This window comes from Phocoena sinus, chromosome 6 (genome assembly GCF_008692025.1).
Source record: "Phocoena sinus isolate mPhoSin1 chromosome 6, mPhoSin1.pri, whole genome shotgun sequence".
Lineage (NCBI taxonomy): Eukaryota > Metazoa > Chordata > Mammalia > Artiodactyla > Phocoenidae > Phocoena > Phocoena sinus.
The window spans coordinates 29,652,429-29,724,517 of NC_045768.1; the positions used below are offsets into that span (position 1 = coordinate 29,652,429).

A 72,089-nucleotide genomic window follows, 5' to 3' on the forward strand; every position below is an offset into this window, starting at 1 on the left:
TGTCAGAGATATGTGTTAGGGGGAAGAAACTAGGAATTAGGGACCTGAATACTTGTATTTTGAGTGGGACAGAATCTTTAGAACATACAGGTAGAAATAAGCCCGGGGGAGGGGGAATTTTGCAGAATAAGTGTAAATTTTCATACTCATACAGGAATCAACATAAATTACAAAAGTGGGAAAATAGAAAATGAAAGAGTGTTGAAATTAGAGAATAAAGTCAAACACATAACTGTAAACATTGAGATCATTTTGAAATTCCCGACACAGGTATTGTATGGTGAAGAAGAGAAGGGTCCCTCCATATCTTGGTCTTGAGGAGCAAATGCTGAAGGCAAAGTCAAGGTAGACCAGTAGAAAAAAATAGATGATTTTAAGTAAGACTGTTTTAATAATTTGGCAAAGCAGAAGCCACAGACAAGCTGTATGTAAGTAATTGTGAGTTAGGTAAGAACACACAGGGGAATAGACACACATAGTACAGAGAGTAGATTTTTTTTAACTGATCTTATCACCATTATGTTTAATGTGTTTGTTCAAAATTAGAGCTGGCAAGCAACTTCCACAATAGGAAAATCACCTCCTGAATGGGGTATTGCATTCCTCCAGTGTGGTAGAACTTTCAATACATCTTCACCGTAGTCCTGAAATATAATCAGACCAGAGTTATGTAAGATACTAAAGTTTCTCTCCAGATGCAACAATTTCTACCAAAAGAATAAGCACAAATTCCCCTACTGAAGTTGTAAATTCCAAACCCGCAACCTTAGGAATTTGAGTGATTAAAACTATAAAATGAACTAGTCTCATATATCCCCTTTCATGTGTCCTCCAAAATTCATATGTTGAAATCCCAACCCCCAGTACCTCAGAATGTGATTTGGAGATAGGGGACATTAAATAGGTGATTATAGTTATATGAGGTCGTTAAGGTGGCCCCAATCCAATATGACTGATGTTCCTGTAAGAAGAGATTAGGACACAGACATACAGAGGAAAGGAAGGAAGAGGGAGAAGGATATCTACAAGCCAAAGAGAGGTGGCTTAGAAACAATCAACTCTGCAAACACCTTGCTCTCAGACTTCTAGCTTCCAGAACCGTAAGAAAATGAATTTATATTGTCTAGGCTACCCAGTCAGTGGTACTTTATTATGGAAGCCCTAGAAAACAAATATACCCCTCCTGTGTAAATTCTAAGAAAGATTTATCAACTATATCTAGAAAAAGTTAAAGAGAGTCCAATTGATATTTGGTTATGCCAGGTTTAGAAAAATACATGCTTTGAATATACTTACTTGCATTCAAATATGTATAAATGGGGGGAATGCCATAAAAGAGAAGTTTATGAAGAGATAAACAGAACATATAGTTGATGGCCATACTTTTTTTTAAGATCAATTCATTAATTTAGAGGCAACAACTAAAAACACTTTCCTTGAAAATTAAACATCCCTTTATGAAATAAATATATTTCAGATGACTCCAAACCTTCAGCAGTCGGTAGATATCCTTTATGTCTAAATAAGAAAACTATAACTATAATCAAATGAACTTTGAGATTTTCCAACTCTTTAATATTAGTTTGAACTTTAGGAGTGTTCAGTATTAATAGGATGTATTTTAATGGTTAGTTCATTTTTTAAATTCTTTCACAGCTGCTGCCCACTTTAAATTTCATTTTAAAATTTCCTTCTCTGTCCTCCTTACTATTTCCTGACTAACTCTTCATTTATTCTCCATAAATACCATTAAAACAAGAATAGTGGTGAAATTGGTTTTCATTGCAGGTATGGGACAGCAGATAACAGTAGATGTGGCAAGAAAAAAACTTATATACTAAACATGACTGTCTTAAAAATAGATGTTCATTACACATAAAGGGTAATTTATTCCTGGTCTTCTTATGCCCTTTTTTGCTATCTTATCCTTGCCATTTAGGATAACTTTCTTTAGCACCAGCTGCCAGCTTCCCTTCCTCCCTCTCAAAAAAAAAAAGTTTCCTCTTTACTTTCTATGTAGAGAAATTGACTTTTTTCTAATGTAAATGTCTCCTATCTGGGCTATGCTTAGAAGACCTCATCTTTCATGCTCATTTATCCCATTATTCCATTTCAAGGTAATTTGTCTAAGACAAAGCATTTCTTCCTAAGAGGACGTTTCTTTTCCTGCTAATTCAACTGAATCATTTGGCAGGCATCTTTTTTCTTGATCGCAAGAAAATCACTTACAAGCAACGATTAGTGAGAAGCTAAGACAGCAATTTGAAATTAACAGGAGACTGACAAAGACAGCAAAAGAATTTAAACCACAAAAAACCACAATCCTATACTACAATATAAAGTCCTTAGAAGTAGTAAATAGCAGAAAGTATAACAATAATAGGGTAACTTACTTGCGCACAAAAATTCTATTAAAATTCTGAAGGAAAGAATAAATGAATAGCATGAATGAAAAGAACATAACTGATAAACAAAAAATACAGTGGCTTAAGACTTCATACACTTCACCCACATGCGGTTCATGATAGGGCTCCTGATGCGTGGGAGACTTTTCACATGGACATAGTCTTGATTACCTTTTTTTGCTTCACTCCCATGATGTGATTAAGGGAATCCCACTCATTAAGAGCTGTTCTTGGTCCGCTATATAATCCTCGGGGGATTAAAGAACAGAAGAAACATGCCACACTGATTGTTACCTACACCTCACAATAACTCTGACGTTACTTTTGCACCATTTTTCTGCCCAGTAGCAGCAGCAGCATGCAGTGATCTTCCCATGGCAATGTGCTAGAGAGAAAAGCTGTCCCATTCTTTGACCTATTCTCTGACCGTGATGGTGAACTTCTGCTACCAGAGGTTGCTGCTTTCCCTCAGTCTTAGGCCACTCTCTTTACCTATTTTGAGTTCTTTATCAGCTTTTATCTGACTTTCATTCATTCAGTCATTCACTTATATCTCCAGATGTGAACTTGAACTGGGAATCAGCAGTTGAGATTAGTCTCCATCTTTCCATTTTGTCTGGTTTCACACATATTTCAAGTTGAATAAATAAGGTTATTTGGGGGCAAAGCAAGAAATGAAACTAGAAGATCAAAATATGCATAGGCACAGTTTATAACTAGATGTAAGGAGAACATCGTTATATCTAGTTATAAAGGTCAAATATAGTCAGAGACAGAAATGCCCTACACTGAAATGTAGTAATCCATATCACTTGACATGCTCACATAGATGTTCCAAGGAATACTTAAGAGACATATTTTAGAGATGATTCATGTTGAAAATGTCTCAAGGATTCTGTTATTCTAGATATATTATTAGATTTCCAAACATATTACATGGTATTTAATCTTGGTATCAATGAAATCACACCTTTACCTTTTTCTCTGCAAAATGTATTTCCAGTGTTTATGTATGTTTTTGATTTAACCTTCTTTATCCCAAGTTGAGTCACACAATTCAGTGTTCTGTCACTTTTACTCTTGCTACACAGCATGAAATTTCTTTCTTTTATTATTGCTAACTAGAAGCATTGCAAGTGTAATTACCATGGCAACTATTTCCTTTTGCATGCAAGAACTTAGGAAATGTAAAAAATGTAGCACATATTATAACTTTTTGAAAACCATAAAATTAATTCTTGAACAGATTCAGCACCTTGAGATTTCCTATTATTTTTCTCTTCTACTACCTCAGTCTGTTAAGAAAACTAGGAGTCACTTTCCAGATATACTCCTCTTATACTTACCCATAGTAATATTTTTCATTCATAACATATTATACTTTGTTTCCACAGGGAATTTTATTTTTATAATGCATTATAAATGCATTATAGGCTCCAGATTAGGCTGAGTGCAGGAGTTCTGTTTGAATCATTTAACAAGGAGAGACTTGAAATGGAAGCTATGCTTTCCTAGAATTTATTAGATTTCTCCAGATGCCACATTGAATGATGATCAAAACCCAGAATTCTTCCATCTGGTGTACTTACTAATGAATTATTGTCCAATGAATAAATAAAATTGATCTGGCAAAGCATGATGTAAAAATACTAAAATAACAAAAGAAGACCATGGGAGATAGAAGGCAGATAGACAGGTAGGTAGGTAGGTAGGTATGTCAGTAGATAGATAGATAGATAGATAGACAGATGGATATTCCTCATTAGTGATGTTTTGAGCAATTTTTTGTAACAATTATCTCTCCCCTCTCATTTTTACAGAGAATGATCCAGATTTTACCAAGTTATTCCTTCACTACTTGACAAAGATATATATTGCAAAGGGAATTTGAATAACACCTTTTTCAGAATTGCATTCATATTTTCCCTGAACTATCATTTTTTTGAAGAGGCCAAATTTTGTGTAACAAAATAATGCATATCCACAAAAGTTTTATGTAAGTTTTGGATACTTATGGGCTTTAGGTTAATACCTGCTTCCCTGTAGGTAAACTTTTTTGTATACTTCATGAGTAAACTTTAGAGAACTTTACTGTGTAAACCCACAGAGTAATGGTTTTGGGGTTTTGCCACCTCTTGTGTGAAACTGACCCCTAAGACTGTATTAATAATGCTTTATTCTCTTAACCGTCCTTCATTTCCCTCCTTTTCAAAATTAGTTAGCTTCACATGAACCCCATTTTTGTCACTTATGTGGTTTCATCAGGTTTCAAGTACCATTACAAGATGACAGTCACCTTTTCTACAGGAGTAAGTTAAATTCCTTTAACCTGAAGTACCAAAATTCAATAATAAGTGACTTTTCATCAAACCTTTGTGACAGTGTCTGGCATGAAACATGTTTTGAGAAAAAGGATATAACTATTTAACATCTTGTAGTACTTGGAAAACCTAGATTATCAAAGTTATATAGAAACTTAAAACAAAAGAAAAATAATTGAAGCAACTTTCAACTTTATAAAAGCAAAAAAATGCAGAAGAAATGCGTGTTCCCTTATTCAGCAAACACAATAAGGAAAAAATGCAAAATCCAGTCTATTAGTGTCTATTAGTTGTATGTAGGGGTGTGTATGTGCATTTATGGATAGTTTTGGCATTAACTCTCAATCCATCAGTGCCTGTATACAAAAGAAACCCTTATGTAGGAGAGTTAGAAAACATTCTGTCTTTATCATTAGCGGATAGTCTTGTTGTTGTCCTTTCATCTTATGTGACCCTATGTGACAAACTTATCCCTGTTCTGCATTGTTTCTGTTTCACTAAGAGCTGTCCTATTCTTGATAGTCTTAGAGGCAATATTAACAAGGTTCCAAGGCTACATCCAAGGCTATAATCCCTCAAAGATGTCATTTTATTTTACATGGCGTGATATAACGAGTGGATACCAACATAGCTGTTTTTTAGGTTTACACTTTGTTTTATTAATTATTGTTGCATAGATCTGTTTGGTAACTCCAGGAGTTTGAATTCTCTTATGTTGACTTTAAATGGCTTTGGAAATTTTTGAAGGCTTATAAATACTTCCTGCTTTCTAGTCACTTCCATATGCCTCCAGCAGATATAGTTTATTATCTTTAGCCAGAAATCTCAATGCATGGCTTTAGCTAAATTTTCCTCATAAAAGAATATCACATAAGATATATGATTTATATAGTGAGTTTTGCAGATATGTTTGATTTTTGGTCAGATAATGAATACCTATGATTTAAGCTCTGACTGGAGCTTATTACTCTACTAGCCAACTATTTCTGATTTATTCTTTTTATTGTATACTTATAAAAATGTCCTCCCAAATTCACTGAATAAGGATTAAAAATAGTTGTCTGAATGTGTTGTTTATTGCTAGTAAATGACATAGTTAACATTTATTTTGTAAAAAACAGAATAAGTAATGGTAGAAAATTCAGGCTTTAAGTATGACATATTTTTTGAACGTTATCTGTTTGAATCTAGCAAAATACTCTAAAGTTCAGATGAAATTTCAGTATGACCATTCACAAAGTTGAATAATAATTATTATTATTATTTATTTAATGGGTGATTATGAAGATTAAGTAAAGCATTTATATTATAAGATATTTTGAATGGTGGTTGGTTCTGAGAAAGAAGTATTGTTTGTTATTGTCATTGTCTTTTGTTTTATTGTTGGTAATGTTTTTCTCTATTCTTCTCAGATAATCCCTTGATTTTAGCCATAATAGAATTTAAATTGTTACCTAATTTCTTCCACCAAATTAAATTCGGTATAGACTTAAAGTTAAAAATGTAAAATTATAAAACTGTGAATAAAATAGAAAATGATGTAGGTGAGTAATGATATAATATCAGGTATAGGGTAGTATATTGAAATTAACAATACACTTTTTTTGTCAATCATTTCCTCTCCATTCCTATACTACATCTTTATAAAGGAACCAAGTTCTATCTCACAGGAATTTAGTATTTAGATTAAGAGACTCAAGATAGTCTATGTTGGACACTTGTACATGGAAATTATTTAAAATCATAATTAGCAAAGCTTTGTTATTTCAGTATACTTTCAGAAACAGATCAAACTCATCTACTCCAAAGAAGAGAGTGAAATAAAGGATAAGCTCAGATACTGAGCGGAGATGAAAGTCTGTATAGCGCTAGATTGATGCATACCCTCAGTTCCCAACATTCTATTTCCTGATTCAGAGACTCATAGATTCTTGCTACGTTTCTTTCCTTGGATTCTGAGAGAGATCTCTAAATCCTTCCAATAATTCTTATTTTTATTGGTGTAAAGTAATTTGAATATATGTCTATTTTTAAATATTTCTTGACAAAGATAGACTAGCCTTTCTTAAAATACCTCTAAAGGAAACGTTTAACTGATCAACAGATTCAGCTGCATTAAAATTATGAAATTTTCACATGAGAAATATACTAATTTTATTTCATTAGAATCTTGTCAATTGCTCAAACTGAATTTTGGAGATAAAGGATTTTCATCTGAACAGAATGGATTTTCCTGCTTTTAATAATCCTGGAAAATAGGACAGAATATGAGGCAAACATTTGAATGACAAGAATAGACATTTTCTCCTATACCAAGTTCAGGTTTTATGGAAGTATAAAGTCATAAGCATTTCCAAAGGGGAGAGAGTGAAATGTTCGTGAATACATATATCAAAATAGAAATTAGAAATTAGTTGTACTACTGTCCTTTTCTTTCCTCTAGTATCACTGGCAAAAGCAATTTCTGGCAGTATCACCAAATCAATAAATCAGAAAAAGCATCCTATTTAAAAAAAAAATGCTAAATTTGAGTTAGTGTTGAAGGAGTAGCCCAGCAGAGTTTAAGGTGCCATCTTGCCGGTGAGAACCATAAGAAACCATGCCATTTCTTCAAGATAGGAATAGAGCAGGGGAGATACCAGGGGTCACTTCAAGATAGGAATAGAGCAGGGGAGATACCAGGGGTCACCAGCAGAGAGTTACTGAGCTTGCAAAGTGAATTTCTTTATGGGGACAATCAACAGTAATGATGGTGTCATGGCCAGAGGAGAGGTGGAAAATTTTTTTTTCAGGAGTACATTTTTCAGAATTAATGTATTCTACCACCAAACTTTCCTCTTCCACAGGATTATGACCAGCAAGCATTACATGCATAGATCACTAGTTATGGAAAACAAGTATCAATTTTAATTAATTTTGGCAAGAATTTTATGAAAAAATGTGGATAGAGAACATGACAAAGGCTGATGTCAAAAGAGAAGCTTCCTTCTTTTTACCTCAAACCTAAACTTCACAACCCCTTTCTACCCAAGCTTTGTGTTCACTTAACCACTAGCCTCTTTCTGCAGCAGTTTAAGATTGAGTCATCTTCCAAGCGAATTGATTCTCATTAAGCAACTCCATAGTTACAGAGCAGCAATATTATATTTACAAGAAACAGAGATATATAAGCAGATGTTCAATAGTGCAGCATTTATTCTGTAAGTATGATTCAGTTACAATTTTCACATTCCCTAAGCCTTCAGAATTTACAAAGTGTGTTCTATGCTCTTACTCACAATTTTTATCCTCCTTCATATTTTTCATAAACCGGGCCTTTGTTAAACTTCACTGCTCCAAAGACAACTAGAATCTTTTTTTTCCTGTTTCCATGTTGCAGCCCTAAATAACAGACCCCTAGCATTTCATGAGAGAAAGAATAAAGGGGAAAAAAATCTAGAAAATTAATTTAAATTTATCAATACCTAATACTTCAAAAGGAATCTGACACAATAGACCTGCTGTACCTTTTCTACTCCTTAATGCCTGAAGCCAATTGTGACATGTGATTTGAGATACAACTAACTTGGCCCTAGAAAATGCCTCGGTTCTCAAAATAAGACTTTGAAATTTCTGGGGGAAAAAAAGTCCCTCTTTATTCTAATTTCTCCAGGAGAGAATTTCTTTATCTCAGGAAAGTAAACTATGGATTGCTATCCATAAATAGATCTTTGCCCTTTGATCTTTCAGATAAGCACATTTTGATTCCCACTGTGAATTCCTATTCTTTTTGACCCCAGTTGTGATCCTGTGACTGAACACAGCAGTCAAAATTATGTTAATCTTAACTGTGTATATAAGCAAGGAGAGAAAATGATTCAAATAACTGTACAAAATTTGATTAACAGAGTCCTTAATCTTCCCATGTGACATTTAGGTACCAAATATTAAAAATATTGCATATACTTATTGGACTTTAGCCATAGCACACTCGTGTTAAGGGTACAGGGTGTTCTGCTTATTCTCTCTTCTCTTTAGGATTTGTTGAACATATAGTGTACACACACACACACAAACACACACAGTTGTGAGTTTATGCACATATATATATATATATGTGTGTGTGTGTTTAATTTGAGCAATCTTCCTGTATCACCAGCGAGACACTCTGGCAGAACCTGCAGTGAGAAATACATCTTGTACCATAGACTAAAATAGGACAACCTCAAGTTTTCCTGAGCCAAAATTGTTGCCATCAGAACGTAGTGTTAAAGAAGTGTAACATATTACTAAAAGTCAGAGAAAGGCCTAGTTTTTTGTTGGGTTTTGTTTTTAGTTACTAATTGTTAGAATTAACTATATATTTTACCAGCTTTCTTTCTCATCATTTCTTATTTTCATAATTCTTCATTGATTAATTTATTGTTGTACAAAAATACATTTAATAGTATTTCACTCTTAGAAGGTCATTGTGTGGTAAACTTTGCTTGCATTTCTGAAAATGTTTTTATTCTACCCTCTCTGTATATGCTACTTTGGTTGAGTATAAAAGTCTAGGTTCTGACTATTTTGGTTAATATTTCTTCATTGACCGCTGTGATTCCCCTAGATGATAAGTCTGATGTCAATTAGTTTTTTATTCCTTTGTAGATACTCCTGTGATGCTATTGTGTTTGTTATGATTGGAGCTGTTTATTCTCTCTGGAAACTTTTTATATTGCGTTCTGTCCTTTTTACTTTCTTTTTATAACTTACCGTGATATTCCTTAAATTGTGTACTTTTATATGAAATATATCATAAAGGCAAATATATGAAACATATATGTGATGCATAAGGGATAAGAATAAAATAAAGACCCATGAGCTTGCCAGTCAGCTTCAGCAGAACTTTCCCATCCTCATGGAGTCCCTGGTGGCCTTTTCCTGACTACAACCCACGCTTCTCCCTCTCAGAGGCCTGCTAGCCTCAATTTTGTTTTATTTCTTTTACTTGTCTGTCTTTAGCATTTCATCACATGTGTGAATTCCTAAAAATTATATTTTAAGGTGGGTGTTTTTGCCATTTAAATATATGATATCATTCTGTAATTTATTGGGCTTTCATATTTCTTTCTCTTAAATTGCCTCTCTAAGCATGTGTCCATTTATCTTCTGGATACTTTGTGATTTTATCCTAAATTTTGCAGTCATATATGTTGAAAATACCATTGATTAGCTTATGTCACTGTCATATGACACTGCCATAATTATGGCATCTTTAAAAATAATACTGGATAGTTATCTGGCTGATAAGTCTTGTTCTTTAGGAGTTCCTTGACTATTTTTGGCCCTTTGTTCAACCACTTAAATATTGTACTCTGTTAATTTTGACCAAATCCTGTTGGGATATTGACTGAAATTAAATTGAATTTATATTTCATTTTTGATAAATGTGGCATCTTGTGTTTTCTAATTTATGTGTTATCTCTTGATTTATTATCTCCTTTAATATGTCAGTAAATTTTATGTATAGCAAACATATATACTGCATATAAAATATACAAATTTTGTTATGGATAAATATTATAAATATATGTACATTTTTTTCTGTAAAAATGTTGCCCACAATTTCTTAGATTTTACCTCTTAAGTACGTTAGAATTTTTTGTGCTATGTTAAGTGATGTATTTTAATTAGATATTCAAAATGCTTATAACTGTAATATGAAAGTGTAATTAAATTTCCAATATAAATTTTGTATACAGACATTCTACTGTGTTCCATTATGAATTTTAACAGTATGCTTGTAAATTATTTTCTCTACATCATCTGTAAAAATAAAGGATCTGACTTGACTTTTCCTATCCCCTTATCTATTTTCTTTACTTGACTTATTGCACCGGTCAGTTACTTAAGCAAAATTTGAAATAACTCCAGTAAGAATGGATGCCTTTTATTTGTTTCTGGTCATAAAATAAGCACTTTAAATGTTGCATATTATGTGTAATGTTTGCTTTAAGTTTTATAATAGTTAAGGATTATCAGTTAACATTCCATTTTCTGCTTGTTGGGGTAAGATTTTTTTAAATAATCTTTTTTGTGTGTAACTTTTGGGATGATTACTTATTTTGTCATATACAAGTTAATTTATGTTATTTTATTTCATCTTTATTGGAGTATAATTGCTTTACAGTGTTGTGTTAGTTTCTGCTGTACAACAAAGTGAATCAGCTATATGTGTACGTATATCCCCATATGCCCTCCCTCTTGAGCCTCCCTCCCACCCTCCCTATCCCACCCCTCTAGGCTGTCACAAAGCATCGAGCTGATCTTCCTGTGCTATGCAGCAGCTTCCCACTAGCCATCCATTTTACGTTTGGTAGTGTATATATGTCAGTGCTATTCAAAAATAATACATTCCTGGGGATTCGCTGGTGGCCCAGTGGTTAGGATGCAACATTTTTCAGTGCCCTGGGCCCAGGTTTAATCCCTGGTCAGGGAACTAAGATCCCGCAAGCCATGCAGCATGGCCAAAAACAAACAACCAACCAAAAAAATACATTCCTGCAGTAAGTTCAAATTGTTCAAGATGTATAATCGCCTTTATTTATTCTTGATTTGGTTTAAGTATATTTGTTTTAAGATATTTGGACCTATGTTTACGTGTGAGAATTGTTTGTAATTAATTTCGATTTAAGATTGTCTAAAAGAGTTGATACCAACGTTATGAGATTTGGTTAAAGTGATGTGAATGTGTTTGTTCTCTTTCCATTCTTTGTCATAGTTGCATTAAATTTGATTTTATTTTTCCCTCAATTGTTAGTAGGTAAAAACTTCTTGCACCTGCTTGGACCGGATCTTTTTTGTGGGACGACTTTTAAAAACCATTTTGGCTTTTGTAATGGACACAGTCATATCTAGGTTTTTGGTATTGAGTCAGCTTTGAAAAATAGTATGCTTTCTTGAAAGTGTAAGTTTTCAGATTTATTAAGATAAAGATTCCACTTTTCTGGGCTTCCCTGGTGGCGCAGTGGTTGAGGGTCCGCCTGCCGATGCAGGGGACACGGGTTCATGCCCCGGTGCGGGAGGATCCCACATGCCGCGGAGCGGCTGGGCCCATGAGCCATGGCCGCTGGGCCTGCGCGTCCGGAGCCTGTGCTCCGCAATGGCAAAGGCCACATCAGTGAGAGGCCCGCGTACCACAAAAAAAAAAAAAAAAAAAGACCAGTTCAGGAAAGTAAAACATGTATGAAAACAGAAGACAGCAACATTTAGAAAATAACGGATAGAAAAGTGGAATCTTTTTTTTTTTTTTTTTTGCGGTATGTGGGCCTCTCGCTGCTGTGGCCTCTTCCGTTGTGGAGCAACAGGCTCCGGACTCGCAGGCTCAGCGGCCATGGCTCACGGGCGTAGCCGCTCCGCGGCATGTGGGATCTTCCCGGACCCGGACCGGGGCGTGAACCCGTGTCCCCTGCATGGGCAGGCAGACTCTCAACCACTGCGCCACCAGGGAAGCCCTACCCTACAGGTTTTTTAATCTGTTATTGTTGTATGATTAGTTTATATTGATACTGAAAATACCTGTAATAAGGTGCTTATTGTTTAGTGTGGAATGTAATATTTATATTATTATGTAGCTATACTGTATCTGTCTTTCATTATTTTTGGAATATTTCTTTACATCAAACTACACTTGACAGTAGTAGGGGAAAACAATGCACTACTGGGATTCAGATGTGTCTCTCTTGTTCTCTGAGAATTCAGGGTCCTAATTTTGCTAGATAGAGCAAACTACCCAAAGGCATTGCCCTTTCTTTGCCAACAGGTAACAATTGTTATAAATATCGAGAAAAAATGGGGATTGGAGAGAGAGAGATAGGCAGACAGACAGAAAGACACACACACACAAATTTAAAAGTTTGTCAAACTTCCCAGTTTGTCACTTAAACTGAATTTTCCTTACACAAACAGGGGTCTTGAGAATAACAACTATATTACAAAACACATGTGATTAAATTTGCCACATCATGGACTTCTAAAGAAGTAAAGGGATAGTACTTAAACAATTATTATTCTGAGTAGTTACATCTTATTTTGGAGGGAGAGGTTATCTAATCTGTAAGTGCTTACTAGCTTACTAGAAATTTCTCTAGAAAAGCCTTTACCTTTGCCAGGTTTTACCCCCAGATTCAGTGATTGCTATCTACTTTTTACATTAACAATACTTGCTACCTCATGGAAATGAGATTGGATAAGTATATATCAAGTACTGATATCTATTTTAAATATATATGTAATAGTATTTTTAATTTCAACATTTTTATTTTATTATTTTATTTATTGATATTTCTGATATGGAATGTGGACCATAGATTTCTTAATTTTTTTTCTACTATTCAGGTAATAAATAAAGGAAAAAAATGGGCTCTTCAACCAACAATATTATCATGCTTATTCACACTTTCAAAATGTGAAATGACATTTTTCAAATGTAATGATATAAACTTTTTAATGATTCACATTAAGTTCAATTTGAATATACGTAGAAGAAATATTTTGTTATTTTATCACCAACTGTAATCTTTTGACAGTTTAACACTTACTGAATAGTATAGTAATATGAGGTATGAATATTAAAGTTAAGACTAACAATCAAGTCTAAGTAATATCTGTTTTTTCTCTGCATGACCTAAGTCCTACCAGGAAGCACAAATAAAGTTTAATTTGTACTTGGGTGGATAGGGGGGATCCGTGCATTTATTTTTTTAGAAAGTGTGATTTTATATACAATTCAAGAATGGCTGAAAGTATGAGTCAGTCCTTTTCCATTAGTGAAGGATAAATTCTGACAATTGCCTAGTAATAAAATATAGATTTAGTAATATCCTTGATGCTTCTATTTACTCTAGAATACACATGAAGATATTTATAGGGAAAATGATGTGAATACCTCCTACTATAAATAGTTATATAAATTAATTACAATCATAATGGAAAATATATTAACATTTTCCATGTAAGTTCACTATTTTAAATTCACTTTTGTACAGCTATAATAAGAAATGTTCCTTAATCTATAAAACTGAACTTGTGATCATTTAAAGAGATTTTAACTTGTTACAAAAGTAAATGCATAGTTCACAAAGATTGGATGGAGGATGTTTTGATGAGATATGAATGCCCAGCAGACAAGCATCACATATGAGCTAAGTGATGGTCTCACATACATCATCCCGCCATTAAACATTATTAAAATTCAGCAAAATTAAAATTCAGTACATACCATAGACCTTGAATAATAAAACCTTGAAAAGTCTTCATTGCCAAAGTTCTGTTGTACTTCTAGTAGGACCTTTATAAATTTCCTTTTTCTGTGTATCTTTCCTCCTTGGTTTTCTCATGCTCATGTTCTTAATTATCGCTATGCTGTTTAGCATCGTCTTTTCTTAGCACATTCTGTAAATGATAAAATAGTGTAGAAACATGATTAATATTTGTGGCTGGGGCTAACCTCATAGCCAGTGTCAATGGAAGAAAAAATTACATTTCCAAAACTACACCTGTATTTCCAAATTTAGAACTTATACCTGGGGTGTTTACTATTACTTCACTCTTCCTAAATATTGTCTCTACTTTCAAATGTTCTTGATCATAGCAGTGTTTATTTAATACAAACTTCATTTCAATTTATTGGAAAAGAAATAAATTACTGACGGTAGGACTTAAAATTCAAAACCCATTGTATTCCAATAATTATTCTCTATTTAAAAAATATGACATACATAATGAAAGTCAGTGGATTTAGGGCACGGACCAGTAAACATACATTTAAAAAAAAAATTAATAGCCTTGTCATAGGATACCCATGAGTGGTGAATATTTTATAGATATCTGCAAAAATTCACAAAATGTCTTCTTTGGTGAAATGTCTATTTAGGTCTGCTCGTTTATTGCTTTTTATTATTATTATTATTGATTTGTATGAGCTGTTTGTATATTTTGGATATTAACCCCTTGTTGGTAACATCATTTGCAAATATTTTCTCCCATTCTGTAGGTTGTCTTTTCATTTTGTTGATGGTTTCCTTTGTTGTGCAAAAGCTTTTGAGTTTGATTAAGTCCCATTTGTTTATTTTTGCTTTTATTTCTTTTGCCTTGGGAGACTGATCTAAGAAAATACTTCTATGATTTATGTCAGAGAATGTTTTGCCTATGTTCTCATCTGGGAGTTTTATGGTGTCATGACTTATGTTTAGGTGTTTAAGTCACTTTGAGTTTATTTTTTTATGTGGTGTAAGGGAGTGTTCTAATTTCATTTCTTTACATATAGCCGTCCAACTTTCCTAACACCATGTTTTGAAGAGACTGTCTTTTCTTTGTATATTCTTGCCTCCTTTGTCATAGATTAATTGACCTTAGGTGTGTGTGTTTATTTTGGGGCTCTCTCTTCTGTTCCGTTGATCTATATGTCTATTTTTGTGCCAGTACCATGTGTTTTCATTACTGTACCTTTGTAGTATGGTCTGAAGTCTGGAAGGGTTATGCTTCCATCTTTGTTCTTTTTCTTCAGGATTGCTTTGGCAATTCTGGGCTATTTGTGGCTCCATATAAATTTTATTTTATTATTTTTTAAATATTTATTTATTTTTGGCTGTGTTGGGTCTTCGTTGCTGTGCATGTGCTTTCTCTAGTTGTGGCAAGCAGGGGCTACTCTTCGTTGAGGTGCACAGGCTTCTCATTGCTGTGGCTTCCCTTGTTGTGGAGCATGGGCTCTAGGCACACAGGCTTCAGTAGTTGTGGCATGCGAGCTCAGTAGTTGTGGCTCACGGCCTCTAGAGCACAGGCTCAGTAGTTGTGGTGCATGGGCTTAGTTGCTCCACAGCATGTGGAATCTTCACGGGCCAAGGATTGAACCTGTGTCCCCTGCATTGGCAGGCAGATTCTTAACCATTGTGCCACCAGGGAAGTCCCGATATAAAATTCTAAATTTTAGAATTATTTGTTCTAGTTCTGTGAAGAATGTCATGGGTATTTTGATAGGGATTGCCTTAAATCTGTGGATTTCTTTGGGTAGTCTCGCCATTTTAACAATATTAATTCTTCCAATCCAGGAGCATGGGATATCTTGCCATTTCTTTGAATCATCTTCAGTTTCCTTTATCAATGTTTTATAGTTTTCAGCATATACTTCTTTCACCTCCTTGGATAAGTTTATTCCTAGGTATTTTATATTTTTTGACGTGATTTTAAATGGGATTTTTTTTCTTTATCTGATATTTCATTATTAGTATAAAGAAACGCAAAATATTTCTGTATATTAATCTTATATCCTGCTACCTTGCTGAATTCCTTTATTAGTTCTAATAGCTTTTGTGTGGACATTTTAGGGTTTTTATATTGAGTATCATTTCACCAGTCCAACTGATATATTGTATCATTTAGAACCTTTGTTACTTTGTTATTATTGTTTTTATTTTGTTATTATTGTTATTTGTTACTTTATTATTATTGATTTTCTATCTGGATGGTCTGTCCATTGATCTCAGTGGGATGGTAAAATTTCCTACTACTGTTGTGTTATTTTTAATTTCTCCTTTTATGTCTGTTCACATTTGTTTTCTATATTTAGGAGCTCCTATATTGTGTGCCTGTATGTTAATGTGTGTAAAATCCTCTTTTTGTATTGATCCCTTTATCATTATATAGTGTCCTTCTTTGTCTTTCTTTATGGCCTTTGTTTTACAGTCCATTTTGTCTGATACGTGTTTTGCTACCCCTGCTTTTTTGTCATTTCCATTGGCATGAAATATCTTTTTCCATTCCCTTACTTTCAGTCTCTGTGTATCTTTTGCTCTGAAATGAGTCTCTTGTAGGCAGCATATTGTAGGTTCTTGTTTTCTCTGTGTCTTTTGATCAGAACATTTAGTCCATTGACATTTAAAGTAATTATTGATAGGTATGTACTTATTGCCATTTTAAACCCGGTGTTCCCGTTGTTTTTGTGGTTCTTCTTTGTTCATTTCTTCTGTTTTTGTTTTTCCTTTTGTGGGTTGATGATTTTCTTTTGTAATATAGTTTTCAGTTTCTTTCATGGATTTTTGTGAATCTATAGTATGTTTTTGATTTGTGGATAGATACTATGGCATTCAAGTACAATATGTTGACCCATAACTATATCTACTTGCTTTAAACTGATAGTCATTCAAGTACAAATTATAAAAGATTTACATTTTTATACTCCCTTTCCCCATATTTTGTTATTTTGATGTTCTATTTTATATCTTACTACTTATCCTTTTACTGTTATAGTTATAATCACTTTTACAATTTTTTATTGTTTTTTAACCTATGTACTGACTTATTTAAGTGATCTTCAATCCTTTTACATATTTGCCTTTCCTATCGTGATTTTCCCTTTCCTATAGATTCTTGTGTCGTTTCTATTTATAGAAGACCTTTCATTATTTCTTTAGGGTGGGTTTGGTATTGCTGAATTCTTTTAGTTTGCCTGTCTTAGAAATTCTTTATCTGTACTTCTATTGTAAATGATAACCTTGCTGGGTAGGGTATCCTAGGTTTCAGGTTTTTCCCTTTCAAGACTTTAACTTTATCATTCCATTCCCTTCTGGTCCACAAAGTTTATTCAGAGAAATTAGCTGATAGCCTTATGGGGGTTCCCTTGTAACTGACTTTTTTTTTTATCTTGCTGCCTTTAGAATCCTCTCTTTTTCTTTAGCTTTTGCCATTTTAATTATGATATGTCTTGGTGTGAGTCTGTTTAGGTTCATCTTGTTTAGGACCTTCTGTGCTTTCATTTGTCTTTCTATCTACTGTTCTCATTGGCTGATTTCCATTATTATGTCTTCCAGATCACTTATTCATTTTTGTCTGTTATTAATCTTCTGTTCATTGTTTCTAGATTGGTTTTTATCTCATCTATTGAATTGTCTATTTTTGATTGCTTCATCTTTATAGTTTCTAATTACTTGTTACAGTGATCTGCATTTCTATCTATAATCTTTTTTAATTTCTTAAGCCTTTTTATAATAATGGGTCTCAATAGTGTCAGGGACAGGTGTCTCTGACTGACATAGCTACCTAAACTCTCCTCTGGGCTGAGGACGAGCTTCTCCAAGAATGGCGACAAGTCACCAAACAGCCTCCTTTAGCATTTTTATTACCTCCTTTTTGAACTCAGGGTCTAGTAGACTGGTGAAGACTGTTTCATTATTTGATATTTCAGCGGATTTTTCTTATTTTTCTTAATTTGGTGTAGTTTCTCTGCCTTTTCATTTTACTTATATTACTTATATTTCTCTTTCTCCATGACTTTAGGAGAAACAGTTATCTACTGTGGTCTTGAAGGGGTGTTTTTATGTGAGAGCATCCCTGTATAGACTGTGCGTGTCCAATATTTTTGATGCAGGGGCTCATTTTGGTACAGTCACCTGTGTTTCCTCAGGGTGTGCTGTCCATTATCCCCTTGATAGAGGGTGTGGTTAGCGCTGATATACCTAGAGCTTGTGCAGGATATGAGTCAGGGCTTCCTCTCTGCTCCATGTCTGTCACTGCCCTGTTGGGGACAAGGTCTGCTCTCCAGTTGTTGGATTAGAAGCTTTGAGGGTCAAGTTCAATCAGGCTTTGTTGCCCATGCATGTATACCTTGCCCCAAAGGAGGTGATTGCTAATGTAGATGAGGCCTACGGTCACAGAGGACCTATAAGCCGCTTCCGTAGGTGTCCCTGGTTCTGCTCAGAAGCAGCCCAAGGTCGCATCCATTTCTCTCTTGTTTTCATCCCAGATCTAGTTACTGCAAAGCTGTCCTGTGTATTAATCTGCAGCTGGGGTTGGAGGTTGGGAGTTGTGGCTGCACAGGAATTGAGGTGACTGCACTGCTGCCTGAGATCTCGGCTGCCTCTGTGGCAGTCTTCTCCCAGGACTTGTCTGCCTCGGATCCAGCACTAAGCTGCAGTGTGGAATGGGCAGAGCTTGGGCACTCTCACTGGGAGACAAACTGCTGTGTACTTCTGAGCATGCTGACAATGGCTGTCTCCATCCCAATGGGACCACACTCCAGATCCTCCGGGCTGTCTCTCTGTAGCTAAATGAGTCCTATCCCAGGAACTCTTTGCCCCAGATTTACTGGTTAGCCTTTGCATACCATTGTGCCACCATCCCCCTCTTTGCACACACTGACAATGGCCAGTTTTGGTTGTATAGGAGTTCTGCCAGTTTCCAGTTAGTTTTCCATGAGAATTGTTCCACATGTATTTATACATATAGATATATGTATCTATATGTATAAATACATATATATATATATTTTTTACTGTGATTGCATTGAAATGGAAATAAGTATAGGTAGATTAGCTGTAGTGGTTTAGGCAGAACCTGATGATACTTTCGACTCATATGCATTATTGGAGATGAGAACTGAGGACTACTTAGGAATAACTACAGAACTTGAAATCAATTTGAACTGCAACAGTACAAGTTAAGATATTTAATACTGTACTTATTCTTGGAGTCTGCAGTTCAAATCATGTCCCAGGGTAAATGGTGATATTTTCCTCAAGATATTATGACAGATGAATTAAACTTTTTTGCCCACTTGACTTAATGATTCTTTTTTCTCTAAGGCTTGTTTTTTTCAGTTTTATTGAGGTATAATTGACAAATAAAATTACACATCATGGTGATTTGATATACACATACATTGTGAAAGGATTCCTCCCATGAGTTAATTACATATCCACAGTTGTTAACACTGTATTGTTTAATGAAATTTACTAAGAGAACTTAAATATTGTCACCACCTCCCCCAAGAAAAATTACTCTTCTCCCAACATTGGCAGTATGACTAAGCATTGACACTATTGAACACTGTCTTTCGTTGATCCCTTTTGTATCTTCTGGTTAATATTATGAGTATTTTTTGTGTATCAGTGAGAAAAAAATTAGCATGTTTACTTGAAACATGTAGCAGAATGACAAAGGTAACTCCTATAACTGCTGTGCCTTTGAAATTTATCCCAGTCTTATTCATAACATTAATTGGATTATTCACCCATTAACCAAAGGCATCTCACATGCTGTGCATTTTGAAAGGTCAAATCTGTGGGAAATTTTATTAAAGAAATCTCAGTGCTGATATTAATAAAAATAGTCTTCACGTTAAAGCAGGGTGGCAAATACATGGCCTACATGCTCTCTCTCTGTCCTTCCGTTTCCATGTCTGGGATACTAATTGATAAAGGTAGGATTTCCTACTGAGCCTTTTGCGAATCCTCCTCAACACAACACGCTATGCAGCCAGTTGATCAGAGCTGGCATCAGAGTTGGAACTCATTTGTCATCCCCATTTTAACACTAAGTAAATCCTTTGTTACCCCCAAATACTCACTTTAAGTGCGTATTTACTTAGGTTTTTCTCCCACCACAAATATAGTTTTCTGGTTTTTGTCAACAAGATCTGCTGCTCCTTATCTTTTTTTTTTTTTGCGGTATGCGGGCCTCTCACTGTTGTGGCCTCTCCCGTTGCAGAGCACAGTTTCGGACGCGCAGGCTCAGCAACCATGGCTCACGGGCCCAGCCGCTCCTTATCTTTTCAGCTCACCTAAGCTCACAAACTGTGGATGCTGGAAACATCCAGTTTGTGGATGTTTCCAGGAAACTGACAGTCCTGCCTTAAGCACCAGAGTCTCTTATTCTCTGCCTCAGAACTTTCTGTGTCACTACAGGTGCTTCCTAAGCAGAACTGTGGTAAGGTTCCCAGTCTGTATTGCAATACTCAGTGAAGACCAATCCATTTCTCCCAGTGGGAGAGGAGAGTCAGCATAAAAGCCCTGGCCTTGCCATTCCACAGTAGGAAAGTTCTGATGTGTGTTCTCTGTGGCTTCTCAGAAGATCCACAGGGGGACTGAGTGATTATCTGCTCATTAGTGTTTTGCTTCCCTGATTGACTTTTCTCATTCTTCATTTGTGCTTCCTAGGGTCACTGAAGTCCTTACGTCAGGGTCTGCTTTTAGAACTATAGCTAAAATGGTGTCTTTTGTCTTCATGTTATGTAAAACATTGGTTCACAAACTGCAGTCAGTGAAGTTTCTCCTGATGATCCACGGACTGAGCTGTGAGCTCTGACTCGCCACTCCACAGCAGATCCAGTAAAGCCATTTTTCCTTCCTCTATGGAAAGTCCCACAGGAGAACTACCTTAGAGCACTGTAGGTCAGAAATCCAACATGGGTCTCACTGGCTAAAATCAACATGTCAGCACAGCAGCATTCTTTTTCTGGAGCTTCTAGAGGATAATCTGTTTCCTTGCATTTTCCAGTTTCTGGAACTGGCCACTACTTGCCATCTCTATCACTATAGATGTATTTTTGATGTGTTTGTTGTGGAGAGGTGAGCTCCACGTCCTCCTACCCTGCCATATTAATCCCCCTCCTTTCTACTAATGATCTTTATTTCTGTATTAGAATTATTGATAATAGTGGTTTTATTAAAATTAGAGAAAACCAGTAGTATCTAAAATATATAATTTCAGAAAATTAGTGTATATTTTATATGGGGCATAATGTGATGTTTGCTCTCTCTTACATAAAATATTTCTTACAAAGCATTAAAGTCCATCAGTTATTTCATCTTTAATGACACTCACTTTTAACATTTTTTTCTTATGTGCTCTATGATGATGACAATGTTACATTAACACAGATAGACACACATATGCACACATTCATAGGAGAAAAAAAACTCAAACCAAAACACCTTGTAAATACTCATACCACTGCAGGTGCTGAAGCATATTGTGGAGTATTTATAGAATTCTATAATATCAAACATGACTAAATGATGATTTATTGTACTACCTTACCTTTCCATTTAAGGAGGCCAGAGAACTTACATATTTCTTTCAGGACATATACATTTCTAAAGACAAGATTTCTTTCTTTTTTTTTTTTTAATAGTATTGCTTCTGTGATTTTAGTCACACTGAAAATCTTTAACCATCACTGCAAGCCATTGCAATGATTTAGTCATATATCCACTGATGAACAAGCTTACAAAAGTAGCAATTCTTTAACGTCTGTATTTCAGTTTTATAGCTCTAAGCTTTACTCAGGGAAAATTAATCAGTAAAAGAGGGAAAATTAGTCAGTAAATGAGGAAAAATATCTTCCACATATAAATTGTGTGATGTAAGGTCTAAACTGAGAATTGAAACATATGGCAAGATTATTGAGTAGAAGGTTGTCCTGTACATGGAGCTCTCCCTTCAAATTGATCTCCCAGACTGTTTTCACCTCCCGTTTGGCCTTAGTAGGAGACCAGGCAAATCAGGGTTAGAGAAACAATCTATAGTTAAACAACCAATCATCTTTGTTGCTTATTGTTAGGAATAAAGAAAAAGTTAGCAAATAACTAAAAGTTAGAAAACTGGATATTACCTAGAGACATGTATAATTATCATTGACTGAATGATGTTCTTAATATTTTCTTACAGTTTTTTAATTTTAATGACCAAAAGCCTTTTTTTGCATATGAGTTACAGTTTTAATTTTTTTCTTTAATCATTTTCATATATTTCTAACAGTCAGAACTCATAGCCCACATTTAGGTCATAAAATATAGCTTTAGAAAAAACCCAAGAGCCTCTGCCATAGGTCAAAGTCTAAACTGATAAGTAAATTCATTTTTAGGTGATACTAGTAGTCCTTATGGAAGAATTAATAAGTACATAGGTTAGAAATCAGAGCTACATGTAAAGACTGAAAAACTGTGCCTGTATTTTTTTCCCCCCACTGTATTTGAAGGGGGTAAAATCCTTAATTGCCCTTATGTAGTTCAAACATTTTTTTAAATTCTACTTTGTTGTGCCAGTCTATAAATAGGAAGGGTATGAAGCTAGGTAACATAACTTCTAAGTTAAGCTAACCATTTGAGCGGGAGTATAGTTACATTGAGAGGAATCTTATCAAATGAGATTAAGCCATATCCTTGTGAGCAAAATAGCAATTGAAGAATTAGTCTGACTTTGCTAAGACTTGTATGCTTCAGTTTAGGATTTTGGAGAAGCCTACCCCAAGTAAGTCATTTCAGTTAGGTGCTCCAAACTGACATATTCATTCACCTGACCTGTGGTTTGAGTGTATACTACATGTCTGAGATAGTTTTTTACACTGAAGATACAGCAGTAAATAAGTCACATAATTTCTTTCCCTGGTGGAGTTTTTATTCTTGTTGGGGAGATAAGCAACACGCAATAAATGATTTTGACTAGAGAGATAGGTAAATAGATTAAAGATAAATTAGATTAGAAAACAGATAAGATAGATTGATAGATATAGACAGAAAACAGGTGGTCATGTATGTTACATAGAAGAATAAAGCATGTTAGTGGATAGAAACAGCTGGGTGATAGGAAAGTGAATGACAAAAGGATGGGCAGAGAAACATGTTTGGATCAAAATGGATCACAGACCTAAATGTAAAATGCAGAACTCTGAAAGTCTTAGAATATAATATGAGAGAAAATCTAAATGATCTTGGGTTTGGTGGTAACTTTTTAGATACAAAACCAAAGAAATTCATGAAAGAATTGATAAGCCAGACTTCATTAAAACAAAATAAAAAAATTCTGCTTTGTGTAAACATTGACTAGAGAATAAAAAGACAAGCCACAGACTGGGAGAAAATAGTTGAAAAAGACGTATCTGATAAAGGACTTATCCAAAATATTCACGGAACTCTTAAAAATCAACAATAAGTAAACAAACAGTCTGGTTAAAAAATGAGTCAAAACCTTAACAGACACATCACCAAAGAAGATAAACAGATTGCAAATAAGCATATGAAAGTGTGTGCCACCTATGTGTCTTGGAAGAAATGCAAATCAAAACGAGATACCACACTAATTAGAATGGCCAAAATCCAAAACACTGATAATGCCAAATCTGGGAAGGGTGTAGATCAACAGGAACTCTCATTCATTGCTGGTGGGACTGCAAAATTGTACAGCCCACTATAAAAGACAGTTTTCAGGTTCCTTTTGTGTGTGTGTGTGTTTATGAGCAAGTGTGTGTGTAATATCCATATGTGTATATATATATAATACATATATGCATATATATATACACACACACCTTTTTTGACATGCAAAAAGCTGTACATATTTAATGTATACACGTTGATGACTTCATGAGTTTGGAGATAAGTATACACCTGTGAAAGCATCAACTCAATCTATGCCATAAACCTATTCATAACCTCCAAAAGCTTCCTCCCACCTTCTTTATATATTGTTACCATTTTTTATATGATAAAAAAACAGATCTACCCGCTTAGCAAATTTCTAAGTATATAATATAGTATTGTTACAAAACTAAACATATTCTTATCATACAATGCAGCAATTGTGCTCCATGGTATTTACCCGAAGGGGTTGAAAATTTATCTCCATGAAAATATCTACGTATGAATGTTTATAGTAGCTTTATTCATAATATCCAAAGTTTAGAATCAACTAATGTATTTTTCAGTTGGTAAATGGATAAATAAACAGTCTTACATCTAGTTAATGGAATATTTTTCAACGCTATAAAGAAATGAGCCATGAAAAGACATGGAGGAATCTTAAATGCATATTACTAAATGAAAGAAGCCAGTCTGAAAAGGCTACTACCTATATTATTACAACAAAATGATATTCTTGAAAAGGAAAAACTCTGGAGACAGTAAAAAGATCGGCGGTTGCTAGGGGTAGGGAGAAAGGGTGGGATGAATCAGCAGAGCACAGAGGAGTTTTAGAATAGTGAAACTACTATATATGTCATTATGCATTTTTTTAAAAACCCATAAAGTATATACCACTGAGAGTGTACCCTGATGTAAACTGTGGGCTTTGGATGATAATGATATATAAATGTAGGTTCATCAGTAGTAACATGTACTACTCTGGTGGCGGTTGTTGACAATGGGGGAAGCTATGCATGTGTGGGTACAGGTCATATATGCGAAATCTCTGTACCTTCTGATTAATTTTTCTGTAAACCTAAAATTGTTCTAAAAAGTAAAATCTTTTTAAAAATATCCAGAAAGGTAAAATTTAAGGTGAAAATTGTTAATTTGAAGATGTCAACAATATGAAGTTCGTGGAGAATTGTGTTATAAGCAGAGGGAACAAGTGTGAAACCTAGAAACCTTAATGGTCTATATAGTTAAATACAGAAAGAAATCCAGTGTGACAAGAACATGGTAGGCAATTTTGTTACCACATGAGGGCAGGGAAGTAGTCAGCAGCCAGATCATTAAAGGCTTTATAATCTAGAGTAGAAGAAAATTTATGCTAAATGTGACTTTGATACACTAGAAAGTTTAGAGTAATGGAGAAACATCATGATTTTTGTGTTGAGAATGGTTTGTGGCAAACCATGGTTTGTGGTGAGAAATGATGTAGGGGGCTTCCCCTGCATTTAGGTAGGGTTTGGGGGGGGGTTCCAATTGAGATATAATGGCTAATTGGACTTCTAGTGTGGAAATAGTAGAAATGCAGTGAAGTAAACCAATTCAGTTATCTTGGAGGTAGTCAGGAAGGACTAACTGACTGATAAGCAGGGTAAAGAAAAAAGAGTAATTATGCATGACCCATGAATTTTGGATTGAGTCATCAGGTTAGATGTCACTGTCATTTACTGAGTTGGTGAAACTTTGGAGAACCACAGGTTTTGGTGGAGGGATATCAAGAGTTCTATTTGGGACATGTTAATTTTGAGGTGCCTGGAAGACAGTCATGTAGATGCTTTAATTTAATATTTGGATATATGAATTTGGAGTTGGGTGGAGAAATCAATACTACGTTTAAATGTGGGATTCAGCAGCATAAGAATGTTGTATACATCCATGGGGATGGATGGAATAACTCAGGGAAATATATAGATAGAAAAGAGAAGAGGGACCAGGGTAAAAAGATACTGCTATTGGATTTGGCTACATGGAGGCTCCTGGTGACCTTGGTGCATTTCAGTAGAATAGTAAAGGCAGACACTCAGTTGTTCTTTCACTGTACATTAAATTTGAATCTAAAATTTGGCTTTTGAATATTGTGTTAGAAAATGATCTTAAAAGCATTTTTAGAGGTAAGAGGGGGATTTAAAATGATTTCCTAAACTAATACAACATTGTTGTGTTATCAACTATACTCCAATAAAAAATGAAAAAAAAATAAATGATTTCCTAAATTCCCAGAGTGATGCTAACATTTTCAGAAAATGCTCATTTCTAAGCAGAGGGAGAATGAGGAGTTTCCTGGAAGGGGGAGGAGAACAGTGGGGCAGGATTTGATTCTCTTTGTCATTGCAGCTGATCCAGATCAGCAAGGTAGGACCATCTGGAAGACCATGAATTACAATAGCCATTATCCTTGAGCAGTTGATGTATGGGGGACAGGGGCCAATATTTAAAGAAAAGGCAAAACAGTTATACTTCACTATTAATAGAAAGTTAGCTCTTGAGGGCATATGGAATAGGAGACCCTTCCTTTAATATCAAGGAGAAGCTTTAACTTGGATCTAGAGTTTACACTGCAAAGAATAAAGGGGAGAGAAAATCACTTGGTGAGTTCTGCAACGATGCTGAGTTTATCTGAGAGAGAATGATTTAAATCAGAAAATATTTAATTGGCAGGTCCAAGATTTTACCTTTTGCTTTATATTGCTTTTTATTTTTCTTCACATTAATAAGATTCATGGGTCAAAAGAGAGTTTAATATAGTTATAAAGATATAAAGTTAATTGTTTCCACATCAAAATAATATCATATAGATATTTTCACTCTGCTAGATTCTGTTGAATTCTGGTTAATTTGGTTTTATATATATATTTATCAGATTATCAAGAATCAATATGTCTCATTTAAATTTACTCACATTTGTAGTTTGGACAATTTTGATTTTCATCCTTCCTTAAATGGAGAGAAGTTGGCCACCATTTTCTGTTAAAACAATCAAACGAAACTTTTGTTAAGTAATTGTTAAAATTATTAAAGTTCTATATCATAAGCCAGTCTCTTCTCCCTCACCTTAACTAATTCTACTTCCCTTAACCTTTTCATTGACACTTGTAAAATTTTCATTCATGTTGTGTTTCCCTCCATATTCTTAAATATTTATTATGAAAAAGTCCAAACTTGCTGAAAGTCTAGTAAAAATCTAGTGAGCAAATTACAGAGATTTTATAAGAATGGTAAATTTCAATTCAAACCTTTAAGTCAGTTTAATTGTTTTTAATCTTATTTGACTTAAAAGAAAACAAAACTAACTTACCAAGTATGTTTATCTTGTCTTGGAAGCAGAGTATTCAAAATCCATTAACCTGGTTGTGGCTGTCTATACTTCAGAGATGGTATAGGCTCACAAAAAAGCAGTAATTTTTTTCCTCTTTTTCTTTTTTTTTTTCTTTTGAGGAATGCTACCTTTAATTTGTATTTGTACTTATTTGAAAGTAGACTTTATGAAATTTGTTTGACTTCCTCTCATGACTCCTGTGGTTCTTTATTTAAATCTGTGGGTGCAATTTCAGGTTGTTTAAATCTATGGTTTCAATATCTGCATCCTTGAATTTTGTTGACGCCTTTGTTGATTTTTTTCTTCTTTGTATCCACAGATTCAACATCATTAACTTCTGAATATTTTTTATGAATCTTTCTAGGGATCTTTCATTGAATTCTTCATATCCCCAAATTTAGCATAAGTATCCTCCAAGTCCTTTTAACGTCTTTCTTATATTTTTCATGAAGGTTTTCTGAGCCCATCTTTGTGTTCTTCTTTCCCCCATTTAAAAAATTATTCCATTAATTCTTTGAATCCCCCTTTTCATATATTCAGTTTCAGACTACTAAAATTGTTCCATCAAATACTCTTTTGAATTACCATCCAAGGCCTACTTGCCCTTCTTGGCATCTTTCTTTGCATCCTTCTTGGCATCTTTCTTTGACTCAGCAGATTCTGTGTCAGTCTGTTTCTTGGCATCTTTCTTTTCTTTCTTGGCAGCATCTTTTGACTCACTGTCTGCCTCACCGGGCTTTTCATCTTTCTTATCTTTTTTACTCTCCTTCTTCTTTGAATCTTTCTTGTCCTTTGATTCATCTCCTTTCTCACCAGTTTTCTTTGAATCCTTGCTCCCTTTCTTATCCTTCTTTCCATCTTTCTTTTCACCTTCTGGTTCTGTAATGGACTCCTTGCCCTTCTTTGAACCTTTCTTATCTTTCTTTGAATCTTTCTTTGCATCTCCCTTTTCACCTTCTGTTTCTGTATCAGACTCCTTGCCCTTCTTTGACCCTTTCTTATTTTTTTTAGAGTGTTGCTTTGCATCTCCTTTTTCACCTTCTGATTCTGTAGCTGAGTCGTCCTTCTTTGAACCTACCTTGTATTTTTCAGAACCTTTTATTGCACCTGCTTTTTCATCTTCAGAGTCTGTAACTGACTCCTTGCCCTTCTTTGAACCTTTTTTCTCTATTTTGACATCTTTCTTTGCATCTGCTTTCTCTTCTTTAGCTCCTGGTTCTTTCTTTGAACCTTTCCTAAGTTTTTCCTCTGAAACTGTGGACTCTGCTTCTGAATCTGATTTGTCCTTCTTGTCTTCCTTCCTTTTCTTAATTATTGATGGAGATAAAGGTTTTGCTGCATCTTTAGCATCCTCCCTGGAGTGTCGAGCTGGTTTCTGTGGAGGCTGCCTCCTAGCAGCTAAATAAACAGATGGTCTCTCAGAAATTCTCATTAAAGAACGGTGCATCCATAATGGTGGTTTATGAGCTCCCCTTAATTTGTCTTCATCATATCTCTGAAATATTGGTTAGAATAATAATGAACAACTTGTGTGTGAGTTACACAACCTTTATTACCAGATATTGAATACATTTAACTTCAACCATGAAAAGATTTTAGATTTTGATAAATAGTGGGTAAATGGTAGATTGCACAGTTTATTATGCTTTTTCAACTTTGTTCCTTTTTTGTATTAAAGGACAGCCATGCCTCATTTAAGGCCTAATTTTAATTTAGAGGATCTTCATAATTCCCTCAAGATTTTATGTTAAAATTCTCACAGAACTTCACTGACTAATGACAAATCAGAACCTCTCTTCACAATCATGAGAGATTTAGGTTTTGTTTTTGTTTTTGTTTTTTTGTTTTTTTACTCTGTGTTCTTGAGATTTCTTGGAATGTCTTCCCCACCTTTCATTTCTGTGCTAACTCAGAAACTAATTATTCTCTAATATCTAAGAGTTTCATGTTCAGGCATATCCTGGTCTCTATTGTCACATTCAAAGTCTCTGGAATTTAGAATACTACCTGTGGTTAAAAGTAAAAGCCTAATACTCCTCTGCCTGACAAGATATAATTTGAGTATCAGATAGGAAACTGCAATAATGAAAACTATAACATTCAGTGGACATTAGTTTGAGCAGAATGGTACATTCTGTTTTCAACTCCTAATCAAATATTTTTAAAAGCTTAATTGCAAAAATAGCAAATTTTGGAAAGAATGTTAATGGCTGTAAAAATAAATTTAATAAAGAAAGAAAGGAAAATGAAAAAAGGATGAGAAAACAGAAGAAACCTAGGTTACTACTGATTAAATATATTCCCTAAAATAAACAAGAGTTCATGATATGTTATTTTGTGAAAGCTTTTCTTGGAACATTTTCATATTCCTTGATGATTCCAGAAACATTGGGAAATATTAATCTTCTAATACTCAAAATCTGGAATTCTATATTATAGGAAATGAGAAAGCATTGAAACTTCCTTAGTTTATAATGTAACTCCATGATTCTCATGAGGGAGTTTCTCCAACTGGGGAATATTTTCTGAATGTTCATACTACCTGTAGCCTTAGGCTCTCCAGATTTCTGTGCTTCTTGGATACATATTTTCTATAATGTGGGATTGCTGAGCAAATATTTAATATGAAATAAGGGAGTAATTTTTTTATACTGAAATGCAAATTAAATATATCTACTTTCTCCAAGTAGTAGAATTGAGTTACCTTTAACTGTGCTGTACAATATGACATTTAAAAGCCACATGTGAACTGAATCAAATTGAATGTAAAATTCAACTGCTCAGTTGCAGTAGCCTCATTTCAAGTGTTCAGTAGCCATATTGGAATTGGAATGCAAAGATATAAAATACTTCCATCATCACAGAAATCCCATTGGTCAATGATGATCTGTAACATATATAGCTATACATGATTTCACAGGATTATTACCAGTAAAAGTATGTGATCTTTTCAAAACTCACAGGAACTGTTTTGTCTTGTAGTTGGGAAGGTTTTGATCTCCTTTTTGTTCCTGGCCGTGGTGGTTTGGGAAATACCAGGGCAAAATGTTGCTGATTCCATGATTTTTTTAATTCACTGACTAAAATAAGAAAACATTAAGCATACACTTCAGAATAAATAGAATTTTATCAGACCTAAAATGGCAGTAAGTTTCTCTTGCCCATTCTTTCCCATTGCCCAAGTACTGTCAAGAGGTTAATAATTCATAAATAAATTTGGTTTGGTTTAGAAAAAAAATAAATAAATAAATAAAATGGCAGTAAGTAATCATATGCAAATTAATAAATAAATTATTCAAATTATGGCTTCATGTATTTGGTAATGTTTGAAATTCTGTACTATTAATATGAGAAAATAAAATTTGATTTTTTAAAATTTTAACTAGTTTTGTAGTTAATTATATAGTCATTGTGAAACTAATATAGTCTGTAATATAAATGGAAAAAAACAGTTTTACTGTTTCCTTTTAATCTTTCTATCTCTTCCAATCTAGATTTTTCCTTTATAGTCTTTTGGCTAGAATACAATTCTACTGAGAACAGAAATTATGGTAGCTACTTCTGTAGCTCCCAAAGTACTTAGCACAGTTCCTATTTAAAATATTCAGTAAATATATGACTGAATATAAAGGCTAACACTTAAGATCCCCTTAGTTAGTAACCATATTCTAAGCTACAAGAGTAAATGTCATACACCCCAGAACTGCATTGTCATCGGTGGCATACTAATGAAGAAAATCGATAAATAAATATACTTTATAAATAAAGTACCTACAGAATTGTGATTGTGAGGGTCGAGTTACATAGAAACTATAATATAAATGGTTAAAAATATTTAGGTTACCAATAAGACCTGTGAGAGAGACATCCTCATCTATTTAAGTATGTACAAAAATGCTGTATATAAGAGAAAATAGACTTGTCCTGTGAGTCTCCTAAAGATAGAATCAGGATCAATGAGAAAATATGCAGAATGAAAGATATATTTAAGTTTAATATATGAGAGAAAATTGATTACTTGATATAAGAAGTCCTTCACCATCAGATTGGCTGGCCTTGTCAAGTAATGAATTTTTTTGCCAATTATATGTCCGATATAGAATATCAGCAATGTAGCAGAAGACATTCCTGACACAGGTAAGAAGTTATTTATCCATTTTTTTACACTGCCTTTCAACTGTAAGATTATCTAACTGTTTGAATTCTAACCTGTAAATATGTCCACCTTTATGTTGCTGAACATATTCACTTAATCTTCTGTGGATAGTAAGACAAAATATCTTTAGAAGGTATTCACTGAGCCCATGAGAAAGGTGCTTAGGAAAATTAAAAGCTGATTTTTAGTAATACTCCATGACAGCTGTTGTTTATCACTTATCCCTAAAATTAATCATACCTGTTTTAAAAAATTGAACTTTCTTACCTGGGATGTAATTATCACATGTCCCGAAGTTTATTTTTTGGCTATTAAAATAAGAGGGGAAAGTTTTAATTAATTTATACAAAATCACTCTATTTAACGATCATTACTGTACATAAACACTTGCCATGACCAACTAGAGAAATATTTTACATTCTTAGATCTCTATTATTATGTAAGATTACTTCATCCTAGAAAAATAGAAATGACCAAATATGTGTTTTTAACACAAACTTCAACATAACTAAAACAAGATGGATAAAAACATTTAAAAAAGAAAGTCACCAAAATGCATATCTGAAATATGGACATTTATGGGCTTTTTAATGACACCATGATTGAATTTTTCCCCACTTTATGCTCCAAATTCTCTTAAAATTGAACTATAAGACATTGTAAGAACTATAAGACATCATCTTAAAAACACTATGCCTAGGTGAGATCAGATCCTCAAAATAATCTCAGAATTTAACCAAATCCAAATCACTCAATGGCATGCATGTCTGTCTGTGAATGTGTGCATGTGTGTGTGTGTGTGTCAGTGTATATCACAAGCACTGATATGGATTTTGACTTTTTTTCTTCTGTAGGAAAATATGAGAAATAAAACTATGTTGCAAAGTAGTTTCTATTTACAAATTTCCATTTGTCTTAGTACTATATGAGCATGTTTATTCTCACAAAGGGGAGTTTTATATCTAATTCTTATTTATTTGTAATGGAGGCACATATTAAGATCTGTTAAAGAAATATTATTGTACATCATCCCATTATATTACAGAAATAATGTCATTGTTGATCATGAGTGAGTTTGGGGCTTACACACACACGCATACACACACACATAAAAACACACATGCTCATAGAGTGATTTCCTTATTTTAACATTATATAAATATTAAGAATAAAGTGCAGTACAAAAATATCTTGGTACCTTCATTAAAATTTTTGTTCCCAGTAAAAAACCTGGCACATTTTTGCCATTCTACAAAATTTTGAATGAATTAATTGAATAAAATTCAGGATGTGTTGACTAATAAGTTACCTGGTCTAGTGATTTCTTAACTGAGGGCGTGTATTAAAATTATTCACCCTACTATATCTCTAGGTTTAAACCTAACCAATCTACATTTATATACTGCTTAAGAAATTTTGATTTTCAACCATGGTTATGAACTTCTTTTCTAAATGCTCTGAAAGAGGAACTATGTCATGAAACAATATTATTAAATTTGAGATTTAAAAAGAGGTACATAGGCATGGTCCATTAATTTCTGTGTAAGCTCTGAGGAATATTCTTTGATCATAAAGCAATTGAATTAAAAATCAATAACAAAATTACAGTTGACCCTTGAACAGCAAGAGTTTGAACTTCATGGGTCCACTTATATGTGGATATTTTTCAATAATACTACCATACTACAAGATCTGTGGTTGGTTGAATTCCTGAGTGTAATACCACAGATTTGGAGGGCCAACTATTAAGTTCTGTGTGGATTTTTGACTTTGTGGGAATTGGCTCCCCTAGAGCCCATGTTATTCATGGGTCAACAGTATATTGAAAGTACATAAACATTTGAAACATAAACATCTCCTTCTAAATAACCAGCGGTCAATTTACAATTCACACTTATGAAAAAGAAGCAAATGGACAATAATTTATAACAAAAATTGTGGAATACTGCAGACAGTACATAGAGAGAACTTTATAGCTTTAATGCATTTTATTAGAAAAAAGTTTAAAATCAATGTTGTAAATTTCTGCTTTAAAATTAGGAAAATATCATAATAAAGTCAAAGTTAAAGGGAGAAGATAATAAAGCTTAAGCAAGAAAAATCAGTGAAAGGGAAAACAAAATTAGAGCAAATATAACCCCACTTTTATCAGTGGAAAGATCACCCAGACAGAAAATCAATAAGGCAACACAGGCTTTAAGTGACACATTAGACCAGATGCACTTAACTGATATTTTTAGAGCATTCCATCCAAAAGCAGCAGAATACACATTCTTTTCAAATGCCTGTGGAACGTTCTCTGGGATTGATCTCATGCTGGGCCCCAAAGTGAACCTCAGTAAATTTAAGAAAATTGAAAACATATCAAGCATCTTTTCCAACCACAAGGCTATGAGATTAGAAGTCAACTAACAAGAAAAAAAAAACAAACCTGTAAAAAACACAGATATGTGGAGGCTAAACAATGTGGATCATTGAAGAAATGAACGAGTAAATAAAAAAAAATACCTAGAGACAAATGACAATGATAGCGCAATGACCCAAAACCTATGGGACACAGCAAAAGAAGTTCTAAGAGGGAAGTTGATAGCAATACAATCTTACCTCAGGAAACAAGGAAAATCTCAAACAATATAACCTTACACCTAAAGCAACTAGAGAAAGAAGAACAAACAAAACCCAAAATGAGCAGAAGGAAAGAAATCATAAAGATCAGAGCAGAAATAAATGAAATAGAGATGAAGAAAATAGAAAAGATCAATGAAACTAAAAGCTGGTTCTTTGAGAAGATAAACAAAATTGATAAACCTTTAGTGAAGCTCATTAAGAAAAAAAGGAAGAGGGGTCAAGTCAATAAATCTAGAAATGAAAAATAGGAAGTTACAACTGACAGCACAGAAATACAAAGTATCATAAGAGATTACTACGGCCACTATATTCCAATAAAATGGAAGACCTAGAAGAAATGAACACATTCTTAGAAAGGTACAGTCTCCCAAGACTAAACTAGGAATAAATAGAAAATATGAATAGACTGATCACAAGTATTGAAATTCAACAAAGTACAGGACCAGATGGCTTCACAGGCAAGTCTATCAAATATTTAGAGAAGAGCTAAAACCTATCCTTCTCAACTCTTCCAAAAAACTGCAGAGGGAGGAGCACTCTGAAACTCATTCTATGAAGCCACCATTGCCCTGATACCAAAACCAGACAAAGATACCACAAAAAAAAAAAAAAAAAGAAGAAGAAAATTACAGGCCATACACTGATGAACATAGATGCAAAACTCCTCAACAAAATACTAGCAAACAGAATCCAACAATGCATTAAAAGGATCATACACCACTACCAAGTGGGATTTATCCCAGGGATGCAAGGATTTTTCAGTATCCTCAAGTCAATCAGTGTGATACACTACATTAACAAATTGAAGAATAAAAACTATATGATCATCTCAATAGATGCAGAAAAAGCTTTTGACAAAATTCAACACCCATTTATGATAAAAACTCTCCAGAAAGTGGGCACTGAGGGAACACACCTCAGTATCATAAAGGCTATATATTACAAACATACAGCTAACATCATACTCAATAGTGAAAAGCTGAAAGCATCTACTGTAAGATCAGGAACAGGACAAGGATGTCCACTCTTACCATTTTTACTCAACATAGATTTGGAAGTCATAGCCACAGCAATCAGAGGGGAAAAAAAGAAGTAAAAGGAATCCAAATTGGAAAAGAAGTAAAACTGTCTCTCTTTGCAGATGACATGGTACTATACATAGAAAATCCTAAAGATGCTACCAGTAAACTACTAGAGCTCATCAATGAATTTGCTGAAGTAGCAGGATATAAAATTAATACACAGAAATCTGTTGCATATCTATACACTAACAATGAAATATCAGAAAGAGAAATTAAAGAAACAATCCCATTTACCATAGCATCAAAAGAATAAAATATCTAGGAATAAACCTACATAAGGAGGCCAAAGACCTACACTCTGAAAACTATAAGCTGCTGCTGAAAGAAACTGAAGATGACACAAGCAGATGGAAAGATGTTCCACGTTCTTGGACTGGAATAATCAATCTTGTCAAAATAACTATATTGCTCAAGGCAATCTGAAGATTTATTGCAATCCCTATCAAATTACCAGTGGCATTTTTCACAGAACTAGAACAAAAAATTTTTTAATTTGTATGGAGACACAAAAGACCCTGAATAGCCAAGTCAAACTTTTTTTTTGGCCACACCACACAGCATATGGGGTCTTAGTTCCGCCACCAGGGGTCAAACCCATGCCCCCTGCATTGGAAGTGTGCATTCTTTTCTTAACCACTGGACTGCCAGGGAAGTCCCAAAATCAATCTTGAGAAAGAAAAACATAGCTGTAGGAATCAGGCTCCCTGACTTGAGACTATACTACTAACCTATGGTAATCAAAACAATATAGTACTGGCACAAAAACAGAAATACAGATCAATGGAACAGAATAGAAAGCCCAGAAATAAGCCCACGCACCTATGGTCAATTACTCTATGACAAAGGAGGGCATGACTATACAGTGGAGAAAAGACAGTCTCTTCAATAAATGGTACTGGGAAAACTAGATAGCTACATGTAAAATAATGAAATTAAAACATTCTCTAACACCATACACAAGAACAAACTCAAAATGGACTATAAACCTAAATGTAAGACTGGATACTATAAAACTCTTAAAGGAAAACATAGGCAAAACACTCTTTGACATAAATGGTGGCAATATCTTTTTCAGTGCATCTCCTAGAGTAATGGAAATAAAAATAAAAAGAATCAAATGGGACCTAATTAAACTCAAAAGCTTTTGCACAGTAAAGCAAACCATAAGCAAAAAGAAAAGACAACCCACAGAATGGGAGAAATGTTTGCAAACATTGTGACCAAGAAGGGATTAATCTCCAAAATTTACAAACAGCACATGCAGCTCAATATCAAAAAAAAAGAAACAACCCAATCAAAAAGTGGACAGAAGACCTAAATAGACATTTCTCTGAAGAAGACATACAGATGGCCAAGAGGGACATGAAAATATGCTCAACATCACTAATTAGTAGAGAAATGAGAAATGCAAATCAAAACTACAATGGGATATCACCTCACACCAGTCAGAATGGCCATCATCAAAAAGTCTGCAAACAATAAATGCTGGATAGAGTGTGGAGAAAAGGGAACCCTCCTACCATGTTAGTGGGAATATAAATTGGTATAGCCACTATGGAGAACAGTATGGAGGTTCCTGAAAAAACTAAAAATAGAGCTACCATATGATCCAGAGTCCCACTCCTGGGCATATATCTGGAGAAAAGCATGGTTCAAAAGGATACATGCACCCCAGTGTTCATTGCAGCACTGTTTATAATAGGCAAGGCATGGAAGCAACCTAAATGTCTATTGACAGATTAATGGATAAAGAAGATGTGGTACACATATGCAGTGGAATATTACTCAGCCATTAAACAGAATGAAATTATGCCATTTGCAGGAACACGGATGGACCTGGAGATTATCATACTAAGTGAAGTAAATCAGACAGAAAAAGACAAATATCATATGATATCACTTATATGTGGAATCTAAAGAAAAAAATGAACTTATTTACAAAACAGAAACAGATACACAAACATAGTAAACAAACTTATGGTTGCCAAAAAGGAAAGGTGAGACATATGGATAAATTGGGAGTTTGGAATTGACATATACACACTGCTATATTTAAAAGTAGATAACCAAGAAGGACCTACTGTATAGCACAGGGAACCATGCTCAATATTCTGTAATAACCTAAATGGGATAAGAATTTGAAAAAGAATAGATATATGTATATGTATAACTGAATCACTTTGCTGTACACCTGAAATTAACACAATGTTGTAAATCAGCTATACTCCAATATAAAATAAAAATTTTAAAAAACCAAATTAGAACAAATATAAAAATCCAAAATTTGTTTTTGAAAAGATTATTAACATTTATTAACTTTTAGGCTTCCCTGGTGGCGCAGTGGTTGAGAGTCCGCCTGCCGATGCAGGGGACGCAGGTTCGTGCCCTGGTCTGGGAGGATCCCACATGCCGCAGAGCAGCTGGGCCCGTGGGCCATGGCTGCTGGCCCTGCATGTCCGGAGCCTGTGCTCCACAGCGGGAGAGGCTGCGGCGGTGAAAGGCCCGTGTACCGCAAAAAAAAAAAAAATTATTAGCTTTTAGAAAAACTGATTAAGAAAAACAGAGAGAACACACAAATTACCAATATCTGGAGAGATGAAGCCTTTGTAATTATATAGATTTTAAAGGATAATGAGGAATATCAGTAAGAATTTTATTATAATAAACTGAGCAACTTAAGTGAAATAGATGAGCTCCTTGTAAAACTCAGTGTATTTACCAATACTGACACAAAATGAAACAACAAAAATGTGAAGAGCCCTATAATTATTAAATAAATTTAATTCACTATCAAAAACCTTCCCAGAAAAGAAGGCACAGGCCCATGGAGTTTTATTGATAAATCAAATTAAAAACTTAAGGAAAAATACTAACAACTCTACACAAGTTTTTCAGAAACAAGAGGAAGCAGGAAGATATTTAAACTCATTTTTGAGATCAATATAAATAACCCTGTCACCAAAATGTCTCAAGGACATTACCAGAAATATATATTATAGACTAATACCATGCATTAACATAGATGCAAAAATTCCTTAACAATTTATTAATTATTCTTGCTGAACAATATATAAAAAGGCTAACATATCATGATCATTGAGGTTTACTCTCTGCAATGTAACCTAGTTAGTTTAATATGAATTAATCATTGTAATCACTCCAAATAACATATAAGAAATTCATCTGATTATCTCAAGATATGCAGAAGTAGTTTTGAAAAAGAGTAACATTCATTCATAAATAAAAACTCTGGGGGCTTCCCTGGTGGCACAGTGGTTGAGGGACCGCCTGCCAATGGAGGGGATGTGGGTTTGTGCCCCGGTCCGGGAGGATCCCATGTGCCGCGGAGCGGCTGGGCCCGTGAGCCGTGGCCGCTGAGCCTGCGCGTCCGGAGCCTGTGCTCCGCGGCGGGGGAGGCCACAGCAGTGAGAGGCCTGCATATTGCAAAAAGAAAACCAAAAAAGCAAAACTGTGATAAAACTAGGAATAGAAGGCATCTTCCTCGAATAGATAAAATGAGTCCTGACAATAGTTATTATTAAAATCAAATTAATTAATGGTGGAATATTGATTGTCTTTCCTCTATAAACTATAAACAAGGCATGGATGCTCACTTCATTCAGCATTGTAATCCAGATGCTGTTTTGTTCCATAAGGCAATAAAAGCATTAAAATGGAAAGGAAGAAGTAAAATTGGACTTTATTCACAGAGGGCATTGTTTAGTAAGTAGAATATTTAATGACACCTAAAAAATAATTTAGAGATATTTTTTGAACATAATAGGATCATATGATACAAGGTCTAATTATATCAACTAATTATATTTCTATAACTAGAAAAGTTGGGCATATAAATTTAAGAAAACAATATAATATTATTATTTATAATAACAAAAATTATTTTAAAATAATTTTATTGAAATATATGTGAGACCTGTATAAGAGAACTAAAGAAAAACAAATTCTTCAGGAAAATTAGAGATGAAAGGGAAAAAATATATATACACACACACACACACACATATACACACACACACACACACATATATATCTGATTAGAAGTAAAAGAACCCTTTAAACCCACTAGAATAGCTAAAGTTAAGGATTAATGACACCAGTCATCAGCTACAATGTAGAGCATCTGACATGTTCAGCATCAGCGGTGGATGTACAAATGGTACAACAACTTGGGAATACCACTTGATTTTTTAAAAAATTTTTTCTTTGCGTTTTTTTTTTTGATATGGACCATTTTTAAAGTCTTTATTGAATTTGTTACAACATTACTTCTGTTTTATGCCTTGGTTTTTTGGCCGCAAGACATGTGGGATCTTAGCTCCCTGACCAGGGATCGAACCCGCACCCCCTGCATTGGAAGGTGAAGTTTTAACCATCAGGGAAGTCCCTTGATTTTTTAAAAATAAAGTTAAACATACACATGTTCTGTGTATGGTTCAGCATTTCCACTAGTAGGTTACCCAAGAGAAATCTCCAAAAAACTTGGGAAAAATGTTTATAGCAACTTTATTCATAATAACCCAAAACTAAAGTAACCCATAATAATCCAAAACTAAAGTGATCAACAGGAGAATGGATAAACTAAGTATGGTATATTCATGTAGTGGAATACTACTCAGCCATGTAAAGGAACGTATTACTGATGTATGCAACATGGAAACATGGATGAATCCAAAAAAATATATTATACTGAAATAAAAAATCCAGAAACCCAAAAGCATATATGTTATGATTTAATTTGTGTTAATTTCAAGAATAGGCAAGATTTTCTATGGTAACTTAGCAGCCATTTGTGGGGGAGGGGCAGAATGGACTGACTGGAAACTGGCAAAATGTAACTTAATGGTGTGGTTGAAAATTCTTATGTTTCTTAAGGTTGGTTAGGTTAGAGTTAGTGACAATTCAATACATTTAGTTTTATTTTTACTGAGAAGAATTTATAGGACCCCTAAAATAGCAATGATCCAAATACCATAGTTCTCACTCTCTATATAAATTTACGTATGTCATAAGCAGTTAAATCAATTTAATCTTTTAGGATTGGAAAGAATTTTTCCATTCTTTCCCCTAAGTCTAGTTCTGCTGGTGACAGCATCTCTCCCCTTGCCTCTCTGGGACAGTCAAGAAATTTTCTAGACCAGGATGCATTCAGATTCAATTCTTGAAGTTTCTTATGAAAAAAATACGAACTCTCAGTGTATGTTTTATTGGTTTTTATTTGAAAACTATTTTTATGTGAATATAAATTTACTTCTATCCTTTTTAAAACGTCCCTCAAAAGTGTGAAGATAGTCTAATTTAATTACTTACTCTAAAAAGAAGAAGAAACACAACAATTAAGTCAAACGGTTGTTATTTTGTGATATGCCTAGTTTTTGAATTAAGGTCTTGGAATACACACACACACACACACACACACACACACACACAATAACTAATACTTCATCTTAACTAAGATTAAATGGAACACAGAAGCCACAAATCTGCCTTCACTTCAGGTCCACACGTCTAAACATTCCAAAATCAGTTTCAGTGTCCGTCAGCTTTTTAATGTAAACAAGATACACATTGTCAGCTTTGAGGAATGTAATATTACAGATTACAGTAATGTACATTACATTGTAATGTTACACATGTACAATATAGTAATTCACAGTTTTAAAGGTTATGCTCCATTTATAGGTATTATAAAATATTGGCTATATTCCCTGTGTTGTACAATATATCCTTATAGCTTAATTTATACATAATAGTTTGTACCTTTTCATCCCCTACCCCTTTATTGTCCCTCCCCACTTCCCTCTCTGCACTGGTAATCACAAGTTTGTTCTCTATATCTATGAGTCTGTTTCTTTTTTGCTATATTCACTAGTTTGTTTTATTTTTTAGCTTCTATATGTAAGTGATATCATACAGTGTTTATCTTTCTCTGTGTGACTTATTTCACTTAACATAATACTCTTCAAGTCCATCTATGTTGTTACAAATGGCACAATTTTATTCTTTTTTATGGCTGAGCAGTATTCTATTTCATATATATCCCAATATATCCTGACAACCGGCTCTGGATTTTGGGATTCTGTGTCAGATGCACAGTAAATAAGGCCACAAAGGACTTAGCAGGAAGTTTTCCAGGGACGGACTGGGGCCTGCGTCATTGTTGTATTGCTAGAGGGGTCTCGATGTAAAGGCAAAGGTCAAGAGCCACATGGTTATTTTCTTGCTGAGGGATGGCTCTATGTGTAGTATCCTGAGATTTCCTGTCTTTTTCTAACATTTTCTAGAGCAGTGTTTCTCAACCTGAGTGTATTTTGAATCTCCTCCCCCAGGGGATATTGTGCAACGTCTGAGATATTTTTGATTGTCACAGTTGTGTGCATGTGTGTGTGTGTGCGTACGCATGTGTGCACACATACTTGCTGATACTGACATCTAGTACGTAGGGAACCACAAATGCTACTAAACATCTTATAATGCACAGGACCCCCATTCCTCCCTGCCCCCCACCCAGTCCTCAACTCCAATAAAGAGTTATCCCCCCTAAAATGTCAATAGTGCCAAGGTTAGTAAACCCTGTTTTATATCAAGGTGAATCCCTAGGCCAAGATAGTAAGATAGGACTTATTAATGCAGCACAGGGGAGAGAAGGATAAAATGTACAGTGGATATGAGATCTGGAAGCTAATGCTGGAAGTTTTTAAAGTTCAGATTTTTAGATACCTATCTGATGCCAAATCTTTGGGCAAACCTCTTGCACTTCCCTCAGATGTCTTAGACCTATTCGGTATTAATAATGGAAGGATTGAGTTGACTGACACAACCTGAATTGAAGACAAAGGCAAGAAGAGGTGAAACTCTTGAGTTGGGTTGTTGCAATTTGGATGAATAAAGGTATTAAAGAAGATTAATTGGGCAGGGGGTGTACTGAGCTCAAAGAGGAGAATTTTCTTTATCAGGTACAAAGTTGGTAGTCATGGCACAGAAATGTAACTCTAATATTAAGTTCCTATCATTGTTAGAAGAGTTCAGAGGAAAGACAAGCAGAAAATTATTTTCTGCATCTCAAATTCTCTGTTAAGAGAATGGGAAGTTGCCACTTGAGCCTAAGGAAATATGATAATTAAGGATTTTTATGTGGGCTTCATTGGCTAACAATGAGGCCATTTGATTATGAATTCAACCGCACTTTTATTCTACAATAGCACAAGAGTTTGGGGATTACAGTAGAAAACAACATAAAGAAATAGTCATAAAACCAAAAATAGGTTTTTAACCATTATGGTGAAGTTCTTTGAAAGCTACACAATCCTCATGATAGTAGTAATGAAATCAATATTTTACTGTGCTTAAACATTTTAAAGTAAGTACAATATGATGTTATTCTGTCATGGTGTATTCCCAAGCAGAGATTACTGTGTAATAGTGAGCAAGTCACTCAACATCTAAAGTAATCAGAACAAATACAGTCAAACATTTTACTAAAGATTGTCCTTTAAAGTAGTGATTGTATTATAATGAGGTAGGCACAGGGAAGGCTGTTTTATTTTCAAGATTTGTGTTTTATCTTTTCTTTAACAGTAGTGTCCAAAGAAAACCCAGTTACACGTTCCTTTATATTTCCAGAGTTACATGCCTTTGCCTTTGTTCCATGTCTTCACAGTAAAATGGTATACATAATTGAAAGGTTTTATTTTCCTACCTCACTTTAACACAAGATAAATTAAGAATATGGACACTATTATCATCAAACTTCCCATGTCTGCATAGTCTGCTTTTCATTGCAAAGTACTTTTGCATACTCAGTATTTCTCAAGGGGATACAATTAGTGTTTAGTTGTTCTTCTTTGTGTTGGGCTGCCCCACTTACTACCAAAGGTTTAACACCCTTGACCCATGCTCTCTAAAGTTCAGCAGCACTCCTTAGTCACTGTGACAAAAAAAATGTTCTTATAAATTTCCAAATGGCCTCTAAGGAGATGATAGTTATCTGAATGTCAATCATGAATTCTTTCATTCTATATGATCCAAACTACAATATGATAAAAAAAATGAAGAATCACATGGAAAAAGAATTATCCATAGCCATGTATATATTTTACCCAAGTGAATGAAATAGTTATGTCTTGGATCAGAACAACTTATGATATTGCTTGAGAACATAAGTGTCTGTTAAACACACACTCTTTTGTTTGTCGGTGACATAATAATAATATAACAAACATCTCTTTACATTAAAGAGAATAAATGTAAAGTTAACTAGAACATTTCAGTTATTTTAAAACATAAAATTTGACAAGAAGACTTACAATCTTGGTACAGACATTTCCCCCACCTATGATTTGCCAGGACTTAAGCACTGTGAGTTCAAATTGGTGATGTTGAGAGGTGACATCATAAAGAGGCCAAGACCACTGAGAGTTAAAGGGGAAAACAGGAAGAGCCACTATTACTTGTGTTTTCCACTATTACTTGTGTTTTATGTTCTCTAATATTCAGTCTAATATTGGTGTTTACTTTCATTCATTATTACTGACTAAATACAACTGGTAGTTTAAAAATAACCAATTGATTTTACATCTTAATAAACAGATTGTTTCAATTTTTTATATAGCTTTAATTTATTGATGAAAAGGATGAATCTAAACATTTATCTACTAAGCTTGATTGTAATCCTAACTTCCCTGACATTCATGTATCTTTTGTTAAATCATTTGCATAACTTAACATTGCCTTTTCCCATTGTAACCTTATGGGTTGCTCATAGATACAATGTTTTAAAGAAGGCTAGGTGATTATTAAAATTACCAACATACTGACAGAGCTGAGTTAGATAATTTTAATTCTGCCTACCACTCCACCCCACTAATAGATGAATAAAAATACTACTAGAGTAATATTTGAAAATGTTGCCATTATTTAGCTCCTTTTGAGGAATTTCAACTGACATTTTTTCCCCTAAAGAGTAGTTTGTTTGTTTTCTTTAATTTTGTTGAAGTTTAGTTGATGTACAATGTTGTGTTAATTTCTGCTATACAACAAAGTGATTCAGTTATACATATGTATATCCTTTTTCACATTCTTTCCCATTATGGTTTATCACAAAATATTGAATGTAGTTTCCTGTGCTATACAGTAGAACCTTTTTTTTATCCATCCTATATATAATAGCTTGAATCTGCTAATCCCAAACTCCCAATCCTTCCCTCCCCCATCCCCCTTGGCAACCACAAGTCTGCTGTCTATATCTTTGAGTCTGTTTCTGTTTCATAGATAAGTTCATTTGTGGCGTATTTTAGATTCCACATATAAGTGGTATCATATGGTATTTGTCTTTCTCTTTCTGATTTCACTTAGTATGATCATCTCTAGGTTCATCCATGTTGCTGCAAATGGCATTATTTCAATCTTTTTATGGCTGAGTAATATTCCATTGTGTGTGTATGTATATCACATCTTCTTTATACATTCATCTGTTGATGAACATTTAGGTTGTTTCCATGTCTTGAGTATTATAAATAGTGCTGCTATGAACATTGGGGTGCATGTATCTTTTTGAATTATAGTTTTGTCTCGATATATGTCCAAAAGTGGAATTGCTAGATCATATGGAAACTCTATTTTTAGTTTCTTGAGGAACCTCCATACTGTTCTCCATAGTGGCTGCACCAATTTACATTCCCACCAACGGTACAGGAGGGTTCTCTTTACTCCACATCCCCTCCAACATCACAGCCTCACACCATACACAAAAATAAACTCAAAATGGCTTAAAGACTTAAATATAAGACATGACACCATAAAACTCCTGGAAGAGAACATAGGCAAAACATTCTCTGGCATAAATTGAACCAGTGTTTTCTTAGGTCAGTCTCTCAAGGCAATAGAAATAAAAGCAGTGATAAACAAATGGAACCTGATCAAACTTAGATTTTGCACAGCAAAGGAAACCGTAAACAAAACGAAAAGACAGCCTATGGACCGGGAGAAAATATTTGCAAATGATGTGACTGTTAAGGGCTTAATTTTCAAAATATACAAACAGCTCATACAACTCAATAACAACAGCAACAACAACAACAACAACAAAAACAGGCAAACAAACAACCCTGTCGAAAATGGGCAGAAGACCTAAATAGATATTTCTCCAAAGAAGACTTACAGATAGCCAATAGGCCCATGAAAAAATGCTCATCATTGCTAATTATTACAGAAATGCAAATTAAAACTACAATGAGGTACCCCCTCACAGCGGTCAGAATGGCCATCATTAAAAAGTCTACAGAGGCTTCCCTGGTGGCGCACTGGTTGAGAGTCTGCCTGCCGATGCAGGGGACACGGGTTTGTGCCCCGGTCTGGGAAGATCCCACGTGCCGCAGAGTGGCTAGGCCCGTGAGCCATGGCCGCTGAGCCTGCGCATCCGGAGCCTGTACTCCGCAACAGGAGAGGCCACAACAGTGAGAGGCCCACGTACCGCAAAAAAAAAAAAAGTAATAATGCTCTAAAAATTTATAACAATACACTTTTCATAATCTATGGTAAAGGCATCATCAAGAAAGGTAGAAGAGACGATTTTGCAAATACTATCAAAACTCACTTTCTCAGTAGTATGCCCACTCGTGTGATGTCCTGGGGTCTCATCATCCCTTCATATACATCAGACAATCAACACTTGAAAGCTTCTTTAAAATCCAGTGGTCTGTTGGTACCAGGGATAAGGCCCAGGACCTCAACATTCCTCTTAAACACCAAACTCCCATAGATAAACTTGAATATCCAATATAGACTCTAGCACTGAACACATAAATATATCTGAATAACAAAGGTGATTATAAAACTGCAAAATATAAATGTAATATGATGAGAATACTACAGTGTAGAATTTAGCTAGGAATAAAATCACCTCCAGAGAAGCAAAGTGAAGAGACGTTACAGATTAAAATAAGTTTGAAATATTTACTGATTAATGATGTTTCTCACATAAACCAAAGTTCTGAGTATAAAAAATAAGATCTTTCTAAAAAAAATCAAACAAAAACAAAATCAGATCTTTCTAATATTATAGTTACTTTTTTCAAAATGAACAATATGGAACACACACACTGTTACACTTGTTATTTCTTTCTTATATTTTTTCCTTTAATTTAATTAGTGATTCTTTTTCAATTTACCAGTCTCAAGGTATCAATACGTCTGCCTAGGTCCTGTAGGATAGAACTCCCTATCAGTCCTTACGTAGTTATCTCGGCTTGGTTTCCTAACATCGGGGTTGACAAACGTTGTTTCATTTTGTTCTAGATTTGGTTTATTTCAACCCTAGTTCTCCACCATTGGTAATTTCAACCATAAAACTGGACGGTGGCACCATTTCAACTCCATTTCATATCTGGATAATGTATTTCTGGCTTTGGCTTTATTTTGGTGCCAAGTTTTAAACCACTTACAATGTGTGAACTATATAGTGGCACCAACTCACATCAATGTATCTATATTTGTGGCCTTCTTTTGGTAATATATTTATTTCTGAATTATAAATCCTTCTTTGGTGTCAACATGACTTAATTATTTATTACATTTTAGTGTATCTAATATTTCTGTGTGTTGAGAAGTTATTAGAGATTTTGTCATGTACTCAGTTCACTGCCTACCACAAGGAATCTTTTCAAAAAGTGTCACTGGATTAGAAAGTAGAACTTTATTTAACTACTGAAGCAAACTTTGAATTTCCACATCAAATATGAACATGCAAATATGGAGGGATTATCAGTAAGAAGCAACTGAAGTATCACTCTGCTTCATATAATGACTGATGCCAAAAGCAAACTTCAGAGCTCTCACTCCCCCACATCTCTCTCTCTCTCTCTCTCTCTCTCTCTATATATATATATATATATATATACACATACACACACACCAACAGTAGCTCTATATTTAAAAAGTGACGGTAACCAGTACTCTTTTAGAAACTACCTGCTGATAGTCCACATGGATCAAAGAAATTCAAGAAGTGGGCCTCTCTGTAGCTCTCAAGAATTTCCTTTTTAAAACTGATATCATCTGTTTATGAAGCATCAGGAGAGATCTTCATCTAACTTAGTGCCTGGATAAATTAAATGCTCAATAAACATTTGTTGAATACATTAATAAATTTGAAATTGAACATGCAATTGAATAAGAAATCACATAAATAAGTGTCAGGGTTTTCACCCAGTGTCTTCCTGGAAACACAATTTAGAATTTGAAAGAGACAGTCAATTTGGGCTTGCCACACCCTTGTCCAAATGTTTACAAAGTTAAGTGTTAAACTAGTCTCATGAAGCAGTTGTTTTAATAGTAAAGTTAGATTGTTTTCAGGCATTGCAACTTTTGACATATTGAAGAAATAAAGATGTTGCCACATAAAAAGCTATTTCCAAAATGTTGATTAACTTAAATCAGTATAGAAGAGATCTAACCATTCTTGCCCTTGATTTTTTATGTGCCATAGGCAAAACTGATTATATCTCTAAGAACTTTAGATGTCTAAAACAGTGGTTTAGTGTCCCCCATTATACTTGGGTTATTACCATGTATCTACTCTCCTCCATTTAATTCTGGTATCAATATACATCTTTTTATTTGAGAATATTTCTTTAGTATGTGTCAGAACCACCTGGAGGACTTGTTAAATACTGATTGTTGGGACCCAACTCTAGAATGTCTGATTTAATGGTTCTCTGGTAGGGCTTGAGAATTTACAGTTCTAACAAGTTCCCAAGTGAAAATAATACTTCTGGTAAAGAGACCACACATTGAAAATTATTGCTTTAGGCCTGTTGCTATGATTTAATAAATTTAAAAATAATTATTTAATCTTGTTATTAGAGTTAGTTGGAGGAAAGGGTCATCATTGCTATATATAAACATATATCAGTAATGACAAATGACATTGTACTTTTTAAATTTTAAAAAAAATTTATACAATTTTTAAAGGTTACACTCCAATTACAGTTATTACAAAATATTGGCTGTGTTCTCATGCTGTATACTACATCCCTTTAGCTTATCTTACACTCAATAGTTTGTACCTCCCACTCGTTCACCCCTCTGTATCCCCTCCCCCACTCCCCACTGGTAACCACTAGTTTGTTCTCTATATCTGAGAGTCTCTGTTTTGTTATATTCAGTAGTTTGTTGTATTTTTTAGATTCCATATGTAAGTGATATCATACAGTATTTGTCTTTCTACGTCTGACTTATTCCACCTAGCATAATGCCCTCCCAGTCTTTTTTTTTTTTTTAGAAAATTGATCATGTCTTTCTTCTCCTGCATTAAAATAAAATTTTACATTCAAAATTGGCTCATTATTTTCGAATGTTATTTCATAAATAATCTAGGAAAATAAAAATATAGATAAGAATTTTTAGTTCATTCTTAATGCAATTATACTATATATTTCTGTTACAACCAAGAGAATGCAAATGCTATTAGTTAAACAGTTTATCACAATTATGTTTATCCATAAATCATTTTTTAGCTTGGAAAATTGTCTAAACTTCATAGTTAGAAGGTTGCTTTTCTTCCTTTGTGCTTAGCTACAAATTTAATTAGCTGCAATATCTTTTCCCCCTTACAAAGTTGTTTGTTTTTGTTTTGTTTTTGGTTTTTTTGCTTACTTAAGTGACAGTAATTAAACTGTCAGTGAAAGGAACATTTAGAACACATACAAGAACATAACACGTGTAAATTTTGGTTATTCTGCTATGCCAAGTACAGGAAAACTGTGATATAAATAATAATGATAGAACAAAATAAATTGCTTTGAGGATAACTGATTTTAGATAGCAATTGCAAAATCATTTTTTCCAGCTACTCCACTCAACTCTGGTGTTAATATACATCTGTCTTATTTGTTTGGGTATTATTATCCAAATATAAATATCTATCAAATCCAAGTATCTTTTGTACTATGAATGTCAAAACATTGTATTTCTGAATATGGTATTCTAAAGAACCCACTGTTGGCTAGAACATTTGTTATATGATTACAGATGCTCAGTTTATTTATTCACTCATACAATAAACACTTATTAGATTTCTGTTGCGCATCAGGAGTTTTACTATCTATGATATGCAAACATAAGAATTATGTTATAAAGTTCCTTGAATATATTAACATAGAGAAACTTGGAAGCAACTAATTTCAAGCCAATTTGAGGAAAATATGAGGATAAAAAAATCATCAAAGATTTTTCTTACTCTTTTTCTATGACTTAATGAAATAGTTTCCATTGTTATCCCTATTTTGATTTCAATATCCAAGCGTAACATTTGATTAAGTTGCAGATCAAGAAGTTGTACGTAGGCTGTTTGGTTCCAGAATCAGTTCTTTTAAGCACTGCACATATAGCTCATACTCTTTCTACTTGCAGAAGGAAGTCTGAGGGGTTATGTGATCACAAAGAAACAACCCTGCCAAGAGAATTCAGAGTAATGTTTTATAGAAAGATGGTACTTAATCTGGGTCTTGAGGGATGAGAAATACATGAGCATTGATAAAACATAGAAATATAAAAAATTAAGGAGTAAGGGGAAAGAAAAGTAGTTTAATGTGGAACAACTGACACAGAAAGAAAAAAGTGTTGAAAGATGAGGTTAGGATTTAGGTAGGCGTAAGTTTGGTGTAATATCTGTATGCAAATAAAATAGGTTTAGATGATGGTTGAAGAGGAAACAAGTGCACAGTTAAAAATATAACAAGACAAAACAGTGACATGGGCAGTGTTGGCATGAGAATCAGGAGTTACATATAAATCCCCATCTAGTGTCTCTATCACAGTGCATAAGACATAAACAAGTCACTTATTTAATTTTCAGCGTTCCTGTCTGTAAAAGTATTGAGCTTGATGTTCTTTTCAGATCCTTTTCTATAGAAGGATCACTTTTATTGAGGCAAAAAAACCATGGATGTGCTTTTCTCTTTAGATGTGTATTGTGTGAATAAGAGTAATTGCAACCTGTTAGTTCCCCTCTCTCTCTCTCTCTCTCTCTCTCTCTCACACACACACACACACACATTAAAAACTGCCAGCAAATGGGTTAAATTCCTTATATACTATCAATATCATTAATAATTTTAAATGATGTTTTTTGCGCTCATTGATGCTATTAGAGATGAAGAAATTATGGAAACTAATGTAACCTAAAAATAGCAGGGGATTTCATGTGCAATCCTCCAACAGCTACGTGAGAGTCGTGGGGGGATTTTAAGTGGAGGTGTGATGATTTGACTTGCAAAAGACCATTCTTTTTTTTTTTTTACATCTTTATTGGAGTATAATTACTTTACAATGGTGTGTTAGTTTCTGCTTTATAACAAAGTGAATCAGTTATACATATACATATGTACCCATATCTCTTCCCTCTTGCGTCTCCCTCCCTCCCACCCTCTTGCTACAGTCCATTGTAGGTCTTTCAAAACTACTTTGCCTTGAAGATCTTCTAAGAGGAAAATGGAGGAAGTTACATTTAAAACCTTTCTACCTATCTGAGATTATTTAGGTTCAGTATTAGATTTCTTTAAGTTAATATTGAGCAATTATTTTCTTAATTCAGAGACATGATTCACAGGGTTATGGTATGGATTAAATTGAGTTAGATAAAAAGGGCATCATAATAGTGTATAATGGTAATAGTTTACCTCCTTCCCATTTTCATGTAATGTTTAGCAAAATGGCCAAAACACAGTAATGGTTGGGCGAGAGCTCCATGAGGGTAAGAGCTGACTAAAAGTAAAAGAAAATTGCATTAGTTTGAGCATAAATTTCAACATAATGTTACCTTACAAACAACAGAAGTATTCTTGTTAAATCTTTTTATCCATCCAAGAAACACTGAGGACTACTTCTTAGGGATTAACCTTCAGTAAGAAGCTGACTATAGAATTCTGATCAAAAAATAATGAGCATTCATTCTGAATAGGAGTCTTCCTGAACTCACTTTAAAAAAAGTGTAAAACAGGTTATATCTGAAATGTTATCTATAAAAATTCAATAAGATTTTAAAATTAATATATTGTTTTAAAATAAAAATAAATGATATTGCTCCTATTAGAAAAGTTAAACATGCTTATTTTAGAATGTGGACTAGTAGAGGTTATAAACCTGTATTTATTGAGTTAATTAAATGTCGACAGTTACTGCTCTGAACTCAAGGGAATGGAGGTGAGGTTTTCTCAATCTTTTACTCATTCTTCAAAAATGCCACAACAACTATATATCAGTTTTAGAAGAACAGCAATGAAGATTAAACCAATAATGACTTAAAAGATTGTTTTCTGCCCTCCAGCAGGTGATAGTTTATACATGAAAATAAACGTAAAACTATATTTCCAATATAAAGTGTGGGAAATAGAATCACACACTATATAAGGGTTGATATGGATATGTGTTTAACGTATCTTTATCCAAAGATGAAAAAATAAAGTGAACATAGGTAAATAATAGTTTATTTCTGCAAATTATCAATGATTCACTTATTTCATTCTCAAGTGCAATAGTTGGCATTCATTATTCTAAAACTATCATGGAATTCAGTAAATGCTAAAATACATATGATGAATTGGGTTATATCAAATATGTAAATCTGCAGTTACCTTTTTAAAAAGCAATGTAACGAGAAGACAAACAGTGCAACAGATGTCTAATTGTTCCAAAATTGTATTTTTTCTAGTTCAGATTTATAAAATGAATTCAGTTTTGCTGAAAATATGAGATTTCCCATTCTATACGTAAAATTTTAAATTGTATGTAAAGAGAATATACATGGCATATTTGTGTAGCATGAGAATATTTTCTGGAATTTGAAAACTAATTTTTAATTTTTTCCTACTGACTAGATCATTTTGATGGTATTACTGAAAAATTCAGACAATCCTAGTTGTGACATGAGTGTCTATATGTGTGTCTGCATATCTATGTATTAACAAAATATTTGAAAAGTCATACAGAGGATTAAAATCACTTATAAATGCATTTATTATTTGAAAATTATATACTTGACAGCACACTCTTGAGGATATATGGCTTGAAGATTTGTTTTTATTGTTATTTTAGCCAATTTTCTGTCTGTTTTTCATCTAGATGTTTATATAGATATGAGGTTTTACTTTCTGTCATATGGAGGACTAATTATATTGTCTTTTCTTCAAAGTAATAGTTAGGTTATATTAATAGGATCCTCATTTTTCTCCTAACTTTAAATCTTGTTGGATAAGAATGAAACTACACCCTGAGAGAAGATTTCAATATTGTGCTTAAAACAAAAATGATAGTTTGATTATTTCAAACTTTCTTCATTGTTTTCTTACCTATATGTTAGGTGTCTGCAAATAAACCCTACTCCAACATCTTTTTCTATATTTTTTGTTAAAGTTGCCAAGTTAATTTAAACAACTTCTGGTTCATAGTACTGTTCCCACAAAATTCACCTTCCTACACTTGGTACGCCTGCCTTGTCAGCCCTCAACCAGGAAAACCACGTTCCATGCACTTTTCCCTTAGGTCCCACTAGAACACAAGCTACATAAACGGAGAATTTTTATCTTTTTTCTTCATTGTAGTATCATTAGTTCTTATTATGTTCTTGACATATAGTGTATGCTTAATGTATAGGTACTGAGTAAATGAAGGCCCTGAATTTATATCTTTATCAGTGCATGTCTCCTAGACCTCATCTATTATTCCTTCAACTCAGCTGCATTTTCATCACCTCCCAATTTAAGTCATCCTAATCCCATTTCAGCTGAAAGTCCAGGGGTTTACCTCCTTTACTTTCATTGTAATTAGTGGTTTTTATCTAATACCTATCTCCTACTTAGGGTATTTAATAAGTGCAAAAATACCATCATTAGGACATATAAAGCTAGAAACGCAATTAAAACATATATAGTACATTGTTACTTGGCCTGCATTTCTTAGTTCAATATGGGATTAATCCATGGAAGACATTTAGAGAAATTCTGATTAATTGGCATGGAAATGTTGCATAAGCCTAAATTTCATCTGATTATCAAAAAAATCTATATCTTCACCAAAGCCAGTGATTCAGCATATAGTGATCTGGAAAATTTTGATCATGATCCACAAGAACAATACATTCTTTTTTCATCTTGACCTAGTACACATACATATACACACACGCACATATATGTTGATTATTAAAAATTACCCGTATAACAAATGAACCATACTTTCATTTTCTATTCTAATATATTCTATCTTATCATTTGAATTAAAATACTGGTTATAGATTATTAAACAAATTCTGTAGCCCTGAGACAATTTATATACTGCAGTTTTAAAATCACTGATCCACTACAACCTCTGTATTTTAAAAATAAGGAAAGACACTCAGACAATTGAATTAGGTTAATAATGATGACATCACATTCTTATTTTAGCTAAAACTCATTTGAAATTCATTTGTAAAGGAATGATACTCAGCCTTCAAAAATTGTTATTGTAATATAGATACATGGATAATATTTACTTTGTAATAAGATTATGAAAAATTATTATATCATAGTACTTCCTATAACAATGTCAAGTACCATTCAACACCTCTCTTACAAGATTTCCAAATCATAAAAATGTAAGCTGTTCAACTTTTAAATATGTATGTGAATAATTATTTGCACTTATTTATTTCTTCCAAGAGGATGGTCATAAAGGCTCTTTCATTAGTCACATAACTGCCCACAAAGTGGAAGATTTCCTTCTTTTTGTAGCATTTTAATAATACAAAGTGAGTAATTTATAAATTAAATGCAGGCTTTTGGTAGAGTAGCTATGGATATAGATCTCGAGAGTTGCTATTCTGAGTTTTCTTTAATTCTTGAGGAAATAAGGCTCATAATTATGATGCACCCAAGGCTGACGTTTACAGTAGAATCTGTATTTTTTCTCATATATGTGTGAAATTATATGAAGCCAGAAATCTGTTTATAACTGGTTTCATATCAGAGTTACTTATACACAAGTATACAATTTAAAACTTTATTACACCTGTGATCAAAACTTTGAATAGTTGTTCATTACATCTATTGCATGTGGTTTTTGTGAGGATTAAGTACAATTTTATATAAAGACTACCCCTAGCTAGTGCTTGGTATATAATAAATATTCAAGAGTTATCTATTCTTTTCTCTTTTGTTTAGAAGTTTGGAAGTAAAATGTTAAGGATGGTTCTTAAGAATTGTTTTTTCAATGGGTACAGAGTTTATTTTATGAAAGATGATTAAGCTCTAGAGATCTGCTGCACCACACAGTACCTATAGATAACAGTATACTATTCAGAACATTTTGTGCTTAAGCAGAGAGTCAACCATTCCTAGACTGACTGGAAGGATTAATAGGAGGGCCAGTGGTGCAATGGATAACCTGTCTGACTCTAAGGATCACTACAAAAACTAATGTAAGATGGTAAAATTACAAAATAAAGTAAAATAGCATGCTTGACAGAAACTTAAAGTATAATATGAAAAGGGAAAGAGGGCTTCCCTGGTGGCGCAGTGGTTGAGAGTCCGCCTGCCGATGCAGGGGACATGGGTTCATGCCCCGGTCGGGGAAAATCCCACATGCAGCGGAGCGGCTAGGCCCATGAGCCATGGCCGCTGAGCCTGAGTGTCTGGAGCCTGTGCTCTGCAATGGGAGAGGCCACAACAGTGAGAGGCCTGAGTACCGCAAAAAAAAAAAAAAAAAAAAAAAGGGAAAGAAAGGGAAGATAGATTTATCACACAAATATGGATTTATTCAACCATTATTTATTGACTATACTTTAGGTATTAGTGTCTTGCCAATGTCTGCAAATTCAAGACAGAGTAAGACATTATCCCTGTCCTCCATAGTTTACAGCCCAGTGGTGCTGGGAGTGATGTATTTGTAATACTAGTGTAAAAAGTTTATTAAGGGATCAAACGGGTAAGTTACAGCTTTGGTTTGCTCTCATCATTGCCCTCAAACAAGGTATTTCAATCACCTCCTTCCAGTTTTTAGGATATCTCAGATGCATTCAGTAACTTAGAATTGTCCAATTGGGGAGGGAGGTGCCATGCTCCGCTTCTTGCAGGCATTCCAGATATCTAGAACAGTTCTTTTGGAGACATTATCTCCCCTTTGAAGATGGAGCAATGATGGACACAATTTAGGTATCAGTAATCAACAGAGTATATCAGCAAAAGTGACAGAATGAATGAAAGGTTTTTGTTGCTGTTCTTGTATGTCATCCTCAAAAATACCAAAACAGTTTGGCCCTTTGCAAAGAATGAGTCTCGACAGGCCACCACACTATGCTTCATTGTCTGAGTTTGCTCCAGCAAACAGGTGGAAAGAGACAAATATTTGTTCCTTGGATATAACTGGATGAAATAGGTTCATCAGGAAAGTGTCAAGTATCAGTGTTCTCTTTTCTACAGGAGGTTAGAAAATCATTGTTTGGATAACTGAAATGGGGCACTGAAGAGTTTAAGAAGAATGCTAAAGGGAATGAGGTGGGTTTTATTTATTTATTTTAATTTTTTATTTTTGGCTGTGTTGGGTCTTCATTGCTGCACACTGGCTTTCTCTAGTTGTGGCAAGTGGGGGTGGCTCTTTGTTGCCGTGTGCAGGCTTCTCATTGTGGTGGCTTCTCTTGTTGTAGAACATGGGCTCTAGGCACGCAGGCTTCAGCAGTTGTGGCACGTGGACTCAGTAGTTGTGGCGCATGGGCTCAGTAGTTGTGGCGCATGGGCTCTAGAACACAGGCTCAGTAGTTGTGGCGCCCGAGTTTTATTTTGTACCCGAAATAGGTAAAGCATAGAATATAGGTTTTGTACCTTACAAGACTAGGAAACCACAGGCAAAGGTAAAGGGCTTAGGTAACTAAAAAATATTGCATTTTTCTCTAACATGGATTAAAAGAGGGGAAACCTGTCTGGTATGTTGTGGGATAGTATTGATGACTTGGTTTTAGATTTATGAAACATGGTCCAGAATGATTGTTGAATGATGAACTGCTGACTGAGAATTTGTGTATATTTTGAGACATAGGAAAACTCGTTTGTTTAGAGCCTAGCTAACCATACTCATATAATGCCTTAACACTTCAATAATGACCAAACCCCGCAATAACATGTTCATCTCTTCTTGCTTTGTGTCAGACTTAAACTTCTGATAGCTCAGTGGACTTGCTGATTAGATATTCCTCAGCTTGTGAATAACTAGAACTTAGCTCTGTGTAAGGATAATTTATTTATGAGTTTATATTTGTACTAAATGGAAACAGTATCATCAAGACAGATGAGTTCCTATTACTGCATACACTTGCAACAGAATTTGCTACAAAAACCTGGGAAAATCCTTGCTGCAAGCCCTGAGTCACCTGCAAAAGGAGATAATCTTGAAAGAGTCAGAGTACATGGTACCACTCTCAAAATTGAAGGCCTATGCCGTTCAATTTCTCCAGAAATCATTTATAAGTTACAAAAGAGAAAGGTGGAAAGCATGAAGCATCTGCCTGATATTCTTTTAATATCTTAACTTTTGTCCTGAGAAGTTACGCATCTGTGTTACTTTGTAAATACATACATACATATACACATATATGGATATATTGTATACACACATTATAACACACACATACACATAGAGAGAGAGAGACAGACAGAGACAGAGAGAGAGTGAGAGAGAGAGAGAGAGAGAGAGAGAGAGAGAGAGAGAGAGAGAAATCTCAAAATTTTAGTTACCCTAAGAAGAAAAGCTATAGTTTTCACTGTTAATCATTTCAACTATAAAAAAGAGAATTGAATCACCTTGGTCCTTAGAAGCAGAAAACAGGTCATGTCTTCAGAGCTTCACAATGGAAGAGCCACTCTTTATCAACTGTACCTAAGGCAGGGGCAAAGTCTCTACTCTTGAGACATTAAAGCAAAAGAAAAAAAAAATCTTTCATTGCCTAATGGTTAGAAAAAAGTGAACAGAGTCTCTGACTTCTACTTAAATAATTTCTTAAGAGAACTTAACCCCTTTCTAAAGATGGCACTCTTAAAGTTCTAAATTTTGTATTCAGGTAAAAGCTGAAACAGTGAATCAATGTTGGGGTACAAAGAAATTGGTATCTCTCAGAGAAACTTAGTTAACAATTTCCTAAAATAGAAATGTGAAGAATAAAATATAACAGTAAATCTAATAGTGCTTTGGGATGGAGCAGATGTAAATTTTAAAAAGGAGGGAAAATAAAAATCTGTCAAAAGGAAAATAGATAGAACTAGAATAGTAAGAAAATATAACATTTGGTCTTACATCACCAGGTTGCAGTGGTTTAAAATGGGAAAAGAATATCCCTATCACGTATTATAATGGTGGAGTGACATTAAGAGTAAAAAATATGTGCCTACCAATAATCCCAAATCAAAAATTAACTCAAAAATGTATTAAAGTCCTTATCTTAGGGATGGAAATATAAAATTCCTAAGAGAAAATAGGGGGCAAAATTTCATAACACCGGATTTGGCAGTGAGCTCTTGGGTATGATACCAAAAGTTCAGACAACAAAAGTGAAAATAGACATATGGGACTATATAAAACTTAAAAACTTCTGCATGGCAAAAGAGTGAAAATGCTACCTATGGAAGGGGAGAAGATATTTGCAAACCATGTATCTGATAAGGGGCAAATATCCAAAATATATGGAATTCCAGCTCAATAACAAGAAAACAAATAACTGATTAAAAAAAAAAATGGTCCAAGGACTTGATTAGACATTTCTCCAACGAAGATATACAGGTGACCAACAAGCATATGAAAATCAATAATCATCAGAGAAATGCAAATCAAAACCACAATGAGATATCTCCTCACACCTGTTAGTATGACCACTATTAAAACAAAACAAACAAACAAAAATAACAAAATAGGGACTTCCCTTGGTGGCACAGTGGTTAAGAATCCGCCTGCCAATGCAGGGGACACAGGTTTGAGCCCTGGTCGGGGGAGATCCCACATGCCGTGGAGCACCTGGGCCCATGCACCACAACTGCTGAAGCCCGTGTGCCTAGAGCCCATGCTCCGCAACGGGAGAGGCCACTGCAATGGGAAGCCTGCGCACCGCAATGAAGAGTGGCCCCCACTCGCCGCAGCTAGAGAAGGCCCGCGCAGCAATGAAGACCCAAAGCAGCCAAAAATAAATAAGTTAATTTATTTTTAAAAAATAATAAAAAAATTGTTGGAGAGGATATTGAGAAATTAGAACCCTCATTCACTGCTGTTGGGAATGTAAAATGGTGCAGCCTCTATGGAAAACAATATACACATTTCTCAAAAAATTAAAAATACTATTACCATATAATGCAGCAGTCCCTCTTTTGGGTATATATCCAAAGGAAATGAAATCACTGTCTTCAAGAGATATCTGCTCTCTCATGTTCATTGCAGCATTATTCACAGTAGCCAAGAGGTAGAAGTAACCTAATGCCCATCAACAGATGAATGGATAAAGAAAATGTATATACATGCAATGGAATATTATTCAGCCTTAAAAAGGGGGTTATTCTATCATATGCTGCAACATAGATGAACCTGGAGGATATTATGCTAAGTGAAATGAGACAGTCACAAATAAACAAATATTGACTGATTCCATATATCTGTGGTATCCAAAGTAGTCAGACTCTTAGAAACCGAAAGTAGAATGGTGGTTGCCAGGGTCTGGAAAGAGGGGAAAAGGGAAGTTTTTGTTCAGTGGGTATAGAGTTTCTGTTTTCCAAGATGAAAACATTGGACAGATCTGTTGCATGTCAATCTGCATATAGATGACGCAACTGTACTGTACATTGAAAGTTGTTAAGGTGGTAAACTTCATGTTATGTGTTTTTTACCACAATAAAAAAGAATACATATTGCTCTTCCCTTTGGTATAAAATCTACTGGAAATTATTAATCAAAATGTGAAAATTCATAAAAGAGATTTTAAAATGTATATTATATATATATAAAATATACCATAATAGATTCTGATGACTTGAAAGGAACAAATGCATTGGTGAGAGTATACAAAATATACTATTATTGTAATGTGGAGACTGTCCATTTGATAAATAACTAGACAAGCATTTGCTGATTTCTGTGCTTCCAATCTAATGTATTTTTGTCCTCATAAGCCTTGTATCCTCGGATGCTTCATATATCAGTGGCATCTTTCCTTTCCTGTATACAGATTTAATTATTCAATAATGAAAACCCATTCTCAGAATTTTTTTTTACTTTATTATGTCTTGAACAACATTTATTCAAGTAGCTACATATTAAGTTGCCAAAGTCATTACAAGGTGAAATAGCTTAACACATTCTACTTTTGGTGAATTATGTTTAGAGAGGGTGGCAAAATTAATTCCTCATATCATGCAGAGTTTTATAGTTTTTACTCATATAGTTTTACTCATAGCTCCTCTCCCTTTTCTAAAGCTAATATGGAAGTTTCAAGAATTGAGCCAGGGGAAAATTATACAAATCATTTATCTCCTATCAGTCTTCTAGATATGATGAATTTAGATTAATCTCAAGCTCCAAATACCTGTACCACAACACCAATCCTAAATAAATAGTAATCCTAAATAATGGAGTAAAGCTGAATTCAACAAATATTTACTGATTACTTTATATTAACCTGCATACTGTTCCTCTAGGGACTGGAATAGAGAACTGAGTAATGCTTGACCTCAAGGAACTTTGTGTAAATGGGAGATAGCATATATATATATATATATATATATATATATATATATATATATAGAGAGAGAGAGAGAGAGAGAGAGAGAGAGAGAGAGAGAGAGAGAGAGAGACATACACATACGTACGGGGGAGTGGGAGGGAGAGGGAGAAAAAGAGAGGTAGAGGCAGAGATAGAGAGAGAGAGAATATATTATCACTAAGGAAGAATTCAAACAAAAGGAAGTACCTTACCCATAACAATGTGATATATGAAATATTACACAAGTATTTTATCAGATAATTATGTGGTTATGTTGAGTAAGGACAATACTATAGTCACATAGTAAGGTCATTCACTTACATAAATTAAATAACTGAAGAGTCAAATAGCTATTAAACTTTTAACTAATTTATTTTAAGAATATGTGTCTTATTCCATCACTTTACTTCTATTAAAATACTTCCATCATGTTATTGAAATTGCTACGTCTCAAAGGATATTCTTAAATACACTGTAAGTCAAAATATTCACAGTTGAAGGAAATGTTAGAGTTAAATTGCATTTTTTAAAAGACTGATCTTTTAAAATATTAGCACCGGAACTTCAAAAGTGGTTCAATTCACAAGATGCCATATGGCCATTAATTTCAGAAACCAGCATGAAAATATATGGGCTGAGTCAAAAAGTGAGGCAGAAATTGCATTAGAAAAATAAATAGATAAAAAATGAAAAAGAACTCATATTAATTTCTCACAGTCTCTGGATGCTACTAAATTTCTAAAGGATGTGTTTGTGCTTTCTGCAAACTGATCCATTGACTTGCCAGTTGTCGACCTAGATCAGTCTATAACCAACTATATGTTTTTATATGTACAGCATATTATATAGCATACTATACATATAGTCATTTTATTAATATGTTCTTTGCCCTGAGAAAGTGTATACTCAACCCAGCAATGTTTTGAGTGAGTTTTTTGGAATTATTGAAAAATATGTGATATGAGCTTGATACTTTGCAGAGGGAGCCATGTGTTTTGTACATAGTTACAGGTGAGCGATGAATGTAAGTCAACATTGTATTTTAAATACTTCACTAATTAAGCATTCATATATTTTGAAAGTTAAAAATTTGGCAGAGAATGTAAAACAATTCTTAAATTGGCCAAAATCTCTTCAAGAAGAGTAAACCAATATTAATGTGGTGTTTGAGCTATTTGCACATAAATACACACACACACACACAATTTAAATAGGGAAATTTTTTTAAAAGACAACAACCTTTAAAATAAGAGGAAACCATTGTGCCTTCTCCATTTATTCAAAGTTTTTCTAGGTACTTCATTAAAGATTTGAGCTTTCTTCTTAAATTCCTTGCAGTTTTGTTCATTTTATTTTGAAGTACCTAAATTTTTTACTTTATCTCTGAAATTTTTGTTTACATTTCAAACTATTATTTGCTTAGTGTAAGATTCTCAATATATAATTTTCAACCAACTGCATTACTAAGCTATCTCAGTTTTGCTATAGAGGGTTCCCTTTTTCTCAGGTGAAAATCATATGTCAAATTTTATTGGTCTTCTGTAGAATACATTTAATTTATTTTTCTTAGCTTCTTTAAACATTTTAATGTAACTTTCAGAATAATGATAATATGATTTTTTAGCAACCATCCTCATACTGATCTTTATAACATTGGTTAGGGTTAGTAAACATTCCATTATTTTTGACTTACTAATTTATTTTTAAAAATCAAGAATGAAGATGGCATTTTATCAAATATGTTTAAAGTATCTACAAGTATATTAGTCTGCTTAGGCTGCCATAATAAAATACCACAGACTGGATGGTTTAAGCAACAGATACTGATTTTTTTCATGGTTCTGGAGGCTATGATGAAGGTGTCTGCAAATTTGTATTCTGGTGAGAGCTATTTTCCCAGCTTGTGGGTAGATGGCTGCCTTCTACCTGTGTCCTCAAAAGGTCTTTTTCTACTTGGTTTGTAAGAATACAAAAAATATTAAGGAAATTAACACTTTATCCTATAGCATGAAACTGTTTCTTGGACTTTTAAAGTTTTTGTTAATGATTTTTTGGCATAAAGAGGTCTTAAATTCATCTATTTCTTTTAATATGAAAGTCTACAAGTGGAGTGAGGAAGACATCCTTATTCTAAATTCCATAATCATTTGCTGTCTTTTGGTTTAAATGAGATCCCTCTCTTTACATATAGATGATGGGTAGATGGGTGATAGATAGATTGATAGATAGATAGATGCTTTTATGTGTATATATATATATATATATATATATATACACACACAAACCAAGCATATAAGTATGCTTATTTAAATTTATTTTAACCATATGGGTATACTTAGTTAAATTAGCTCAAATTACTGCTTTATATAAAATGAGTATGTATTTTATAGTCTCATATTTCCTCAGTTTTCTAATTTGTAAGACAAAGCATCTCTTTAGTTATATCTGTGTTTTGAAAACATAACCTTTCATATCACATGTTAATTTTAAGAGGCATCTTGAATTCAAATATATTGAAATGTGAAAAAATTGATTTATTAGATTTAAGTAATGTGCTTTTGAACTGCATTTGAAAATAGATATGCATATAGGAATCTATATGGAATATATGGAAATGGAAATACTATAAATATAGAAGAGACAGAGATACTCAGATCATAGTATGATATTCTGATCAATTGATCAAATGACCATTTTCTGTTACCATAAACACATTTAAACAGTTTACATTTTTAAAACTATCGTTATTCAAGATGCAAAAATTCTCTGAATAACCCTTTAATTCAAATTTTTTCTTGGCAAATTTTACTAGTTAAATTTTAGGAGCTTTTTGGGAAAAAATTATCTCTTGAGATTTCAATTAGAAAATTTTTAATTTAGATGTAAATTTCAAAAAGTACTCATCAACAATATTGAGACTTTCATGTATAAACAAGATATATGTTTCCATTTTTAAATGTTTCTTATCCTGTATATGCAGAAAATTTTTATATTCTGTTGTTGTTCTTGTTGTCAGCTAATTCTCCATGGAGGCCTTGGCTTGATGGACGTCTCTCAAGCAGATGCAATACAGATTTTTTAACAGGCTATCTTTTCAAAGTTATTTGTATATAGCTAACAGCTTTGTTAGATAGAAATAGTGCCTCCCTCTAGGGAAGAAGCTAGATTTGTTTGCTTTCCAGGAAAATAAAGATATTGTCCTATTCTGGAACAAGGATTGTGAAGAATTGCTAGAAACCTTTAAAAGACTGGGGCTTCCCAGTTTAGTTATACAAGCAAAGCTTAATTTAGCTTATTTTGCAAAACAAATGAGATTAACTTGACCTGGGTCACTTCTTGCTTATGTCTCTGGAAATCATAGGCAAAAACTTTTTCCCAAAATTGATATGAGGTAAACGCTAACCAATTCCCTACATTTAAGAAAATTCTAATATTGAAACCAATCAATGTGAAGAATAAGCAGTCTTGCCTCCTCACTAATACAAGCTGCTTTATAACTCCACATCCATGGGTTCCACAATCTTGGACTCAACTAACCAAGCATGAAAAATATTCAGAAAAATAATTCCAGAAAGTTCCAAAAAGCAATTTCCTGCAAGCCAGCAACTATTTACATGGGGTTTACATTGAATTTACAGCTATTTACATAGCATTTATATTGTACTGGGTTGGCCAAAAGGTTCCTTCTGGTTTTTCCATAAGATGTTATGGAAAACCCGAAGGAACCTTTTGGCCAACCCAATATTAGGTATTATAAGTAATCTAGAGATGAGTTAAAGTTTGTGGGAGGATGTGGGTAGGTTATAGGCAAAAACTATACCATTTTATATAAGGAACTTTAGCATTCAAGGATTTTAGTGTCTTAGTAGGGGTCGTGGAACCAATCCCCCACAGATATGGAGGGACAACTCTATACCCCTGAGCTTTCCTCCATGTTTTGTTTTGAGTGTACTTGGTTCGTGAATTTTCTTTTTGTTGTGTGCACAATGAACTTTTACTAATTACTTAAAAAAAAAAATCAAGATTTCCTAAACTTTGACTTCCTCAGCTGTACAACACAAACCCACTTTGTGTGCAGCATCTGTCTGGGGCTTATAGGACTTGGGAGGTAAGAGGAACTGATGCAAACATGGAGCTCATGCTGCATGCTGTTCCATGATAATAAATCCTTTGTCTCTGACAAGGAGTATCCTATCTTCTACCAGAATCCATGGAACTGTTGCAAGCTCATTAAAATGTCAGAGCCTTTATAGTTCTTAACATGAATCTCTAGAATAATGATATCATTTTTATAGAATGGTAATTTGGTACCTATTTCCTAACAAGTTATTTTCATAATTTGCTTCATTTATACATTCAAAACAATGTTGATTGTCAATGTTGACCATCATTCTCAGTGTTCTCTTGTTTATTTTCCTTGTCATCTTCCTTGCTTATTCATCAAGTTTATCATCCTACTTCATCTTTTCACCTCAAACCTTCTATATTTTCAGCAGAGTTGGTCCTATCCGTAAGGCTTTCTAGTCATGTTTAATACAGCCATTTTTGTTGTATTCTATTAAAAGTTACTAAATATATTCACAAGTATCTTAATTTTATAATAGATACTTTTTAGTGGTGTGCTCTAATTTTGTTCTTTCAGTAGAGTATTATGTGGTAGTTTTCTCAGGCTGTTTATGTTGAATATTAAGTTGCCCTTGAATAAGTTATATATAATCAGAATGCTTTGATATGATGTGTTAACTTCCCTTGTCTCTGCTCTATTTGCATTTCTGAGACAACGATTCTCTTTTTCTGTTTTGCACCTGTAAGTGAAGCTTGGGGTGTATAATTATACTTTTCTTAGGGCTTCATCTAATGTGGATTTCCCATATAGAACTTCAGCTTTTCCCATTACTTCAATTCATTCATTCATTACATATATATATATTCATATACATACAATATATTGAACATTTGTCAAGCACCAGACACTGTGTTAACTGCCAAGGATAAAATGGTGAATAAAACACACTGATTTCCTGGAGTACGTGTTCAAAGAAGTACAAAAAATACAATAAATAGTTAGATATATAATTTAAAGTAATGTGAGAGATGTAAGTATAGGAGGGTAGAAAAGGCTGCTCTAGTTCTGGTGATCAGGGAAGTCTTCCCCAAGGAATTGACTGCAAATGATCCAAACTCAAGGAAAGGTGGGAGGAAAAATTTCCTGAAGAGTCAATGCATATGCAGTGGTATTAGACATAAGAGAGGATGTCCTGTTTAGAGAACTTAAAGAATGTGTGTGGGCTTCCCTGGTGGTGCAGTTGTTGAGAGTCCGCCTGCCGATGCAGGGGACACGGGTTTGTGCCCTGGTCCGGGAAGATCCCACATGCCGCGGAGCGGCTGGGCCCGTGAGCCATGGTCGCTGAGCCTGCGCGTTCGGAGCCTGTTCGGAGCCTGTTCTCCGCCAACAAGAGAGGCCACAACAGTGAGAGGCCCGTGTACTGCAAAAAAAAAAAAAAAAAAAAAGAATGTGTGTGACTGAGGTGCAAAGAAGGAGTAGAAAGGGGCATGAGATTAATTTTAGTACATAGATGTGGCCATGACCTTAAGGTCATCATAGGCTAAGTTTGTTTGTTTTTATTTCTAAGACCATTGAGAAGCCATTTAAAATAAGGCTTTACCTATTAAGATATGCATTTCTAAAGACCTTCGAAGAAAAGAAGGTTAAAAGAGGAAAGGAGTTGAGGATATTAGGAAGCTACCACAGTGGTCAAGTGTTTGGAGAAAAACAGTGGAATAGAAAAGATAATGAAATATTTAGTAGTCAGATTTCACCAAGATTTGATGATGTGCCTTCAGATGCATTGAATTAATCTCATTCCATTAGGAAATGCTACTAGTTTCCTCTCTGTCCCTTCATATACCTATTCTCAGATAAGTATCTTTTACTTGTTTTCTTTGAAGAAATTCCTCTCTGAGTGAATATAGAAAAACTGTGAGAACAGAAAGACACAGGATTTGGACTTCTCTAACAGGAATATCTGCACAACAGAGTTAAGACTGTCCAGTTTTTTATTTATGTTTATTTATTCATTTTTTTCTCAAACAATGGGACTTAGACTCAAGGGAAGAGATGGCTAGGGTATGCAATACCTTTCTATATTTTGTAAATTATTCTGTTTTATGAGGTAAAGCTGTGGATGTCATGAAAGAAAGCTTAGGTTGTCATTATCTCAATTCAGCTTTATTTGTCAGAGTTCTTCAAAATTCTAACATTAGGTTTTATTTCATCTTAACATAAACAGGGCTTTGTAGATATTTTTGTGTTTATTTGGTTTTGTTATCCCTTTTGTCCTCAGAGATATTATAGAAAGAAGTTGGAAGAGGCAATGTAGGCTGCTGATAAAAAACAATTCTACTTTTAATTAGAACTTCTCCTAGCATTTAATTTAATTGGGATTGGGCTAAACTTTTATTCAAAGAGCTATGAGACCTTCATAAATCATTTAGTTCTGTACCTTTGCCTTCAGACAATTGAGTACCTAAAACTAATGGGAGAATATTCAATCTTGTTCTTTAACTACTCAAAACTAAGATAAGGAAGGATCTATAGGCAGGTCCACTTAATTACAACTGTTAACTATTTGTAAGCTTGAATGTGTTATCTCCAATGACTGCTGACTTCATGCATAGGATTCACCACAGGATTGGCTGACAAACTTACTGTGATTGATTTATAGTGATATGAGTATTATCGATGCTCCCCCACCACCAACCACACTAAAGAAACACAATAGTTTTAATAGAATTCATACATATGTTATCAAGTCTTTGCACTGTCTTGTGACTTATATATCATTTTGTAGAAAATCCATTCATCAATTAATTCATTTAACAGAACAGACTATATACTACCTTCTGCTCTATGCCAGGTTTTTTTGTTTTTTTTTTTTTATGCCAGGTTTTATAATGACTGGCTGTTATGTGTTAGGCACTGTTCTAGAACTCAATTTACCTCCAAACAAAACAAGTACGAGCCCTGCTGTCAAGCATGTTACCATTGCAGATAACTTTGGAATCCTACTGGAGAACATGTGCCTCAGGTTTATTTCACCTGTGGGGCAAGGCACTGGGGTATATATACCTGAATTCTCATTAGACATCAGTGTGTATTGTTCCCAGAGGGTGTTACATTTTCAGTGTTTCTGGCTTCTGAGGACACAAGCATAACAGACTCAGCTGGCACAGGAATCTTTCAAGAAAACAGAGGCATATGCTAGTAGTTAGAAATTGAACCAACGTGCCCTCACAATGCTATAGTTGGAGGGAAAATGTTTGGGAAGTAATAGCATATCCTACAATCCACCTCTGCACAGCCCAAAGCAGTACATGCTTATGTTCATGCCATCCTGTCACTGAATTTTCAAGGTGGTATCTGGTCACAATTTCTTTTAAATAAATGACAGCCACAGAATTAGTGAAATGATACAGTCCCTGGTGCTGTATATGGTCTTGAGGATGGTTACTTACTGAATTTGTGTCCCCACCCCCCAAATTGATATGCTAAAACCCTAACCCCCAAAGTGACAATATTAGGAGGTAGGGTAAAAGAAAATCTTAAAAATCTCCTTCATAAATATTGGTTGGAGGCTTTAGCCCTCATATTAAGCAGGTAGTGGACTAATTTTGGAGTGAGATACTGAGGAGGAACTAAGTGGGCATATGGTTGTCTCCAAAACTCTTGTAGTAGATAAAATATACAGCTGTTTCCAATTAGTTTTGTCAGCCTCAGTAATTGCCTTTGGGGTTGCTGAGTCCTTGCAGAGCCCCTGATGGGGGTAAAAGGCCAAAAACTCAAATACTATGGAAAGCTGAGGGGCTGGAGTGAGAAAGGAAAGGTCTGGCAGGAGTGAACAGAAGGAAGGAGGAGGTAGAAGTTTTGAAGGAGGACATATTCAAGGGATCTGAAGGGAAGATCAAAAATGGTAAAAAAAAAAAAAAGGGAAAAGGATCTGGGATGATGGGAAGGGAGAGGTCCTAGATAAACCACTTAGGGGAGAACTTAAGTTCCCCCCCAAAGGTCATTCAAATTCCAACTTATTCTTAATCAAATCATGCCGACAAGGAAGGAAGCAGACAGAGTTAGCACCATAGTGACAGAGCAAATGGTCAACAGGAGTCTTCAGAGGAGGAAAATCAGAAGAGTGAGTTTCCAGTGGGGAAGGGAGGCACCAAATTAATAGCAACAAAGAGAAAAAAAATCCTAAAAAGATATCTACAAAGAAAAATAATCCAAATAAGATTTCTACAAAGAAAGTACTCCAAATGCCAAAGAACCAAAGTTCAGTCAAAGGAGATCTCAAAATTTCCCATGATCTAAACCAATAACTTTCAAATAAAGAAGGCTGGGACTATAACCCAACTTCATGTGTTTACTCAGAATCCTAAGAAACACAAGCTATCCTACTGTACTTCACGTGGACATTCATCCAGAGCACTGGATAAGGAGTACAACTCAAAATTAATAAAGGTTTTAGTAGTTCCTAATAGGTCTAATAAGTCATATACTTAGACGGAATTGGCAAATTTTAATTAGCATATCCTTGTCTATAATGTAGATTCATTTTATTATGCTTTCTTCATTGTCTTTAAATCATTATTATAGTGCCATTTAATACATTTGAGAACTTTATACCAGCCAAATATTATGCCTAAAAATAATGATTGATGCACATTTAGCTCTACTTTTCTTTAGTTTTGACAGTTCTATCCTCTTAAACTTTTAAAGAAATATCTTGATTTAATGGTACACAATTTCCCAATTCTTTATATCTTTCTTACAGGTAATATTTCCCTAAAGAACTTAAACAGTGATTACTCTGATCAGCAATATATTCTTAAAAGTTTGTCTTTTCAGTTGAAGCTGAATGGTTCAAATTATCTTTGGAGATATTTGATGGGAAGAAATTTTAAACAGAATGATGTCTATATAAAGCAATAATTATATTCAGAAGAAAATATTTTTCATTGCTGCTCAGTGTTATGACTTTCTAAGGTGACTTTATCTTTGAGATGCCTCTACTTATTAAGGTCTTTTGTTAAGTGTCATAGAAATGTCTAATTTGTGTTATGGTTGACATTAAGGGAAATGAGAAAAATGTCTATCTCAATAAATTTCCTGGATGTAAACTATTTATAGTTTTTTAAAATATGTATAGCTTATAAAAATTAATCCAAACTATAAGAGTTTTTTTTAAACAATTTGAAGGTACCTCTTTAAGTCATATACAGATGCAGATCATTTTCTGCAATTATTGAACAAGGACTTTAGTTTGTGGTATGCCAATTCTTTTTTTTTTTAATGGTGCAACAAATGATAATTCAAGGATAGCTATGATGAAACTATTAAATCTTTCTTCTTAAAGTGCCTATAGCTATTTGAGTTTATGCTCTGTTCTCTTTTTCTACTTTCTGATCCAGGGGTTCATCCACTTAACTCCTCTCTTTCATTTGACTCCACCTAGTAAGTTCTGTGCCTTTCCACTATTTTACGCTTAAACAGTCTTATAGAGTCATCACAGTGATCCCAAGATCAGCTACACAAACTGCTATAGCTAAAGAGCTTAGCCGTTCATTCGTACAATAATGTAAATAGCAAAACAGAAAAAGTTAAGTGTCTCCAGAGTGTTAAAGCAGAATTTAGAAATCTTGAAATTTTTAACAATCTGGGTCTGTATACTTGCGAACAGTATTAACTTTCTTAGTTTTAATTTATTTATTATAAGTAAAGTTCTTTTTAAAAAAATTTTTGGCTGTGTTGGGTCTTCGTTGCTGCACACGGGCTTCCTCTAGTTGCAGTCAGCACGGGCTACTCTTCATTGTGGTGCCTGGGCTTCTTATTGCGGTGGCTTCTCTTGTTGCAGAGCATGGACTCTAGGTGCGCGGGCTTCAGTAGTTGTGGCGCACAGGCTTAGTTGCTCCATGGCATGTGGGATCTTCCTGGACCAGGGCTCGAACCCATATCCCCTGCGTTGGCAGGCAGATTCTTAACCACTGTACCACCAGGGAAGCCCCAAAATTCTTACTTTTATTTTATTATTTTATTACTTATTATTGTATTGGTGATTATCACCAGTCAACCCTTTTTGCTGCAAATGTTTGCCTTTTTCTATGGCTGTTTGTCTTTTTAGTGAGACTATTGATCAAATCATGACAGAGAGTAATAGGTGCCATTCGTTTAAAGTTATTGGCAAATAAGGCACATTCATATGGGCCAACTCTGAACACTCTGTGGTCTTCATTCATCAGAAATGTACCATGTCTTGGGTGTTCACACTGTTTCTTCCCTTCTGTAGTTTTCTTAATTATGTTTGATAGTTGAAGCAATAATTTTAACACTGTGTGATATGGTTATAAATGTATGTGGAGTAAATATTTAAGAAGATTATATGATCAGTGGGGAGTATAAAAGGATGTAAAGAGAGGTAAATGTTCTACACTTCACTCAACCTGGTAAAATTACACTAGTAGACTCTGATAAGTTTTACTTATATGTAGTATATAATATTACATATAATTACACATGTATACATTATATTATATATACCTATATACTTTTATATAATATTTATACTTATATATAATTTATAATTATATATAAACATTTATAATTATATGTTTATAATACCTGGATCAAACACTAAAAATGCTATACAAAGAGATATACTAAAAAATTGAATCAAACAAAATAAAATTCTAAGAAATGTAATCTAAAAGTAGGCAGCAAAATAAAAAAGGGAAACAGGAAAATAGAACAAATGGAAAACAAAAAATGAAAAGACAGGCTTCAGCCCTAACATATCAATAATTATATTAGATGTAATGCTCAAAAATATACCAATTAAAACACATAGATTAAAAGTGTGGATTAAACATTGCCTGACTATATGCTATCTACTAGAAACTCATTTCAAATATAATAATATAGGTAACTGCAAATTAACAGGGTAGAAAAATATTTATCATGCAAACAGTAATAAAAAGAAAGCTGGAGTGGCTATATTAATATCAGAAAAAGTAGACACAGGACAAATAAACTTACTAGAGACAGAGATAGATATTATAAAAGGAATAAAGAGTCAATCCACCAAAAAGGTATAGCAGTCATAAAAGTGTATACAGCAAACAACAGAAGTCCTGTGGTTGCCTGTCTGCAAGCTGCAGGCCAGGAAAGATGGTGGTATAATTCAGTCCAAGGCCAAAGGCCCAAGGACCAGGGTTGCTGATGGCTTAAATCCAACTCCTAGGTTCAAAGAAGATGAAATGAAATGTCTCACCTCAAGCGGGCAGGCAGGAAGCAAAAACGAATGATTTCCCTCCTTCTTCCAACTTTTGTTCTATCAGGCCCTTAATGGATTGGATAATGGGGAGAACAGTTTTGTTTACTGAGTCCACTAAGTCAAATGCTATTCTCATCTGGAAACACCCTCACAGACATGCCCAGAAATAATGTTTAATAATGTTTAAGTTGACACATAAAATTAACCACCACAACCCTTCTATCAATACTTAATAGAGGGCTTCCCTGGTGGCACAGTGGTTGAGAGTCTCCCTGCCTATGCAGGGGACACGGGTTTGTGCCCCGGTCCGGGAAGATCCCACATGCCGCAGAGCGGCTGGGCCCGTGAGCCATGGCTGCTGAGCCTGCACGTCCGGAGCCTGTGCTCCACAGCGTGAGAGGCCACAGCAGTGAGAGGCCCACATACCGCAAAAAAAAAAAATGTGGCAGGATAGTATTAAATTATGATCCCATTTATACAGAAAAATTATGCTTTCAGTCTCAATGTATACCCGCATATATAAATAGACTAGGCATTGGGTTGTAAAACTATGTATAACTTGTCTCTGGAGACTAGGACTTGGTGTTGAGAAAGAGAGATAATTTGAATTTTAACTTTCTATCCTCCTGAATTAAAAAAAAATTAAATTCTACATTTATTTTAATAATAAAATACTAATTAAAATAATTAAGAAAATTTCCAACAAAACTCATTAATGTAGATAATTGCTTTACATTCTCCCAAAGGAATACTTGCTTTCATAAAGACATTAATTTTTCTTGGTAGACTTTTCATATGTTTTGAGACAAATTATTTGATATTTAGCATATAGAATTCTGGTCCTATCAATAATCCTTAGGAATGTACACACGTGGTACCCATATATTCTGCAAGATAAGTTGAACTACTGGAAGTTTGACGGTTTCCTGGACAATGAAAAATGTTTATAATATCTAGACAGGAAATTGTACATTCTTAGTAGTTTGAGCTATTCTCAGTTATCCGAATAGTGAAAACACACAGTCTATACAACCCAAGTCGATTAAAGAACATCTGTTATTGAGGAATGTTGTGTAATTCCTTGTGAATTTATTAA

General features: G+C 34.1%; 1 protein-coding gene across 1 annotated transcript; it reads right to left on the minus strand.

The window, feature by feature from the left end:
- Positions 1–27,620: 27,620 nt before the first annotated feature.
- On the minus strand, positions 27,621–43,250 carry CYLC2 (cylicin 2). The gene is made up of 4 exons (XM_032635761.1): positions 43,216–43,250; positions 31,449–31,489; positions 29,987–30,105; positions 27,621–28,520 (listed from the first exon to the last, which is right to left on the minus strand). The coding sequence occupies exons 1-4, from the start codon at positions 43,230–43,232 to the stop codon at positions 27,621–27,623; spliced, it is 1,077 nt and encodes a 358-aa protein (XP_032491652.1). The 5' UTR covers positions 43,233–43,250.
- Positions 43,251–72,089: the final 28,839 nt, after the last annotated feature.

Coding starts and splice junctions, on each gene's coding strand:
- CYLC2 (XM_032635761.1), bottom strand. Junction 30,106..31,448: donor ATGTGATAATTACATCCCAG/GTAAGAAAGTTC, acceptor TTCTTATTTTAG/TCAGTGAATTAAAAAAATCA. Junction 28,521..29,986: donor TACAAGACAAAACAGTTCCT/GTGAGTTTTGAA, acceptor CCAATATTTCAG/AGATATGATGAAGACAAATT.